At 28.7% G+C, this 72,089-nt stretch overlaps 1 protein-coding gene across 1 annotated transcript; it reads left to right on the forward strand.

Moving 5' to 3' along the window:
• Positions 1 to 4,419: 4,419 nt before the first annotated feature.
• Positions 4,420 to 54,494, forward strand: LOC107438881 (cytochrome P450 4C1). Its single transcript, XM_043039186.2, has 11 exons — positions 4,420 to 4,786; positions 20,497 to 20,615; positions 22,055 to 22,140; positions 29,185 to 29,378; positions 32,946 to 33,015; positions 35,493 to 35,619; positions 37,619 to 37,807; positions 44,894 to 45,067; positions 47,395 to 47,461; positions 48,467 to 48,646; positions 52,332 to 54,494. Exons 1-11 carry the CDS (start codon positions 4,543 to 4,545, stop codon positions 52,490 to 52,492), a joined length of 1,611 nt encoding a protein of 536 aa, XP_042895120.1. The 5' UTR covers positions 4,420 to 4,542; the 3' UTR covers positions 52,493 to 54,494.
• The last annotated feature ends 17,595 nt before the right edge of the window (positions 54,495 to 72,089 follow it).

Genomic DNA, 72,089 nt, shown 5'->3' on the forward strand with positions numbered 1-72,089 from the left:
ATTACTTGGCATACATTTTTAAAAAACACGTCAAATTACGGTAAAAAAATACTGGCATCCAGAGTACTGTTACTTTTTACTGTAGAATCCATTTTTACTGGAACATATTAGGGAACAAAAAATCTGATATATCCTAATTTTTATAATAATAATTAACGTAAAATCAATGGGTCATTCTATAATTTTAATTAAAAATTACGGTATAATAGTTAACGGTAAAATTGGATTTTATGGATGATGCACCCGAAGTACTGCTACTTAATACCGTAATTTGATTCGAAATTCTTGAAAGTGTACTAAATAATACCTCTAATCAGGAAATAAGAAAAACTGTTTTGACTGTGCCGTAATAAATTCATTTTCCTTCAAAAATTATTTCGTTTTATTAAATACTGCTTTTTTTCATCATTGAACTTAAAATCAGGGGATTAAGCTAATCTTTAATATTGATTATCTCCCATATTCCGACTTGCCCATTAACCGTAGTAATTCAACTGATATTTATATAATAAATCCGAAATTTATATTCATTAATCACACGATAGCGTATTTAAATTTTTCGCAGGTGTGTTCGCATTATAATTTGTATAAGAGGACTCATACTTATATAATAGGTGCCGATCTGTTGAAGAAAATGAACTATTTTCTTTATAATAAAAAGTTTAATCTTTGTATAAAAATTAAGCTATCCAAATACCTTTGGAAGCAAAATTTTTAAATTTTAAAATTAGAAATTTCGGCTAAATTCACTTTTTAGTTCTGAAACAATACCATATTCTGGCATATGCTTCAGACATCAAAAAGCTCGATATTTTTTACCGAATTTCTTTGGTAATGATTTCGTTAAAATTTACAATAAAATATGGTTTTAAAATATGTTATAAAATGTGCTTAAATTTGGTAATTTTATCATGATTCCTTAAAGCACGGCATAAGAACCCTTTATTCAGTTAATTTTACTTCTCAGTTTCGTATTTTTTTAATGGATGAGTGGAACTGAATGTAAAACCAATGGTTTTTCGCGGGAAAACCATTACCATTATGAATGGAACAAAGAAGTCGATCGAATGGTTTAAATATTGCAAATTTTTGTTTATTTACTAGAATTATGTTTGTTTGTTTTTTCACAAGAAATGGAATATAGCTGGAAAATTTGCTAATTTTAGTTGTAATATTGTATCATTATAACTGCTATTAGTTTTTTTTTATAGTTTTCAGCAAAAAATGAGTAAATATTGTCGCTTGCAATAATTTGTGGCATTTAAAAGAAAAACATACAAGCAACGAGACCGATGAACGCAAGAGACAACGGACACGCACAGAAAAAATTCAAATGAATTTTCGCACCTTACATTTTCAAATGAATGTGAATTCAAAAATAATATTTATTACTGAAAGTTTTTGTTCGTAATATCAAAATAATTCTAAAATCAAAGCCTAAATCAAAGCATTTCGAAACCTAATTATACAATACTCTCACTGATATAATTTAAATTCTCCAAATAATATTATTACTGTAATACTATTTAATTATTAACTACTAAGACATTTTCATAAACGGGTTGCAGTTAATTATAATAGCAAAAGCTCCAAATTCAATGTAAATAAAAATAATTAAAATGACAGTCTTGGTTAAAGGTTAGTTCATTTTAACCCATTATAAGAAAAATCATTAAACAGTAGTCTCCGAAAAATGCTAATTAAATTTTTGCATTTCAGATGAACTTATATATCATATATTTTCCTCGTTATTTAATACTAAAGTAGGCCAATGGATGGGTCATAATATTTATTAGCTAGGTTATGGTTAAAGATGAATCATAAATTCATTTTTACCCAGACTAACTACCAGTTTAGGAACGGTTATGCCATTAAAACAACCTTGTATCACGACCACGATTTTTGCTTAATAACTCTTGCGTCGAACACTTCCTATATCCGGATCAACCGAAGTTGTAATCAATAACTGATTTTTCCTGCTAGACAGATAATAAACATTACTAATCCTATCCCTTAAGCTATATTTTATCATTTGTATAAAAAAAAGTTTACAAATTTAATTAACACTTTTGATAGTTTCTTGATTTATATATTTTTACATTTTATATCTGACATACATATTGTGGACTCGTATAAACTTAATTCTTCGGTGTAGAATTTTTTTAATTTAACATATTTTTAATGATTATTTCATTACCTTAGATTAATTTAGATTAATAAAACTAAATTGAAAAATATTATATTTAACATTTTAGTAATTTTTGGTTATGAAATACAGCATGAAACACATGTGACTTTTCCTGAATTTAAAGGTAAAATCTTCCCAATACTGATCACTTCCAATCTATAATTTTTCAAATTTGCACTTATTTGCAGTTATTTAGAGCTAGGAGAAACTGTTATTCATCATTGAAACTTCTTATTGTACAAAATAATTTATTGATAAATTTTTGAATATGAACGTAAAAACAATTAATCAAACTACTTTTTTGGATTTGATATTTTAGTACAAATATAATTGCTATACTCTAACAGATTGTTTAAGAACTATTAAACTATTTTTTTTTAAATTGAAAAATACCAAAATACATTAGACCGTCAGAATAAAAATATATAAATGGACATCGGTGCCAAAAGGTAAAATCCATTTTATTTCTGATTATTAAGCATTTTACTGGAAAGCTTAGACAATTTTTGAATTACATATAAGATATATTTCAAAACAGTAATGCGTTTTATTTCTACTCTGATAGAAATTTTGAGGTTCTATAATATCATTTAAAATTGCGGCAACCGTGCTACCGAGTAAAGTTGTACCAGATTCAATCAATCCTCATTAAATTTGATTGCACTATACCTTGGTTCAACCTGAACAAAACATGGTTCACTTTATCTAAATCTAGATTTAAAAATAGTCTTTTAATTAAATCAATTTTAATTTAATGTTATTAAGCTATATTCATGTTCAACCTGAATGGAAATATGAAACATTTAAAAAATATTAAGGTTGCAGGAATATTGGGATTGTATTTCAAGTTTAAATGTGAAAAAAAGTAAGGATGCGCCAAAATTTGCTAGGTACAAAAAATTAAATTAGGGCAATAGTAGTTAAGCTGTTAATCGCAATATGGGCATTGAAAATATTCGAAGCTTTGGATTCCTTGTTTGCTGACACACTCTCAGAAATAAAATTCTTCTTCTTAAAGATCCAGCTGTACTTGAGCTGTATTTCGTAAATTTTGAGAACCCTTTTGTCACGAAATAACGAGATTTGTGATTGGGAATTAGGAAAAAAAATTCATCAAATAAATTATAAGATTCGTTTATCCAAAGATAATCCTATGCAAGAAAAAAAGTTTTAGTATGCATTTAGTACATTGTATTATTTTATTTAATAATAGTCGAAAAAATTTCGAAGTGTAAGGTATATAATTTCTTACAAAATTTTAAAGTATGTAATTTTACATGGCAAGTGAAATACAAAATTTGAGCGAAATCGGTTGAGTAAATTCTGAGAAATCGAATTTTTAAAAAATGATAAATATTTAATAATTTTTTTTTCCGTAGACATATCATTGGATAAAAGGAATTTTATTATTGTGGGCAAAACTTTTTAAATTCGCGTAAAAAGTTCTCGCGATATGGTGAAATACGCAAAAACTAAAATTAACATTAGGGGGTCCAAACTTTGGATCACACTCCTAACCAAACTATGAGGACCATATTGCCCAGATTGCGGTTACCCCCTATAATTTGGATTACAAAAGCTAACAATAACAAGAAAATAATTGTCTTAAGATAGGCAATTTCCACCGTTAATTTAAAAATAACTATCGGATTTATAGTAACATCTATTATTTTTCGTCAAAAAAAGCAATCGACGATTTTTTTTAAAAATTTTTATAATCACAGAAAAAGTTAAAAGCAAATTCATTAACAGCTTTTTAACACACCATTACTAAGAAACATTATCGATGTGAATTGAATGCATAAAAGATAAATTACCTCTACCAACAGGCAATGAGTAGTTCATATTTTCATTATATTTCAATAAATTTACGAAAATCATTTATATGGTTTTTGTTTTGGTCAAATCTTAAAGTCTTTTAAAAACACTTAAGCTTTAAACTAGTTAAACACTTTATAAAAATTAGTTTGCATCATTGATTTTCCTGAGCTAAGATTTCGATCGGTTTAAAATGCGGAACTAAAGAAAGTGAATTCTGTCATTCATTAAAAATGAGATCTGAAACTACTGGAAAATCCTACCGCATTTCTGCCCCAACAGAAAGAGTGCTAAGAAATCAAAACCGAAACAGCTTTTTCACAACCACCCATTCAATAAACACTTATGAGAACAGGAAATGACGTTTACCATTCGCATTCTGACGTCATGGTGACAATATGCCGAACGTACCAGAAGCGGGGGAAACAAAACATCTAGTTTTGCTTTCAAATCCTTCAAAGTCAATTTTTTCTTCGTTATCTTTTCAACGATAATCATTCAATTCATGTCGATTTGGTTGCTTGCAATAAACAGGCATGAGTTCCGTGGTTGAGTTGGAATCTCCTAATGTGCCAATAATCACAAGGATTTTTCATCTTTGGCCTGTTCTTGCACCTTTGCTAATTGGTTTGTTAATTACTACGATTCATTGGATTTGGTGGAAGTATAATGTGTGGAATTTAGATACAATTCCAACATCTAAATGCAAATTTCATGTTTTGATGACATCAGCAATTTTGTTATCTGTTTTTAAAAATACTGCAACTGATTCCAACGTATGTAAGTAAAATGCATTAAGATTATTTATTTTACATATTTTTAACTTCAGAAATTGTAATAGTTATTATCTTAGTTGGTTTTCATTATTCATGTTATGCTGTAAAATTTGTTTAACAGTTTTATTCCGAAGAAAATAAATAATTTAAGAGGTTGTTAGTTTCTTTTTCTGCATTAAAACTGAATACAACATTTTGTTTTCTTTGCATGGAGTAAAACTATACTTAAACAATTTAAAAATGAATAATAAAAATCAAACTGCATATTTTTTATCAATTTTTTTAAAAATTTATGCCTGATCTTTATACGTTATTATTATTCTTCAAAAAACTATTTTTTATCCTACGAGATTAACATTAATTCTCTCTTCTGTGCATGTTTTGAAAAGAAAGGTTAATTCATATTAAATCTAATTATAATCATGGTTTTCATATCTTTTATTATATTTGCAAAGTTCTAAGTCGAGGTGATGTTTGAAAGTTAAAGGAATTTTAAAATTTTCCTGGCATGAGAAAGAAATGTTAATACTGTCTAGCAAAAAATTGTTTTCAATTGTATGATTATTTTGTTTGTTATACGATTCATAGAAAGATTATATAAAGTATATTGCATTTTATAATTATTGTAAAATATGAAATTATAAAAAAGATATAAAGATAAAATAATATTTCGTGAGGACTATGACGGTATTTAAAATATAATTATTTTCTTATGTTTCCTTTATAAAATTGTGTAAAACTAGTTTTACAATGTAAATTTTTTTCTCTAAATTTTCCATGTTTTCTGTTATTAACTTTATAATTTCAAAAACTCTTAGGATTTATAACGGAGGTCAGCAAAATCAATTTATTTAAAACCTTTAATTTTGGTATTTTAAACTTTCAATTTTAAAAAAAACCTTTGCATTCAAAGCAGCGTAATTGAAACGTTTTTTTTTTATTTCATATCACAAATATAATAATAAAAATATTAGAAAAATATTTCTAAATATAACTTAATCTAACTTGTTTTTACTCTAACGTCTTGAATTTACAATTTAAAATAATGTGATTCATTGCCAAGCTCATAACTTTCCTGCCTTTTCACTTTTAACACATGTAATGACTAAATTAGAGTTAAGTTTTTGTAAGTTGTTGCTATTAGGAGAATGATAATTTATTTTCAACAAATTAGGACATTTCTCTGGTAAAATTTAAGTAAGTAATGATATAAAAGAGTTTAATAAGAAATTTGAAAGGAGATATAACTTAGAAATGTACATTTTTTAAAAAAAATCTTTTTTGAGCTGCTCCGATGAAAATAGCCAGGAATAGTTGTTTACGGTTTCGCTTACTACTCCTATTCGCCTTTTCATTTATTTAAAAAAAAGGAAGAAAAAAACATTTAACACTGTGTTGATTATTAAAGAGCTGAGAGATTAAAGGTTGTGAGTGAAAATTTTTGGTGAACTCGACTAAACTAGGTGTAAAATGTATAAGTTAATATAAAAATTAATTAATTATATTAATTAATTATAGTAATTAATTGCATTAATTATGTGTAATAATTACTTAATTAATTATATAAATTAATTAATTGAACAAATAGATTATTTACATTAATTAATTAAATAAATAAATTAACTAATTATATGAATAAATATTATGTCTTGCCTTCATTGTGTTTCCACTAAGTTCTGACTCACTAATTCAGCTTAACACTTATTTCAACTCTCCGGACACAATGTTTAATTTCTTGTAGTTTTAAATTTCTGCAAATCTTTTCACGGAAAGCTGCGAAAATAAAAAGCTAGTTAAACAAATTATTTTTTTATTGGCTAATAAGCATAAAATAAGAAACATATTAAAAAATCTAAATTTTTCTTTACCTATGTCATGACAAAACTTCTTCTACTAAGCTCTTTAGTTAAAAAGTTTTAAATTTAAGCACAACGAATATTGTGAGATAGTAAGATTTACACTTAATCATGGTTTTTAATCTACGCAGGTTTATTTAAATGTATTGAAGATTGAATGATTCTTTATCATTAACGTAGAAGAGACAAGCATTTTATTAACTAAAACCAACATGCTTGTTTTTTTTTAATTCTTTTTTTCTTGAATTTCTGACTTATGCGTTGTTTTTTATATATATTTTGAGCGCTTATCTTGGATTAAAATACTTTTAACTGTTCTGATTACAGAAATGGAATTTTATAATTAATTAAAATTTATAGTTATATGAAATTTATAATTATGTGTAATATATGAAATATATAATTATGCAAATCTTTCGTTTTGAATGTAATTTCCATGTAACGTTAAAACACCTACAAATCAAATTATAATGAATATAAATTAAATTATTTGACTATAAATCAAAAGTTTCATAATGTATATGTTGCTTTTTGTTAAGTCTTCATTTTTTAAGGAGTTCAAACTCTCACATAAACATAAATTAAAATAAATAAATATCCAATGGGAAGCTAAACGACCTCGAATTGCGAAACAAACAGAAAGGAACTAAGAGAGTAATGTAGCCTTCTTAGTTACATAAAATTTATTCAGGTCTCAACTCTCTTCAGCAAACCTTGATCATAAACAAAGTCAGTATTATTACTATTACAGTATGTTTTGATTCTAATCTCAAAAATAAATTAGGAGAGAGGTTTAAACCAGAGTACAGTAAAGATTAAAAGCTGCATTGTAAATTACATTGCAATAAGTAGTAAACAAAGTATAAAGATTATAAACACTGAAAAATATAAATAAAGGTTTAATAAAAAAAGCTATGCCTTCATTTTCTGTACACGTTTTGTTTTTTTTTGCCTTAATTAAACTGCAGCAAACTTATATCCCCTTTCTTCTTTGGCCAATTATTGTTTCAGATCATTTTTTATTGAAAATTTAATCTAGCCTCTGATATGTTTTAATTTCTATCTAAAAACATAAAAATATTTATTTTTTGTAGCGTTATTAAAACATTTCATCTACATTCATAAAACATTTTGAATACTTAGGGCGTAACTTCTATTCAAACTTATATTTCCTGGAAACTTTCTACCCATTAAAACAATATGATAAATATTTATTTTCAAAAATAAAATTCCCAAGAAAGCTGAAAATTTGTCAAAGGAAATTTCAATTACATGATTTGTATTTTAAATGCATAGTAATATTCACAAACTACTTTTGTAACGAATTTTAAAATCATATAAGACAAAAATAGTTTTAAACTTTATTTTGATAAAAAAAAAATCTTCACGTTTGATTATTATTCTTACGAATAAGAATAAATGCGTTATTTAAAGTAATAATAATGCTGATTTATGTTTTAACATTTTGAAAAAAATACTTAAAAAAAATAATCACTGAAATTCACTTTAAGTGCAACTTGAAATTATATATTCAATCAACAATATAGGTATGATTCTTAGATTGTAGTGCGAAGCCAGCATTTAAAACAATTTAAACGTGCATTAAGCAAGAATTTATAGAAGAATTCTCCTTCATTAATTCAACAGGACAGGATTAAAAAATATATAATTGCACATTTCTGGATCTCTGCACATTCTTTCGCTGGCCGGGTTAAAAACCAGTCTTTAAATATAGTTATTCAAAATTATAATAGCGTCATTTAAATTTTCTTTAAAAATTTCTTTATTATAAAACATATGACTATCAGTTTTAATTTCTTTAAAACATATTTATTGCATGCATCGAAATTTTCTCCTATAACGGGGCTTAATTTCACGTAAAATAAATAAAATAAAAAATATTTTTAATATTCTTAATATCGTTAAAAAATATCGAAATTAATTTGTCAGAAAAATTTATCCAAATTTTACCGCACTTTTCATTAATTTATATCCCAAGAAATCTGTAGGAACATTAAACAATACATTTGCCATAATGATCATATTCTGAATACTGAACAAGATACAAAATAATAGAAGAGGATTTGCTAAATAATTAAAGAATATTTTTTAAAAAAGTAATGCGTGTAAAGGAAGTTTGTGTTTAGTTTAATTATACAAATAATAAAATTATAAAAATTACGGAAGAATTCTGGTGCATAATAAGTTACAAATAGCTAAACGAAAATCATGTGTGGAGAACGATATTTTTTTAAGACTAACAGATTCTGTAACACGTTCCTAGGGATTCAAAAGGATTTTTATTAAACTTATTTTTCATACTTTTTTCATTATTTTACATTAATTTTGGTCAAAAATATTATATTTAGCTATAATAACTTATAGTTATGAAATACAGCGTGACACTTTTTCTGCTTTGCTGGTAAAATTTTCCCAATACTGATGTATCTTCAATACTAATAATGTAATTTATAATACTACCAATCTATAATTTTTCAAATTTGCACTTATTAGCAGTTATTTAGATCAAAGAGAAACTATAGTTATTCATCTCGGAAACTTCTTTAATTTACAAAATTATGTATTGATAAATTTTTGAATATGACAGAAGAGAAAAGTTTTGAAACTACTTTTTTTAATGTTATATTTTAGTACAAAAATTATTCTAGTCTATCAAATTTTTTAGGTAACTATTAATTGCTTTTATAGTTACAAGATACCTAAATACAGTTTTACTTGTAATTAGAGTTTCAGGAGAAAATATATAAAAAGGAGACATAGGTCCCATCTGCATCGAAGAATTAAGAGAATGCTGTAAAAACTACACTTTAACAATATTTTTTTAACTGCAGAAGAAAATGGTTTTTATTCAAAAGCACATTGCAAAAAAAAAGCTGCTTAACTTTCATATATTTTTATTTTCAGTAATTTTAATGCATCAGAAAATTTAGCATGAATTATTTGTGACAGTGGCCTTAATCTGAAACGCCGTCAATTTTGATTTTACACAGCAGGAGCTTTCATTAGATTTCTAAGAAAAATGAACGTCGTGTTTTCTGAAATGTGTTTAATATTTTGGTAAAGAGTATTAAAAAAAGCATTAGGTAAATTTAATTTATTACTTTGAACTTAGTTTGATGACATGCTATTTTATTTTTTACTTTTTGTTTTGAAATTAGATATTTAAAATGGAGAGTTCTACGATTTGCATAAAATACTTAATAAAATTTACATTTCTTTAAAATAGTAAATAGGATGGGATATTTTTATAACTAATCATTTTTATTATAGAATTGAATTGAGCTGCAAAAGTTTGTAGTTTTAAAATCATTGTTTTTCCTTCACTGGTAGAATTTTTATTCTAAGGCTGTCTTTCCAACTAACTAAACCGTAAAATTTACGGCGATGCACATTTTTTATCTTTACGATTTTGAGCCCATTTACAAGTAGTGTAGTTATAAAAACGTGAATACAGAACCGTACGGTTTTTCAACCATTTACAATTAGCATGGCTTCAAAACAGTAAAAGAACATTTTAACTGGACAATGGAGTTTTCGTTCAGTTATGGGCATTGAAGATTGCGGGTCACAAACAGAGGATGGCATGTCTATTCATGCTTTGACGGGAATAGAGGAAATATTTTTGTGTGAACGCTGGAACATGAACCCCCATTCTGTCAGTCAGGAGAACGACAGATTAGCCCTCCCGGCTAATCTGTCGTTCCCGGCTAAAAACGGTTTTACTCACAGTTTGTAGTTTGAATTCCATCTTATTTATGAGTATTTGACTGTTACATTTGAATATGGTAAAATGACAATTAAAGGAATTGTTATTTAGAAATTCTTTCTACGAAGTTTCTAACACTGTAAAAATGCTTTTGATAAAATATTCATAGGAGAGTGTCGGAAGTTGCTACTCTTTTTCACTGCTTCAATAATAATTTTAAAAAAATCTGAAAATCGAATTTGGAGTCAAGTATTTATACATCATGCGTCTATAAGGTCAAATTTAACATGCTGCTACATTTTTTTTTTGCATAATAGCAGTCTTTTTTTTTGTACAAATACCAATTCTAAATATCCAGATTATATTCTAAAAAATCATTCAGAAAATAATATCAAATAATAATTATGAAGAGAAAAAAATTGGGTTATGCATATTAAATTTCTACTATCTTAGCTTAGAGAAGTAACAATTACTTTTAATATATAATACTTGTAATTTTGATATTATTGCAATATCATTAAATTAGATACATTATTAGCCATTTTTGTAGTTATAGTTTGTACTGAGGAACGCAAAAAAATTAGTTAATTAATTAATTAATAAAAATCTTCTAATGATATTTTTAAAAATTAATATAAATAATAATTATTTATTTAATAGTAATGTTTTAAGTACAAAGCAAATATTGAAAAAACAATTATAAATTTTTTTTTTAATTTTAAATTATAGTTACACATGCCTAAACAGATTTAAAAATTTTGTGTCTCATGTTATCGTTAAGAAACTTTTACAATTCTAAAATATTTTACTGTATTAGTTTATCAGTTAAATATATAGTTAATAACAACGAAAAGTGATAGTAAAATGAGCTGAAATTGAAAATAAAAACAATCATTTTCGAAGGAGAGAATAAACAGTAAAATAAAAGGAAAAAAAATGGTTAGGAGCTATAAAAAAAATTAATATTTCAAGTTTAAAAATTTGCATAAGTTGTTAACAGTCACCGGAAGTTTTATAAATTTAGAAACTCACAGAAAGCAATAGATCTTTTTTTTCATGTTTTTTTTTCCATTTATAACATTGACTTTTATAACAAAAGCAACTTTGAAGAAGTTATTTCCCAAAATTTAAGCCATTTTCTCTAAAACTAAAGCTTGTTTAAAATTTATTAACATTATATATTTGATGTTTAAAACCTATATATTTAGAAACTTATATAAGCTTGTTTAAAACTTATATATTTAATATTTAAACTTGCTATTGAATTACTCTCTAAATTCATGTCAATAATCGTATTATGATACATTGATCACATTAATTTACTGATTTTAATAATATATAATTATTAATTTATTAAGAATATGTAATATTAATTGAGATATAACCTACATTTTAACTATATATTTAAACCTACTTTAACATGCAATTTATTTCTAACTAAACTGTCTAAGTATTTAAAATATAATGTCTGTTTTTTATTGTCTGAGAAATGGATTCTCCCAAGTCAAAGTACTAGATGGTTCCATCAAAACGTTTTGATGTTTTCTGTTGACGTCATTGCAATTCATGATGGCCCAACATTATTTGATGGTCACCATCATCCATCATTTTTCGTTATACGTTCATGTTTTGTGATATGCCAGCAAACTTCCATCCTTCTGTCATGGAAAATTGTAATTTAATGCTGTGATGGTTGACCATCAAGAGAAGTTGGATTCTCATAGACCAACAATATCTGATGATCTATGATGGTCCCCGATGGTTCCAAATATACATTTCCATGATGGTTTAATGGATATTTTTGTTGGTTCTCAGGAATTTACCATCAAAACAATTTGGCTTTTTTATATTGGACCACCATAAATCTGTCCAAATTCCTACATTTGGATGATGGTGGTTCATGAACGTTTCAACACTTGATTTTTAAGAAATAATGATGAAATTTCTGATGGTTAAACATGAACAAACCATCGAAACAAGTTGCTATTCCTATGTTGGATCTTCATAAATAAGTCCGAATTCCTACATTGGGGTGCTGGTTATTTTTATTGGTTACCATTGAAAATGTAATGGCTCATGATGAAATTATTGATGGTTACCATCAAGATTATGTTGGTTTATGAATGAAAAGCCATTAAACATGTTGACTTGGGCTATAAAGAAGTAATTAAATAGAAGTATTCAAACGCAATATCAGAGAACATAAACACATCATTTTGACTCAGTTTATTTATTTTCTAGAATTTGTTTTTATACATTTTACAATTCTTAAATTTCTTACACATCTACAGATCAAAAATTATATAATAGAAATAGTATTCACGTCATCGCACGCCGTTGGGTACACTTAAGAAAAATAAAATTATTTTAATTATAAAAACCTGTTTTAAACATGTTATTAAATTTTAACTTTATTAACTGTCTGAGTGCGAAATTAAAAAAAGAAATAATTAATTCCAGAGTTATTCCAGAGGTCATAATTTTGACTTAATTTCTTTTTTTCTTTTCTTAAAAAGGAGGCTTCTTATTCATTTCTCTCTAGACTTCCTTTTCAATCTTCACCGTAATATCTGTCATATTTTGAAAAGATAACGAAGCAGGTGGTCACTTTTGTACCTGGCATGTATTTTCTTAATTGGTTACAGTACCACCCCTTTCTCCTTACTCTTTAACATCCCTGTACAGTAGAATCTGCAAGAAAAAGAAGGCAAGATTATTGCTTTTCAGAGGAAAGGGGTGTCTTTATCTGATTGATGTAGAAGGTAATTGACGGCTTTCTTTCTGCTACTGCTACTAGGAAAAAAAGTTTTCATTCATTTTTAGAATTTCTGCATATTGTTTCATTTATAGTTTTGATCTGAGGTTTGCATAATATTTGTTATACGTATCATTATTCTGATCTCCGGATGACTTTATTTTTGAGCATGTATGCTTTCATTTAAATATTTTTTGATCTCCATTGAATACCTTTTATTTAACATTCAACAGGAATAGTTCCTGTATTTGATATAAAGAAATTATTTTTTGTTTGAGGGGCATGGAGCAGGGGTATAGAGTCCTTAAGGAAAATGACCTATCTCCGAATCTGACTCCTGGAAATTTTAAACTCAAAGACACTGACTCCTTCATACATATGTAAAATTGTTTGAGTGTTGGAGCTTATATTTTTTAAATATAAGAGAATCTGACTCCTAAAATTTTAAACCTAAAGACTCTGACTCCTTCATAGATATGTAAACTTGTTTGTGTGTTAGAGCTTATATTTTTCAAATATAAGAGAAGTAAAAGATTCTACAGAAAAAAACAAGAATTTATGACATAGCAGATTATTTTTATTAATTAGCATTTATTGTGAAATGGAAAAACTGACTTTATTAAATCATAATAAACCGTACAGATTTGGCAAGATCTTCTCTGATAGAGGACCGTAGATTCGATTTAAAAAATGTCAGAGCAGAGTGTTGTCTAGACACACTAACTTGAGTAAGAGGAAGAGCTGTTACTGTTAGGACAACTTTTCAGAATGGATTCGCGTAAGCTCTAAAAGAGGTGTTTTGCAAGAACGATCACATTTCTCTATTTCTTTAAGGGCTGTGTAGAATTTTCTCATTTTTATATTTAAAGGCTCTTTTGTAATTTATTTTCACTCGTTTTGTCTTAGCTTTTTTTTTAAATACTGCTCACAAATTTTTCAGTTGAAATGTCTGCAGTCTGAGTGTCCTGATTTGAATATTTTGATTGTTCTGAGAATAAGTTTATTCTTAGAGAAAGTTCATAGATGATTTTCTTTACCTTTTAATTTTGTTAGTCATGCAACAAATTCGGTGTTGTATGATATGCATATATTGAACCCAGTAGAACTCATTCATAACTATTAATTTCCTTTCTCTTAATTTATTTATTAATATGTCGATAAACATAACTAAATATTCATGTATTTAGTAAAAAAATAGAAATAATAGCTCAATTTGTCATTATTTGTTTTTCAATTCACTTTACTCTCATTTAAAATTCAAATTATCCACCAAAACTGGAGTCGGAGTCAAACTCCAAGACTCCGACTCATTTTACACAAAAGTCTGATTCCGACTTCGACTCCATAGCCCTGCAATAGAGTACAGAATTTTTAATAAATCTATATTCAAAACATTATTTTCATACAAATATTCAACTTCTAAGCTCATATTGTTGGAACGCATAGACAGTGAACATTATGAAGTTACAATAAACAGTATACTTTTTTAATTCTTAACCTCCCAGAAAAATATGCTCATTGATAATTTTGGAATTTTACCATAATGATGATAACTTTGTTGTTGAATCATTATGCTGTCATTGATCTCCATTTGCGGCTGGAACCTCTACCAGCTCCAGATTGATGGGTTTGTTACTGGTTTGCGAAATAAAGGTGACCTGTGCGCATTGCTGACCACATTGCTACTGTCATGACGTTTGTCACAAAGTTGTGAAGCATTAACCCCTATGGCCCCCTGGCACGCAATGGTTTGTTGAGGGAATGCTTTGAACCAGATTATCGTGAAATGCTCATCCCGAATAAGATATTGAATTGAATTAAATGTCTTATGTTAACTTTTGATATCGTTTTTATCATGTAAAAAAATTACTATAAAAAAGGCACATCATAAGAATTGAGAATTTCATAGCAGCCCGTAACCATGCAGAACTGTTACAGAATGCAACTAGAGAGACAGCCTTATTATGAAGTGGCTGTTCGTGCGCATTTTGAATAATTAAGTTAGATCATCTTAGTTTTATAACCATTTTACGTTTCTTCGTTATTATTTTTGAAGTTTGCTTTTAAATATTCGCATATTTTGTTATTTTATGTATTTTAATGACTCAGAGTAACTTGTCAAACTCGCTTATATGGACACCATTAAGTTATAAAACAGCTATTTTTTGGGTTCATTTAAATGTAACTTTTTGAACAAATAACGATAAAATTAAGATAATTAGATAAATAAAATTATATTTTCTTTAATAAAATGTTCATACGAGAAGCCAGAAGAAGTTTTAAATTATAATGAAAGATTAGTGAATTATTCGATTGTATTAAAATTTAAATGATAAAAATATTTAATTATTATCAAAATTATCTGTCAAGTAACAATTTTGTTTACATTAAAAGGAGATTTAGCGACTAATTCTTTCATTTGATTTTTGACCTCAACTTCTATCTTAAAATAATTCAAGTAAGAGAGGGTTAAAGTTCATATTCAGTGTGCCTGACACTTAAGTTCGGAGGGGTTAAACTTATGAGAACCTGATAAAATAATTGAGAAAGCTATAGTAGCAGGTGGTCAACTGCAAGTAATTTCTATTCTACGTACTTGAAACTCTTTGATGTCTTAACAAAATAAAACTAAAAAGAAAAGTCAGTAAGATAATAACTTCTCAGAAAAGGGGTGTTTTTACTTGATTAATATGTACGGTATTTGACGTATTTCTTCCTACTGCAAGACATAATTCTTTTTTCTTTTCTTCCTTATTGTAATTTTATTGCTGTAATAATGATTAATTCACTTGATTTCAAAGAATTGTTACAGGATTACTTCTAAATTTTATTTCAATGTTCCATTCTTGCTATTTGAAACTATTTCCATTTTGAAACTGTGAACCACAAAAAAGTTGTATAAACGTAAAATGTTGTATAAAATTTGCCACTAAACAAAAATGTTGCACATAGCAAAATACATGTCAAAATTGCCTTTGTATAATGTATATCTTTAAAAAAAATAAGAGGGTGAGTAGGATTTGGATATGGGCAAAAACTCCTCCATGCTTTTAATATTATATATCGAAATTGCGTCTGTGTTGTAAAATATATACAACATATACCTCCCTTATACATGACAAAAACTAATATTTCTTTAAAAAAAAATATATGACTGATTATTTTAACAGACTGCATGCCTACTTTGTTACCTAACATTCTTGTTTATTAACAGATGTTTCTTCCTGTTGGTTATTTTTAGTATTATTTAACTGTTAGAGAAACATTATGGTCAAAACTATAAAAATACAATAAAGTTTACTATGTTCAAGGTTCTATGGAAGACTAAAAAAGCTCGGTAATTTCTATTGAACTGATTTGGTAATGATTTCGGTAAAATTAACAATAAAATATCGCTTTAAAATATGTGATAAGTTTGATAACTTTTTGTATGATCTCTTAGAGCATGGCATAAGAACCATTTAATTGGTTAAATTTATCAAATGTTCGAAAATAAAAACCATAATTTTTAACACCAGAATTACTGGTAAACTGCTATAATACACTGGTTATCATAAATTAAGGAAAAATCACAAAAATAGCGATAACTCTTTCAAAAGTAAGCCAAACCGTGCAAAATTTGCATATGTTGTCCACTAAGAGTAGCTGAGTAAAATTGCAATATGCAAATTAGTGGCGCTGCACTCGGCTTACGTCATCTGCCTGGAGCATAAAAGTCCAAGTTTGAGAGAAAGCACACAAATTTTACTGTGATTGCGACATTGAAAATCTGAGATAGCCAATTCGTAATAATGACCTCTAGGCATCATTTGCCTGAAGAACTACGATGGAGAGCCATCGGGAGACTAGAGGCAGGGCAGAGTCAATCAGAAGTGGCCAGATGGCTAAATGTGAGTCCATCTGTGGTTCATAGACTTTGGAGGCAATTTCAAACCACAGATTCGGCATCTAGGAGGTTCAGTCAAGGACGGCCAACTGTTACGACCAGTGCCGATGACCGATATTTGACATTAAGTGCACGCAGGAATAGAACCGCTACTCCGACACATCTTAGATCCTCTCTTGCTGCAGCCACCGGAAGGTTGGTGTCAACGTCAACTGTGCGCAGAAGGCTCCACGAAGGTGGTCTGTATGCGAGACGACCAGCCATTTGCGTGCCGCTCACATCACGCCATAGGAGAGACCGTTTGCAGTGGGCCCGACAACATGTCCACTGGACGTCAGATCAATGGAGGCCTGTTCTCTTTACGGATGAGTCCAGGTTTAGTCTAGAAAGTGACAGTAGACGTTATTTGATATGGAGAGAACCTGGGACCCGTTATCATCCATCAAACATCCGTGAAAGAGATGCATACGGAAGAGGCAGTGTCTGTGTTTGGGGAGGCATATCCTTAGGAGGGCGCACATACCTCCATGTCTTTCCAAGGGGAACCGTGAATGCTCAGGTTTATCGAGACAACATCCTTGATGCTTATGTGCGCCCATATGCCGGGGCAATTGGTGATTGCTTCCTGTTACAGGACGATAATGCAAGACCACACAGAGCTCGCATTGTTGATGATTATCTTCAACAGGAAACAATTACTCGCATGGAGTGGCCAGCTCGATCCCCGGACTTGAATCCTATCGAGCACGTTTGGGATGCTCTAGGGAGGCGTGTATCTGCCATCAATCCGCCCCCTCAGACCCTTGCCACGCTTGCAACTGCTTTACAAGAGCAATGGCTCTCACTTCCTATTGAACTGATAGACCGCATAATTGAAAGCATCACACATCGCTGTTTGTGCTGTATTGCTTCTAGAGGCAATCATATTCCATATTAAAGGTACTTTTTCTATTGCAAACCGATACTTCCAATTTGTTTATTTTATACATGTGCTAATTTCTATACTACTATTAATGTCTGATAATTTCTTTTTATGTTGTTTAATACCTTACTATGTGTTGTATATTGTGGGTAAGTTTCATAAAATTCCATGTGTAATTTCTTGAGTTATCGCGATTTTTGTGAATTTTCCTTAATTTATGATAACCAGTGTATGATCGGAAAAATTATCAATTTAATGGTCTTAATAACGTAACCACAATCATGCTTTTTTTGCCATAATTATTATTACAGTAAGGTAATTTTGTAGAATTTTCTGTCTCCGTAAATGTTTTAATTTTTCTAGATTTCATATTATAAGGTCAAGTTTTTTAATGAATGAGCATAACGAGTTTAGAGTTTAATTACATGCATGATACATTTCTGTTAGATTCCATTTTTAAGTGCCACTTGGACATTTGCAATACTCTGAAGAAGAAAAAAAATTTAAAAACTAGTAAGTGATATGAAAAATAAGATATATTTTTGTAAGAAAAATTTAAAAATTGTTTTAAAATTTAAAAAGGTTCTGTAGTTTAAATAAGTTGTTGCAGACATAAAAAGGATTTTAGATTATTCCGCTTAACAAACAACATCCCTAGTAAAAATTAAATTAAAAGTTTTTTCTGTAAAATATTATTGCTTAATATCAACATAAGTACAAATTATTAATGTATAAAGACCCAGGAGTTGCAGAAATGTTAGGCGAATTAGAACTTTAAGTAAGTTACTTTATTTCCTCTTATTTAAGATTCACCCAAATAATTTTTAAATTTTCCAGCAATTTGCATGATTAAAAAGTAAAACAAAAGACATTTTGTCTTTTAAAAGAAAAGTTACAGATTTTTTATAGGTAATCCCAATTAATTTAGTTAAATAATTAACATACAACGAAGCGCAAAATTTGCTTTAAAAATTAAAAAAAAAATTTATATTTTAATCATTTTCATTCAAACTCATCAAAAGATAATTACATCTACAAATGAACAATGACAAAGTAGGTTAAAAATGACTTAATTTTGTTGACAGCATGATTGAAAGATTGTGATTGTTGATGAAAATAAATAGGTTTGTGACAATAATAACATTTAAGAATAAAAATTTGATTTGTTTACTACGGAAAACATTTCATGTCTCTTTGTTTTTAAAAGGCATGTGTCTATCACGCCGGAAGTTCATCATAAAAAAATGTAAAATTTTCTTACACATTTTTATTTTATTTTTCCAAATAAACTCATTATTATTGAATTACTGAACAATGGCTTAAGAACTTTATTAAGATTATTAAGTATTAAGATTTTTCAAAACAATGGAATGTGTTTGTCTTAACTTTATTTCTAGTAAAGTAAGACATTTTAACTAGGTAATTATAAATTCGGATTAGGAATTAAATACAATTTCTCGAAAAAATTGTTAAATAACATTTTATTTAATTGTTATACAACCATATTCCAACAAAACAGTCGAATAAGCCTAAATAACATGGTATTCAAACTGTTAGCTAAAGAAAAACCGTTTATTAACTGCTTTCACTTAATACTGTTAAACAACCATGATTTTACAGCACCAATTCGTCTCATCTAATGAAGGCACTTGGTTCCTTGCAGGTGGGTACATATTATTATCTAAAAAGCTAATCTGTCTCATCATCGAGTCCTAGCGTTGACACCACAATACTTCCATCCTTTAGTACATAAAGTCACCAATGCCCTGAACTCCCCATTTTGTGACCCTGGACTATTAGAACATTTTACTCTAATTCAGGCATAGATGACAGCATCATAATGCTGTTTTGCAAGCAAAAGTCTAGTATTTCCCATCTCATATTAATAATAAACTTGAAATACAAGATATCTAAATTACATTCCATGTTACATTTGACAAAACTCAAGTCAACCACAGCAATGCCCATTACCTAACAAAAAGCCTATCTCTAATGTATAATTTAAAATATTATTTACGGATTCGAAACCATGCTAGTTGCAAATGGTTAAAAACAGTATAATTTTGTATTCATGTTTTTTTTAAAACCATAATAGTCGTCAAAGGTTTCGAGAATGTAGTTGGTAAAAAAACATTCTTTGCAGTAAACTTTACAGCTAATTGGATGGATAGATTGGCTGCTGTAATTTTACCGTAATTTTAGAATGAAAATTCCAGCAATGTAATAGTAATCTAAGGATTTGATTTCAAACAAAATTACATTTGAAAATACTTTAAATGTATTTTTGTTTGCGTCTTATTACTTTTTAAGGACGATTTAAAATCCAAATATTTGCTTTCGTCAGCTTAAATACAAAGAATAAAATATTTAACATCTATGTTTGGTACTCTGCAATAGAATATTCAAAATATTAGTAAATTTGTAACATGTTTTAGGTTTCTTAGGACAAAAAATTACAGAGAAAAATTCAAAAGCATCGTGTGCTTTTTGGACATCATGCAATTAACAATGTGCATTGTTTTGTTTGAATCATTAATAGTTAACTAATTTATTTCTAATATTTTTCAGTATTTTTCCAATGCCTAAGAGGAATGTGCAACATTCATCAGCAACTGAAGACCGGAGTTTTTTACTTTTGGTCTGGTTTGAGACCAATTGTATTTTGCTTCTCTCCAGAATTATTTGAGGTAATTAACAAAAAGCTTTTTTTTAAAATGTTTAAAGCTTGAATTTTTAAAATTTTCTTAATTTTATCTATGGTCAATTAGTTTCAGACTGAAGAAATACTTAGTAGAAAAATAGTTTGAAGATGTTGATTATTATTTGCAAAACTTGATTTGAAGATAAAGAAATATTAAAAAGATTGGAAAATAAACAAATTGGAAAGTTACATTTTATTTTAAGTCGCTAAAAATCCAGACATAATATTAAAATGACTCTTCATTCAAAAGTATAGTAATATTATCATTTTGATCAAATGTAATTTAAGATAATAAAAAATGGAATCATGAAATAGCGGGAATTCGAATATAAACTTTTGGTGCGTGGCTTCGGGCCTTCACCCCGGGCACCTTTAAACCAGTATAAAACCATAAAAGCAAGCATATAAAACCATCACTTTCTTGTTTCTACAAGTAAAAACATTCGTGAATCGGTAATAAATCATTACAAACTTATTTTCAAGGTCATGGTCAAACTGTGCGAAACTATACTGCCATGCAATTAAGAAAGAAAAAAAAAACTAAAGTGCTTTACGATAGATTTCGAAAAAGGCGACTTGACAACTATTTTCTTTCTATTACTAATGCGATTATTCCTAAAATAAAACGGTTGAAAACTAATTACCGAAATTTATTTTTGAAAAATGTATTTTTTTTTTTGTAATTTGTAACTTATTCTACGAAATTACCAAGTATGTAAAAATCCCATAGATGAATTTTTTGTCGCTAACGTTGACTTTTCAATAAGACAGCAGCATAGTAATAAATCGAACTTTTTCTTAAGGTGAAATTTTTACATTTCAGTTGTTCGTTAGCAATGTTTCTAAATAGTCTTTTTTTTCAAGTTCCTGTATTTTCCACTTGATAGTAGCGCATCAGACAAAAGAATATTATTGCTTACTTCGTGATGTGCCCTACCAAGCACGTACTAAGGACGTTACGTGGAACGTTAAGTATATATATATATATATATATAGAATAAGCACTACTTAATTAAGATGAATAAGGATTTTTTTACATCGAAGAATTAATTAAAATTGATTTTGAAAACTCTTTTATTATTCTAAAAAAATGAGATACATTTGATAATTTTCAACTTGTTGATGTTGCTCCGAATTCTTCGAGGTTAGGCGAAGTCAGACAAGACCCTTAAAACCGTTGAATTTAAAAACATTTTGTAGAAGAATTACTTTTATGAACCAAAGTTAATTTTTATCACTGTCTACTAGAGTTGTACAAATGTGTTATTTTTATGTATACCACATTTCTTCACCCTGTTACATTAGTAAAATTTTTTTTCGAAACATTTCGCATAATTTTTTTGTAAAAATGAATGACACTCTTTAAATATATTATGAAATTAATTTATGAAAGTCAAAATTCATTTCTTCTTTCAACTTTTCTAGGCTATTTTGAAAAGTCCAAATAACCTGCAGAAATCCTTTGATTATACATTTTTATCGTTGTGGCTAAAGGAAGGTCTGGTAACCAGGTATGTCATCCTACAAAATAATTTTAAATGCATTCAGCACAAATAATGCTGTTGATATGCAATGTAACTTGTCACCATTGAATGTTTAATTAAATTTCATTAACACCAAAAATATTTCAGGGTTTTATACATTTTGCTATGTACCTACTCCTCCATGGTGCGTAAAAATGTTTTAAAAGCTATACTCTTGATAATTCCTTACGTGATCTAAATAAAATCAATGCATATTTTAGTTAAGTAAAACATTTCGTGCACATTATATTTTTTGAAAATTAAAATGATTTTTTTTTAAAAAAAGCAGTATCTGTTAGTTTTTTTTTTTTAATATATACACTGAGAAAAAATGGTAAATGGCAATGGTAAAAAACTGCCAAAATATGAAAATTTCGTTTCTGGCTTTATGAGAACACCAAAAAGCACAGAAATTGCGCTTTGGCTAATATTTTTGTACAATTAACATTAATATATAGTTTTATAATATATGAAACCTTAGAAGCATAAAAACCATTTATTTTGTTCTCAGTTTTGTTTTCTTACTAAATGTGTGGTAATGAAAACTCAGTAAACTGTTACCATACGAATGATAAAATTTCCAAATGGATGGTTTTAATACCGTATCTTTTGGTTTTATTAACCGAATTACATTTTTTAGCAGAAATGTCATTACTATACAAGTATTTTAATTTTACCAAATTTTTTTCTCCGTGATTTAAATTATAAGCAATTGGTTTGACGCATGGTTAATTTCTTAAGAGTTGAATACTATAAGTTTGAGCATTTAAATCCAGTTTATTTTTCCCTCAGGGAATTTACCTTTTGAATAAATAGGAAACTCACAGCTTTAAGTTGTTATTGTGACCCCGCTTTCTTTTTTCTTAGTTTATTGTTAGATTAATTTGTCTTTTCAGCAAGAGACACAATTTCTGGCAGTATACTTTAAAAAATCCCAGATCACATTACGGTATAAAGTACCGATCCTTTGGGTGCATTGCTTCTGAACGTCGATGATTATTTCAATAAAATAACACTAATATATATAACTTGTAGAAACCCTCACTATAAAAAAATTGCGATCATTTCTTTTCCTATTAATTAACCCTTTGTCGAGGTGAACCTTTCAAACATTGATTTCTTTTCTGAAGATCTAATTACAAGTAAAAATATACTTTGGTAAGTTTTAATTGTAAAAACAGTCTAATAGTTATTAAAAAAATCTGTAAGATTATTGGAATTACACTTGCACTAAAATATAAAATTCCCAACAAAATAGTTTGAAAAAAAAAATTTTTTTATTCCTATTCAAAAATTCATCAATGATTGAGTTTATAAACATAAAAGAAATTTCAATGATGAGTAACTGTTTTTGTTAGATCTAAATTACTGTAAATTTGAAAAATTATCATTTGGAAGTGAGCCGCGTTTGGAGGATTTGACCTTTAATTCAGAAAAAAAACATCAGTGTTTCATGCTATTTTATAGCCATACATTTTTTTAAAATGCTAAATGCAGTATTTTATCCTTATTTTGGATTAAATTGATAGAAAATAATGATAAAAGTATGGAAAATATGCTTTATAAAAAATCTACGTCAACTGCTCAAACACCTCTGACAAACGTTTGTGTATCAGAAAGAGCGAAAATGAAGCATTTGGCAAAACAAACCTTATGGGAAAAACACATTTATTTAAATTATAATTTGAAATTTATAAAAATAAGAAATAAGATGTATTTTATTCTAACGAGCGTATAGGCGTAACAAGCATTCGTCGAAGTTAAAATAGCATCTTTTCAAAACGGTGTTTATTATAGCAAACCCGACAATTCTAAAAATTTTCCTTTAATTTTACTCAACATTCTAACTGCTTGCATGCATTTTTAAAGTATAGTTTCCGTTAGATTTAGGACTTGCGTATTTAGTCTTTATTTCATTATATATCAAATTTCAACATTTTTATTAAATTACATGGAAGAACAAATTTGTAGTTGCATATGCACAAACACTTGAATTTATGAAAATATCTAATTCGGGTTTAAGTATTTTAAATCTGAAATTAGCTTTACTTCTAAAGCTGCAGTTTTTTAAAAGACATTTTTAGTGTATTTTTTGTCGAAATGTACAAGATTAAAAACTTTATGCATAACAGGATGTAAAGTAAATGTTGCTGCAAGCTTCCAGAGGAGTTAGGGCACATTGTCAGAATTAAAATTGCTTTCGAACCATTATCTTGGAATGTCTTCATACGTGGGTGGGGGCGTTTTCCTGTTATGAGCACGTAACAGGATAAGCACTAATAAGCACATAAGAAATAGTTGGAGAGATAAAAACCGATTGCAGATTTAAAATCCGTGATACGAAAGTATCTAAGATCAGACAAAAAATTTAATGCAACACAACAAAATGTTCTCCAGTGTAATTCGCTCTGTTTAAAAAAGTTTTAAAAGAAAACTATTACGTTTTGTGGCAACTTAATATTAGAGTCTATGAATATATGTTTTAGTCATAATTAACTATTCCTCTTTAAGTTAAAACAATTTTTTATTCTACACTTTTTTTAATATTACCCTTCATCCTTTTAACTAAGAAATATATTTATCTATCTTATATCCCTAATAAAATCAATACAACTCAATTTCCTTGTAATTGATTTAACTCCGTTCATTTTTCATTAAACTTCGCACTTTTCAAACAATGTAGAACTCTAAATAGCAGCATACTACTTTCTTAATTTTTTCAATATTACTCTTCATCATTTAACTAGGAAATATATTTATCTATCTTATACTCTTAATAAAATCAATACTACTCAATTTCCTTCTAATTGATCGTTCGTTTACATTACATTAAACTTCGCACTTTTCAAACAATGTAAAAGTCTAAATAGCAGGGTACTACTTTCTTAATTTTTTTAATATTACTCTTCATCATTTAACTGGGAAATGTATTTATCTATCTTATACCCTCAATAAAATCAGTACAACTCAATTTCTTTCTAATTGATTTGACTTCGCTCATTTCACATTCAATTTCGCACTTTTCAAACAAAGTAGAAGCCTAAATAGCAAGGTACTACTTTTCATTGGACTTTTCTACTTTACATTTCGAATAAGGAACTGAGATTCAAATTACACTTGGTTTTTCACTTAACCTTTCGCTTTCTAAGGTGATCATATATTTCATCCTCTGTTTCATAAGTACCGTTTCTAAGGCTGCAAATTACTCGAATCTTACTGTGGAAATTACCAACCAAAATTACATACCACCGGGTCAGGAAGAGTTTAAAATACCCGGAAACACCATTCAAACAAGTTTAAGCGAGGATGTAGTTTTTAACGGGTAAGGGACAATCATCTTAAAATGGAATTTTTGAAAAAAATTCGCCGAAGCAAGCAGAAACCGATCCCACATTGCTGCCAGCATAATTATGAGAATTTATTCTAAAACTTGTAAATAATGATGCCGTCAATAATTAACTGCAAAACTACAGCGAAATTAAGGTCAAAGCTTCATCCTTTTTTACTAATTTATATTTTGAACATTTTTGAACTATTGACAAAAAAAGCATGACTTTATATCAATATTTACATACATAATCACTCATAAAATCATATTTTTCGCGATGCAACTTCACTTATTACTGAGGCAGGGAAAATCTAAAAAAAGTTGGATGCCGAACAGGAAGATATTAATTAATTAGCATGCATAGTCATTTATGTCTTTGTCAGAAATGTTTAATTTTTTTTTTTAAATTTTATGCCGTTAAAATTAATAAGAAGATTTATTTGGAAACATTAATTTCATAATAAGTTCTTTTTTTTAACTAAATACTTTTACTTATCAAAATGATAATCATTTTCCTGCAAAATACCTTTTAAGCATTTAGATAGGTATTCCTTTCTAAAAATTATATTGGTTAATTTTAAACTGACCCATCTTAACAAAGGTTATTTTTCAATACAATTTTAACAAATATATTTTTGTGTTCAAATTCAAATAAAATAGTTTTATTACATTTTCTAGGAGTAAAATATTATTCATTTAATTAATAATGCTACAGATGAATTCTACAAGACAAATACTGTTAGCAATTAATATTTTACTATTTTTTAGTACACAAATACATTGTTTATAAACTCTTTTATAAATACAAGACTACAGATTGGTTACCCTTGGTGCTTTTATGATCATAATAGGGAATTACATTTGAAAACACTGATATTAAATCTGGATTCAGTTTCTCTCTCCAAATTACAGTTTTTTATGACATTTTTAGTTTATTTTTGTCAAATTTTGTTTAAAAGTGCTCTATCAAGCAATGTTTTGACTACTTTCAACGGTAGTCAGGGCATATCATCAGGATTAAAATTACATAGGAGCTTATGTCCAAAAATGTTATCATATGCCTCTAGGGGCTCTTATTGTGAACTTCTTCGTGTGGTTCTGAACAGGTTATAATAGAGAAACTCCTCTGGCCGCTGCAACCGCATTTCCGGGCATGGGTTTATATGCAGTTTTAATTCTGATGATGTGTCCTAACTCCCTGAGACATTTGTTGCAACATTCACCTGACCCTCTGAACGTGTTTGAATATGTACATTTCGACAAAAAATAGACTAAAAGTGCCATTTAAGAAACATCGGTAGCTGTAGGAGCAAAATTAATTTCAGATTTGAAATTCCCATCCCCGAATTAGGTGAGATCAAGTATTTGTATAAATGCAACAAAAATGTTTTTGCATTCATGCTGTGTTATACAAATTGTTCAGGTATGTTTTTATCATTATTTATATTTTATTCCATTTACGCTTTTGACTGAGTTTTTAAAGCCGTTACTGAAATTCATTTTTGAAAAAAAAAATTATAAAACATGAAAGTTTTTAATTCAATAAGTAAACAGGATTAATTATAAAAACGCTTAAAATTCTCTTTTCTGTTTCAGTCGTACTGATATTTTAATAATAAAAGCATGAACGTGAATTTAATTACATATATCAAGAAACGATTTTAAATTAAACGCACAGAGCACAATTGAAAGGAGTTATAAATTCTGACAGAAGAAATTAACGACAAACCCCAGCTCGGAGAAAATTCTTCTTGAATTTAATTATAACAATTAGACTTTAATTTATATCCAAATATAAATCTAATATTTTGGGAATTTACGTGTTGTTAATTCCAGTATTTATTTACTTTATTTTGCTTAAATTAGATTACTTTCTTCTTTGGCTATTTCTTACAGGTCATCAAAAAATATGCCATCCAATACTTTGATCAGTTACTATGAGAATGGACAGATTAACTATTAATTAATTATTAAGTGCTTATTAGTTAATTACTACTTAACTATTAATTCATTATTTTTTATTATTTATTTAGTATTTATTTATTATTTATTTAATGCTCATTTATTATTTATTTATTATTTATTAATTATAAATTAAGTAATTAATTAATTTTAGATACATTCATTCTTAGATATTTCTTATAACACATATCCTTTAGGGGTAAGCTTAGTGCAACGCAAACACCTGCAATGTCTTTCAGAACTGAGTCTATATTAATATAAATTACTTTTTTTAATTTCCCATTTTAAAAACAGTTTCAAAAGCTGCTTCAAAATTGTCCAAAATAAGGTTAAAGTTTTGCAATAATAATTACCGTAAAATCACTCCGAATCACTCTAATTAAATAAATATTACTGTAGAAATTAAGGTATAATATTTTACGGTAAAAATAAATTTTACGGTTAAATGAATTTTAAGGATGATACACCCAAATTCCGGTACTCAATATAGTAATGTGATCCTGAATTTTTTTACCGTATAGAGCTCTAGACAAGCAAATGCGAATAGCAACCGCTGACTACTTGAGTCTGAAACAAAGACAGCAACTTTTGCACTTTTGGTAAATGTTTTAATAAAAGTGTTTGCACAGCACCTGGTTGTTTATTTAATACAATCTTTTGGAAGAAAATATTTATTACATATAAATGAGTTTTTTCTTATTTGAGCCACCAATTTTTTATTTTAAGATTTCTTAATTTGAAGAGTATATGTTAGAAAAATGAGATTATGTTTTGCGCCATACTGGTAATTAATTTATATATTTTTTTTCATCGCAAAACAAGAGCATTAAAAATATTGGAATTTTTAAAAAATTTAAATTAAATTCGACGTAACAATTTCTGAAAAATGACTGAAATCGAACATAAATTTAGCGCCAAATTGGGCTCAGCGTGTATTTTATTCTTTTATATTGCACTTGTGACATGGTCGCCATCTTTGGCGACAGGGATTGATATTTTAATAGCAATTTTATATGTAATGATTGCTCTTTTGTAACTGGCAAAAGCTAATCAATAGCTCTACAGCCAGGGGACATATATATATATATATATAAAAACTAGATTAAAAAATGCATATCTATAGTTCAGAGATTCCAACGAAAAATGAACTTCTTATTAGCATTGAGATAAAATATTTTTTGTAATTTCTTTTCAGTAAAATTTAGCCCTTATCCAATCACAGACTTTAAACCGTAAATCATAACTCTCTAATCTTAATTTTTAGACATTATTCAGAAAAGTTAAAGAAATGCATGATAGTTCGAAGTTATTATACATACTGTATAAATAATAAAATTTGTTGAATAATATTTTTTAATAATGATTTTTATTAATAATTTAAATAAATGATAGCTTTTAATAATAATTTAAATGAATAATAATTTTTGAAGAAAAAGTTAGCAATTAATAATTATTAAAAATAATTTTAAAAAATATTAATTTTTTGTTACAATTTAAATAAATAATTTTTAATAAAAATTGAAGTTAATAATGTTTTAATTAAATAATAATTTTTTACTTTTTTAAAAATATATATATTCTTTATACATATTAAGTCTCTCTTCAGTTTGAATCGATGGACAAAATGCTTGAAGAGTTAATATCAATTAGATATAAAATTAATTTTAACTGGAATCTATAAAATATTTTAGCACATTGACAGAACTTATTATAAAAATTTTCTTCAAATTAATTTTTTCTAGCCAAGGATCAAAATGGAAGCAAAGAAGAAGAGTTCTTACATCGGCATTTCATTTTCGCATTTTAGAAGACTTTGTTGGAGTATTCGACGATCAGTCTAAGTACATGGTAGAAAAAATTAAAAATGCAACAAAGGTGCAAAAATGCATAGATATTGTACCTTATATTACAATGTGCACTTTAGACATTATTTGTGGTAAGTATTTTTATTATTAAAAGAATCACTAACTTAAAATCCAATTTAAGTATCTGATCCGTAACAAAAATATAATTTTTTATGCAGATATCGCAGAATATTATTTATGTCAAAATTCTCAAACAATATCAATGTGTTAAAACGACAAAATTTTTTAAGGCAGATGTTAAGAATTATTTTGTAGAAATAATGAATACTCTGATGTAGTAACTGGAAAATCGTTTGTCAAATAAGAAAAATGTTGAAACCTCGTTATTTGCTAATATTTAAGATTAATTCCTTTAATTCACATACATGGAACAGAATTTAAAACTTCTTTTGAAAGAAAAATTATACATCTAACCATCTTTTTATTGATAAAAAATAAAACATAATAATAAGAACAACGTGCTATTTATATTCGTTACTTATATTAAGGAAAGTCAGCAGCTTTTGAAAAATATCGTATTACAACAAACTAAACTAAACCCATGTAACTATTAAAAAAATAAAAAATATCAATAAAAAATATCGATGAAAAAATGTCTGTGAAAATAAATCTTAGATATTACACACAAGCATAAACGTTTGCTTTTTGTGTGTTTAGGAAGAAAAAAAACAATTTTAACAATTTAAATTACTTAAAAAAATTAGCATTTTTCAAATTCAAATATTTCATATTCTGAGAGTTTTAAGAATGGACAAAATCCTACATTGTGAAAATTTTCAAATCAGTTTACGGTAAAAAGCACCGGCACTTTGGGTGCATCCTCCATGAAATTAATTTTTCCGATATCGTAGTTTTAACAGTATTACATATTTAATTACAATCATTCAGTGGTTTTATAGTAAATACTACAATAAAAATTACAGTATATCAGATTTCAGTAAAATATCTCAGTAAAAATCGATTTCACGACTTATTACAGTGAATTAGATATTGAGAAACTATTTCTAAAAAAATATCTGAGAAAAATAATCATTAAAGTTGCTATGTAACAAAATAAATTAATGCCAACTGCATAACAATTTATTCTTTCTCTATTGTATCCATAACAGGCGTTCTAGTTCAAAGGTGAATGCAAGCACTAGAACTTAATTAATATAACACTGTCTTCCTGACAAGATATCTTTTCGTATCTTTATTTTATTTTAATCTCATAATCTGTCAAAATGCCCACAATGAAAGATGCCATCATAGCAAGAAATTTGCTTTTGAAAATAAACACAAAAAAGCTGCAAGGTAACTTTTGCAATACGTTTCTGATGAAAGCGCATGCAGACTTAGTGAAATAAAGTATCTTTATTAAATTTAACTCATGACTCTGTTAAAAATCATTATAATGGATAAAGATATTCACTTATTATTATTATATTCTAGTGATTCATGGATCATGTTTTTATTTTTATATTTTCTGGTTCGCTTGAAAATTTTCTTTTTGTATGATGTATTAATTTAGACACTCGAGATTTTTCATATGCTTTAGGGCAATTCCATATGTGACGGAATGACATTTTGACTTGCAAAATAACAACTAATTGAAGTTTCTATGTATCTAATTTCAAATAAACATTTTTTTCTCATGCATATCATTATTATTGGCATAATGCACTTCATAAACTAAAAAAAAGGGTTTTCTATCTTTTTACTTTTAATTTTACGAACTTTTTATTTGCGTGACGGAATGACATTTTGGCAACCAAGCTTTTGGCATGCCGCTTAGAACTGGAAGTTTCTGCGAATTTTGCAGCTATTATTTTTCTGAACTATTTTATACTTTTAGTATAATGTGTAAGCAATGTAAAATGCTAATTTGGAAAATTAACCTCAGGTTGGCTAGCAGTTATTAACATCTATTTGCTGTGACAGAATGACCGTGACGGAATGACAAAAAGTTTAGTAGAAGAAGTCTTCATTTAAAAAATGTTTTATTAATATGTAAATGATAAACAGAATGTAACAGATAAACAGGATTAATATTTACGCAAGAATTAGTAACAATTTCAACAGTTTGAAAATTAGGTTGTCTCTGAAGAGGTTTTGTATCTAACTTGCCAATGTCACGTCTTATCTTCGTTCTCAGGAAATTTATGCATAATTAAGACATGTGACGGAATGATGTAAAAGAAGTTACTTTTATTTTATATATTAAACTTAAAATGATAATGTTTTAAATGTTTAAATTTTGTACTACATGCACATTTTTATTAAAATATTGCAAAAGAAAGATACATTTCTTTTATTTTATAAGTATTTTTCAAGAAAACAATTTGAGCACAAATGTGAACAATTCACTTGTCAGCCATGTGATTACTTTAGAATGCTGTCAGATTCAAAAAATTTAAGATTATCAAAAATGAAACGGCAATATGTAGACTTTGGCNACAAATGTGAAGAATTCACTTGTCAGCCATGTGATTACTTTAGAATGCTGCCAGATTCAAAAAATTTAAAATTATCAAAAATGAAACCGCAATACGTAGACTTTGGCTATTTTTGAACATATTTTTAAAATTAAAATATGCAATTCAAAAAAAAATTTACTTAAAAGTTGACACTTTCGTGGAATTGCCCTTTAGTAATAATTTGAGTCGTTTTAACTCGTGTTACAAATGATGATTATTTGACAATTTCCTTTTAAAATCACAAACCAACAAAAATAAATATTTTTTTATTAAAATTAATTTTTTTTCATCACTCTTCATAAATTATTTCAATTTCTATACCATGTGATATTTTTGATAAGCAAAGTTAATATGATTAATTTATATTCCTTGATAAATTTATGAAAACAATTTTAGCAGCAATCTTCAATTCAAATCTTCAATTAAAAACAAATTGAATATATGTTTTTATTTTACACAGCCTTAGGGGAAAATGAAGAAAATTTCGTGATTTCAGTATGCATCAAAAACTTTAACTACCATTCGTTTTGATTTAGCATTTCTTAAGCAGCATTCAAAGAAAAAAATATAAGGAACAAATCACGATACAAAGTACCGGCACTCGTTGTGCTGATATTTTTTACCGTGAAATTTATTTTTAAGGCAACATGTTACGGAATAAAAAAAAATCTGGTATACCATAATTTTATAGAACTAACTACAGTAAAATCACTGAATCATTCAGATTAAATGTATATTACTGCGAAAATTACGGAATAATATTTTACAATAACAATGGATTTTTTGGCAAAATGTATTTTGCGGATGATGCATCCAAAGGGCAAGTACTTTATACCGTGATGTGATCCGGAAATGTTTACATTGTTTTCCGGGGTTACTTTTATTTTATGTCATATTTTCCAATCATTTGTGTAAATTTTTATCAATACCTATTTGTACCAAAAAGTCAAAGTTTTTTTGTTGAAATTCGTATCTTCAAATAATTGAAAATAGCAATTCACTAAATTTGATGATTTGATAAATTCCCCAGGAAACGGTTTCGCGAAAAACTAATAAAATCGGTGTGTCAACAAACAAACTAATCTAAACATTCTTGCCTTATTTTATCTTAAATATTTTTAACAATTTTTAACTGGAGCCATACAAAACAGGTCTTGGAGATTATATTTGAATATTTTTTAGAGACAGCTATGGGATTACGAATCAACGCTCAAGATAATCACGACTCTTTTTACGTCAAGACTATGCATAGGTAAGTTTTCAGAATGCTTTACAAAATGTAATTAGTAAACGATAAAACTTGTAATATGGTCCATGTTTTTAAGAGTATACAACTGAATATCATTTTATATTCATTGAATAATAATTTTTGCTTTTTTTTATTCCATATGTTATATTACCTAATAAGTTATGAATACACAAGTTTTACGTATTCACTTTGTTAGTATATTTTAAAAAAATAAAAAAAATAGTGCGTGGAGTCCCTCCGCGAGGAAGAAGTTAAACTTCGCAACCTGCGACGTTAATTGTAGAAGAATCAGCAGTAGTAGAAGGATCACTAGTTCTATTCAACGACTCTTTTTCCTGCTCCACTCGCTTCCGTGCTCTGTAATCACGGTAATATTGCGCATTTTTCCTTCGTTGACCTCCTGAACCTGTGGAAGTGCTTGTGGTTGCCTCATCGTCTCGTCATGGAAAATGTATTTCTATTAATAATGTATGTGAGTGCGTCATAATGTAATTTCAAAAGAGAAACAATCAATTGATATTCACAAGAGACATACCTTGAGATAACTTTAAATCCGTCGCATTGTCCGTGGGATTGTTTTCACTCATTTTTTACAATTGTTATCAACTAAGTTTGAAAATAAAAAATACTACCCTATNTTACAATTGTTATCCACTAAGTTTGAAAATAAAAAATACTGCCCAATTAAATTATATATGTATCAAATCAAACTAAAAAAGTATTTATAGAAAAACAATACTTTTATGACTTTTATTATTTTTATGCTGGTGAGAACCAAAACAATGTGGAAATGAATGAGGCAAAACTGGATCCTACCACGTGATTTACCGGCCAATAAAAATGTAGCGTTAAACGTTTAACGCAACCTTATTGGAAGTCGCATAAGAAGTATAACTTCAATAATTGATCGAAGTACTAAATTAAAGTGCAATTGTTAGTTCGAGAGATTCTGACGTAACTTATTGTTAGCTGGAGAAATTTTGACGCTACTAGGAAATACCGCATCTTCATTCTTCTGGCAGTAAATGCAGTCGGATATTCAATAGGATGTCCGAAGTGCTCATGTTTACTTCACGCATTGCAGTTATGTATTGACTGTTTTAATCGATTAGATATAGATTCATTATTTAATACATCTACAATATATATTTTCTTAATTTAGTGCCTTTAAAATAAGTTGCTATTTTATTGACATTATATCAGTTGAGATAAAACTGGACACAAAATACAACAGTTTGTTTTCCCAAGGTTCATTAGGACAGTTTGCAACTTTTTCTTTTAGTGACTGACAAACTTTTATTTAATATTTGCTTGCGCTTGAAAAAAATGTTACAGAAAAAAAACGTGTGTATATTTAAAGGTTGCTTTTAGATTGTAAATTGGACTGAAGTTCCCGAAGCTAAAAATGAAGATGAGAACGGAGAAGAAAAATTTCTGGTAATATTACCCGTAAGAATAAAGTATGGTAAAATTACCGTATGAGTATCTGGTAATATTACGGTATGAGTATTTTTTTAAAAAAACAAAAATATTTTTACCCTATGGGGTAATAACATTTTTGTTTTTTTAAGAAAAGTTCTAGGTAATAAAATAAAATCATGCGGAAATTAAATCATTCATTTGGTAATTTATCCAGTTAATCAAAACATTCTGGTTTTCAAAATTCTAGTTATTCCGCGCATTAAGTAAAAAATAACTGGAAAGCAATTTTAACCAAATAAATGGTTTTTCTACCTTGCTCTTAGGTATCATGACAAAAACTACCAGATTTTACCATATTAACTAAATTTTATCACATATTACAAAACCATATTTTATCGTTAACTTTACAAAAATCATTACAAAAGGGCTACGGTAAAAAATCTCTGGGCTTTTTGATGTTCCCATATAGTCAGAAACACAGCTAATTTTCTCATATTTTGGTACTTTTAACCATACTTTCTTCGCAGGGTGAAACGTGCTCTAAAGTATAATACTGTGTAATATCATAGCCGAAATTGATTTTTTTTTTCGAAAAAACTCATTCTTTCTTATAAAATAATATAAAACGTATTTTTAAGTTGATTCTAGGGTTAAAAATGATAAATACCGAGGTTTTTTGCTTCACTCATAACTCAAATCAAAGGCACGTTTTAGTCATTTCTCAAAAAAAAAAAATGAATTGTGAGGATTTTATTATTATCAAGACAAATATTTTAAAGTTACTGTACATCTACTTATTTCGAGCTTTTTAAGTATATTGTCCTATAAATGCCATAAATTTGTGTCCATTATTACATTTTTTAATTCATTTTGATCTATAAATTACTAACGAAAATTTGTTTTTGTTACACTTTTTATGACTTCTTTGAAATCATTAAATACGTCGAATAATTTGTTCTGACTTAAAACCTAAATCGACATCATTTTTAACTAAAAGTTTTTTTGCAAAGGTCTTTTATTACCTCTTACTGATATACTTATAATGTTTCCATCTGAAGGGTTGCAGAAGCTTTTGTAGGTCGTGTGCTAAGGCCATGGCTATGGCCAGATTGGATCTATTTCAGCACAGGCAGAGGAAAGAGATTTAAGGAAGATTCAGCTATCATGGATAAATTTACGAAACAGGTAAGAAATATTTTTTGTGGTTAGGCTTAGTAACGGTGTTATAGTTTAATAATTGCAATAACAAGAGAAAAGTTGAATAATATCAATGATAATTTAACTAAATAACGTTATGAATTTAATGAAAAATAATAGTAATCACAACACTTGCAATGCATAAAATTCCATATAATAACAATAAAGTTAAATTGCAAAAATAGTGTTTAATTCAAAAATAAGGATTTAAGACAATCCAATCTTCAATTCACTCATCAAATTTGTAATAGTTTATAATTCCATTGATAATTCCTCTGCTTGTTTGAATAAGTGTATGTGCTGCAGTGAGCTATACTGCTTAAAAATAATACCACAAATTTGACTTCATAAGATTTACAAATAGAACCTCCTCACTTAAAGTGAGGATTTTTACCTGCTAAATGAATTAATCGGGTTCTTTTGCTAAATGAATTGCAAAAGCTGAATTAGTTATTATTTTTTTAAAAAGTTTTTGAAAATTTGGTGGTATTCATTTTCAATATATTTTTCAAATAAATTACCCACTGGTTATTGCTTGAACGTATCTTTCTCGTTGTAAATAACTTTTACGTGGAAGTTGTAGCTGTTGTGAAAAATTAGCTCAAGCTTTAATAAAATCTTGCTTAAACAGTTAAAAATTCTGGATCAATTTGCGGTAAAAAGTACAGCAAAAAAGTCAAATATATTTTAAATTTACTTCTGTTTCTCTATCTTAATGTAATATTTTTCTCAACAGTAGTAGTATTAAATAATATTAATTTGTGTACTCAAGGCAAAGCTAAACGGTATAAAATTTTCCATCAAATTACAGTAAAAGTACCTGCACTCAGGGTGTTGGAACATTTTACCATAAAATCTATCTTACAGAAACATGTTACAGAACAAAAAATATGATATGCCGTAATTTAATTGGGTTTTAATATTTAAATTAAAAATTGAATAGTTAAAATTGCGTTTTAATATTTTACGGTAAGAGTGAGTTTTACCGATGTGACGGGATTTATAATCACAGGTAATATGATCCAAAATTAGTTAAAGTGCACCATTTTTTAAAATTTTTTATCTATAACAGACGAATTACATATTTTTTGAAAATGTTATTACAGTTAATCATTGAAGTTGATTAAAAAAGTCACGAAACCAATAGCAAAATGATACTGACCTTCTGATATAATAGCTAATGAAATTTAAAATAAATCAAATTAGTCACGTAACTTCAAGGATTTGCATAATTGTTGCAAATATGTTATTTCTTTCTACTATAACATGCCACCAGTTCCACCAAAATGTAACACTAAAACTGAGGAAATAAATCCCCAATTTTACCTCATATTGTAGAAAAACAGACGTTTAAGATATGTCCTTAAGAGTTACATTCAATCCTTTATTTTAAATACTCAAATGTAAGCAAAAAATCTTTACGTACACAAAAACTACATTAGTAATATTCATTCTGTTGATTTACTGAATTCGTTATTGTACATATACAAGGAAATAAAAACAATTGTTTTAAGAAACTTTTTTACTCCGTTTTCCAATTTCATTAATTCAAACACACTTTTTTCCAATTTCATTGATTCAAACACACTTTTTTCCTATTTCATGAATTTCAGGTAGCTTTTCTAAGAATATTTTTAGAATAAATTAGCTATCGAGTTATGTAAAATTTTGATAAAGAAATTTTGGGAATAATGAGATCAAATTTGAAGTATCATAATGACAACTGTCGTACGTTTCTAAAAAAATTAAAAATGATTTGATTTTTGATTTTAGTGAAAGATCTACTCATGGCTCTTTGTTATAACTGTAACTATTTACAATACAAATTAAAGATATTAATGTCTGAATTAAAAACATAAACATTCATGAAATATTTGCAAAGATTTATTACTAAATATACTTTCGTATTTAAGAAAAGTTAATCGTTTATATTATTTAATTTTTATTAACTTGAGCACTTTTTAAAATCAAATTTGCTTAACAACAGGTCATATTGGATAGAAAAGCTCAACTCCTCTCAAAATGCTCTGAAAAGACAGAAGATGACAAACAAAAGAGTGGTTATTCAGAAAAAAGAAAAGCATTTATGGATTTACTTCTTGACATGCACATGTCGGATCCTTTGAGTTTTACAGAAGATGACATACAAGAGGAAGTGGATTCATTCATGTTTGCTGTGAGTAATTAAACTGAGTAATAAATTATGTAGTTTATATAAAATATAAAATAGTTTACATAAAATGATGATGTTTTATTTTAGAAATTGTTTTATACATTTTGCTTTATGTTGAAGTATAGGTAGACTCACAGTCTTAATTCCTGCCAGTAAAATGGTAAAATAATTTTTTAAGTATTAAAGATATGCTAGCAATTTCCTTTAAAATAAAATGTGTAAATGTATAGTTTGCTGCCTTCAGCGTAAAAAAACTAAATAATTTTTCATAACAAATTTTAAAGATTAGTTACGACATTCATCAAAAGACGCTGCTAGAGCCGTGGTGGCTCAGGGGATAAGGCGTTCACTTTCCAATGAGGTGTCCCGGGTTCGTATCCTAGCGATGGCTGGTTGATACGAATTCTGCACCCGACAGAAGAATAGTAGAATATCATTAGAATATAATTTAGTAGAATATCATTAGTATATAATTTAGTAGAATATCATTAGTAGAATATCATTTAGCAGCTACAACAGCTTTTAATTGCCTATGATTAAATGTTATTAGTTTCGTTTCTTTTACAATTTCTGCATCAAACTCATACTTTTTTCACCATAATAATTTTAGTTAATCTTTCGTTTAATGTCATGTAATCACACACTGATTTCTAGTTCTCTTCAAATATGTTTTATATGGTTTAAATATGGGCGATTGAGGTAGTGTGTTAAAAGTTTGTTGACATTTATCAAGACATCAGATAGATCGTTGATATCGTTGATGGGCGTGTGGTTATGATAGTTATCCAAATATAAAACGAAGTTGTTTCCAATATCCACATTTTGGGCTGATAATTGTAAACTGTATCTTAAAATATTTGAATAAACATGATGATTCATTGTGCCATCAATAAATATGAAATTAATTTATCCTAATGTTGACATGCACCAACGCACAAGGACACCACCGCCATGCTTAACTCTGCCCCAACTGAGTTGTTGGGATAAATTTTCTTATTTTTTTTGTTCCATATCGAGCCCCGATGTGCTAAATTTGCTTTCATCTGCCAATAAGACATTACAGATTCATTTGGGATCTATATATCATTGATTTTATGAAGTAAAGCCTAATCTTTCCGTTTTTCGTTAAAACAAAACACTTTATGCCCAATTTAATCTATCTGCTTTGAAAATTCGTCGAAGAGTTTTAGGTAAAATTGTCGCAGAATATTTATTATTGAATTCCGCAGAAACTTTCGCAACATTCTAATGAATTTCTTCATAAATTTTTTTTTCGGAATTTATGATTTTAATCTTTGACTCAAAATCCTTTACTTAAGTTTTTTATCACATACTGCATAGTGGAATGGGACAAAACAAACTTTTTTAAAAAAAATATTTGTTACTGATTTATCACTAATGATGACAAATAATCAACTTTTAAATGTTGTCTATTGTTCTAATATGACTATGAGTCATTTTTAAATGATATAAAAATATTATGAAGTTAAAAAGCAAAAAGCAAATTCCAATTTTGCAACCATAATTTTGATTTCAAATTGCAAAAAAAAAAGAAATAATAAAAGAAAAATGAGTTAATAAAAAATAATACTAACGACAATAACTTTAATTAAAAATTCATACGAAAACATCAAAGTATACGATAACTTTTGTGAGATAAAATTTTTGTTAATTTTTTAAATTGATTTCTTATTAATAAACTTTTACATTGTTTTTAAAATAATACAAGCAGTTTTGTTAAGAATAGATACTTATTATTATATACCCATTCTGATATAGTAATATTAATTAATGAATAAATCATTGAAAGTCGTAAGTTTGCGAACACTTTTGGGAGGCAATGTACAATCTGTAATTTTGCCAAGCTATAACAATATAATTTTAGCAACGGTTGCAAAATCTTGTAAAATTTTAAAATTCCAAAAATATATTTTTTATTTTAAGATTTCATTGTTAGTTTACTTTAAATATTCTAAATTAGAATGACTTTTTAACGATATGATATTACACATAATTTAATTGATATAATTCCTTAATTTTCGAACAAATCAAAAATTAATTATTAAAGAAAATCAATTCAAAAAATGAAATCATAGTTTCAATCAGAAATATAAAACACGTACAGGCAATATTTTTAAAGATAGCGCTTCATAACCAAACTATTGAAAAAATAGCAAGCTATAATTTAGGAAATGATTGTAAATCATGACAGATTTTTAAACAACTATTCATTATTTTCGAAAACTGTTAACTCTTTGATATATGTCGAGCATTTCTCTCATCCTATATGTAATTACTTTAAGAACACTAGATAATTTTCTAAAGTAGCCACTTTACAATTAAATACCTGAATTTCTTGAGAATAAAAAGAACTATAATCTACTTTTTTTGTGAATAGAGAGGAAGTGAATTTTCGTGAGAAGTGTCAATCATCGGACAAAGATATAAACTTGCATAACATTCAATTCGTCACTCTTATTAAATATACGGATATGTTTGTAATTAATTTAATGACCATATATCTAAAATCTGAAGTTATTTTCGAGACGTCAATTTTGTTTTTAATTTTCTTTCAATAATTCAGTTCCCACCATATCCTTAAATAAACGAATGTGGATGTCATGTTTTATCTGAAATTATATGAAATAAATATTAAGTCCATCATAAAATACCCTGATGTTCTGAAATAATATTTATAATTGTTCAAGAAGATCATTAGCAATTATGAAATTGAAACGTAGTAGTTTTAATCAATTAGAACATGGTTCTCTAATCAATTAAGCACATGATGAAGATTTGAAAAATAGTAGAGCTTTTGTGTTAGTTGATATTAAATCCCCTCTTGCTCCCCCGTTAAGAAAAATCTAAATCCCTTTCATAAAACTGCTTCAGGCATTTGATTACTTTCAATTGATTTTGAACAATTAAACATACTTTTAGACTGGATAACGAACTTAAGTTTTTATGTTGAAATAAGTCTTCACTGTTGGAATCAATACTGTAACTAGTTCAAACTTTTTATTTTATTTTTTTTGTAACCGGTATTGAGCAGCTGATACAATTCTCAGTTCGCAACTATCACTATGTAATCTCATAATTTTGAGCGCAGCCCAAAAAACAAATAAAATCCTGTATCAAGCATTAGGTTTAGCGTGTAGGAATTTCTGAAGGAAAAACCCACATTTGCGTTACATGAAAACCACGAAGACCTCCTACAGCTAGCCTAACGGGAAGTGGACTCAAATCATGATACGTCAACCTCTGAGGATATTTTGCGTTAGCCATGTGGTCGGTGCAAGCTGGGAACAGAATTCGTATCAACTAGCCAACACTAGGGTTCGAATGGACTCTGATGTATTCAACACTATATGACCTAATGATACGTTACCGCTGTATCCCTTGAGCCACAGTGGCTCTGTTTCTAACGTTTGAAAATAACATAAATCTTCTATTATTTTGCGTTACTGTGCAACGGATTTCCCTCTTTTTATTTTTTTGAATTAGCTCAAAATGCTCAGCTGAAATATGCACAAAGTTAACCCAATAATCCTTGTTTAGGTATATAACTTGGTGAGTTTAATTTTCTAATTTTGCAAGATAACAAGACAAGATAATTAAACCAGAAAACACTGCATATATACTGTAAAGATAAACTTTATATTAGTAATTTTTGAGTTCGAAGAATTTCCCACTCACCTGCGTCATAAAAAATATCAAATCAAATTACGATAAAAAGTACCGGTACTCAGAGTGCCGGAACTTTTGACCCTGTAATCTATTTTTATTAGAATATGTTACGAACAAAAAAATCTGACATGAAGTAATTTTTACAGTAATAATTACCTTAAAACTACTGAATCACCCTAATTAAATGTTATTGTTAAAATTACGGTACAATAATTTACTGTAAAATTGATTTTACGGATAATAAACCCAAAGTGTCGGTACTTTATCCCGTAATTTCTTACAGTGTGTGTTTATGTATGAGGTACTGTTCTTAGCAAACATATGTTCATCCCTTTATTTTCAGTCTGTGAAGGATGATTTAGTCCTACTCATTAGAGCCCCTGAATTAGACAGGCCGACTTATCATTCATTTTGGAGCAAAAGCTTTTCCACCAATAATGAAGAGCTACAAGATTTGACAACTTACCGCTAAAAACGTTAAACTCAGCTATAGGATAATCGGTAAAGAAAAGCGTGCAACGATTAACATTGTTTTTCGGAATCTTTTTTTTTATGCTTATACAAATTCACTGGAAATTTTATGAGCGATTTAAAGTTTTAAATAAAAAAAACGGCGCATGTGCTATATGCCAATTGCATAAATTTTTTTTTCAAAATGATTTCAAAGTGAATTTGGTACTAAATTTTATATTTCAGTTAGATCTGAGTTTTTTAAATTTCTTTTCAGATTTTTTTTAACATACAGTAGGGAACCGATTATCCGGAACGTTCGGGACCATCGCTATTCCGGATAACTGATTTTTTCCGGTTTTCTGAATCGCTACAAAAAGCCGTTTTCTTATTGTTAAACCCAACTAAAAAATAAAATTTTTTGGAAATAATCTTAAAAAGAAGAAAAAACGATGAAGTAATACGCTAATGATTGTTTCCAAAATGATGGTAAGGTGAACATCTTTCAAAAAAGAATGAAAAATCCTGAAATCTTATGAGGAAAAAAAAAACTTTTTTTTTAAATGGCGGGAGAATTTATCGAATTTCGTTCCGGTTTTTTGGTTTTCCGGTTTTCTGATTTCCGGATAACGGGTTCTGTACTGTAATTAAAATGGTAAAAAAACATGTTTTGACTTGAAATATTTTTAAGTACGTTTTTAGATAATTAAATTTCTTATGCAATATTCTAAATGTAAATGTCTACAATCGTGAGAAGCAAGGAAATTTTGCTTCAAAATGAAGAATTGATTCAAAATTAGTGTTTTTCATTGAGACATTGAATTTTCTTTAAAACATTTAAGGACAAGACGAATTAAGATTTTTAGCCATTATTATTATATAAATAGAATTAGTGGAATAAATAGAAACTAGAGTTTTATGGGAAGGAAAAGAAACGACGCATGATAAATTTTAAATAATTTACTTAAATAAGCATCTTATTTCAAAACGCATTTTCAAAACATTTATTTATTTGGAACATTGAGAATTGTTGGAATAGCATCAGGTCTTAATTTATTGTTTCCATCTTTTTATTTATTTCTCGTTGAGATTATTCAAAATGAACCTGCAAAAATATTTGGAATACATTTTTTTTATTTTCATACTTAAATTAAATCACATTAAAAAAAATTACTATTTACAATTTACAAACATACACCAATGAAATTTTCTATCACAGAAACTAATTATTTCAGCAATTTAAAACAAGAATTTAAAACAAGAAAAAAAAAGCATTGATAGACTCAAAAACATATGAAAGAGCGCATATTAAATAGATTTCTTATGATAAATAAAAACTGTTTGAATTTTATGCGATATATTACCATAAATAATTAAAATTCTGACTTAAATTAGCCAAGATTAAGAAAGTAACTACTTGATCTTAGTGAAATAAAATGTAATACAATAAAAAACAGGTAAATATTTGTTTTTTTTTACAAAAAGAAATACTTAAAAGTGATGACAAAACTTGACGATCATGAAATAAGTTTGGTGAATACTTATTTAGCCAATCTCTTGCCTTTATTTATTAGTTTTATTGCACATAAACACTTAAAATTGTTAAATAAATCAAGAAATGTTATTTAAAAGTCATATTTTGAATAAATATATACTTAATAAATGTAATTTTCAATGAAAATTCCTATATTTGGTACATAGTTGAAACTGAACAGTTCAAGTAACCCTGCAAGTTATTCGCTTATTTTTTTTTTTTTTGAAATAGACGAAAACAAACATTTAAAAACAAATTCTAACAACTTAATATCGTTTATATACTACATATGTACGAAAATAAATCTAGTAAATTATAAATAAATGAGTATTTTCCTCACATAAGCGAGCTCCACTTCCAGGCTGCCAGTTGTATCTTCGACAATTTATTATCCATTTCTTCTTTCTTTTCACATTTGAAGGAAATCAGAACACGCGAAAGCCCTTTTTTTTTTTAACTGTTTGTGCAATTTAATGCCGCTCAACCACCCATATCAATAATTTTTGGTATCCAAATAGTCTTCAAACTTTCACGCTAATACTAACATAACGTTAACTTGCGAACTAGTTTGCTCCAATTTAGTTGATAGTTCAGCTCTCCTAGTATAGTAGCCTTATCATTATGAAATTGCATTGTCAAGAATCAATTAAAATTATATAAATTATTTTTTTATCTAGTAAGATAATCTNTATGACGTTTGCCAGATCCACAATCAAGCCAATGATTTACAGAGGTTTTGCGCAGAAATCTGAAAGAGGTTTTCCATTTAGGTAGATGTTCATAAATGCGTTTAACACTTCTTGTTTAAGACCAGTAAGTAATGTGTATTTTTGTAAGTTCATTGCTGAAAAGCCCCTTTCAGCCGCTGCAGTACTCCCAGATAGAGAAAACATCAATTCCACCATGAGCAGTATGTTGCTGTTTTTCGAGGGTCATTTTAGAAGTGAGGCGCTAGACTCTTGTAAGATAACGAAAATTTAAAATGTATCACGAACTTTAACGGGAAAATGGCAGTCCGCATGGACGCTGTATTCGAGAAATTTGTTGTCTGCGGGGAATTTTTCACCGCCGAGGTCGGGCGGACGGGCGGTTTTTCGAGCCCTGATAGTAACCTTAGCATTATGAAATTGCATTGTGAAGGATCAATTAAAATTATATAAATTATTTTTTTATCTAGTAAGATAATCTCATTGAAGAGATGAGTGGATAAATGTTCTAATTGTCATTTCAATGATAAGTTTATTCGATAGCTGTATGAAATGAGGATTGTGCTATTCCTTTCTTTCTTGTGCTCAAACTTCCGTGCATATTTTTCAGACATAACTGAAATGAATTCTTACTTTTAGTGTATTAAAACTGAGTAGAAAAGTAATATTTATTATTTTACTTGAAAACTAATTAAATATTTTTTATCGAAGGGACATGACACAACAGCTGTTGGTTCGAGCTGGATTCTGTACCTTCTAGGACTGCATCCTGAAATACAGGAAAAAGTGTTCGAAGAAATTTGTCAAGAGTGCGGCGAAGATCCTGAGAAACAATTGACTGAAGAGTGCTTGAGGAAACTTAAATATTTGGAATGTGTTATCAAAGTAATCGTTTACTGTTTGTTTTTAACAGGAATTAAATATCCGTACTCACATTACATTTTTAATACTTTTACAATTACCAAAAGAAAAAAAACAGCACTGTAATTAATGGATACTCAAATTTCACGAAACGTTCTTCTTTTGTGACGAAACCGTTTACTAATATATGCTCAGAGTAAATATTTCATCAAAGTGACGAAATAATAATCACTTTTTCAGGAAAACATACTTCGTTTTTTTATTTTATTTCTAAGAAAGAAAAAAAAACTCATAATGAGTAACTTTTCTAATACTCATTTTATTGTTAACAACATGCAACTGAGCTGAGTCAATATCATCTTAATAACACAAGAAAGACAAATAGAACAGTGAGATAAATTTCCCCTATGCTCTGAAATGGTATTCGATACCAGGTTCTTCTTGGTACGAAAGCAAACTCCTTGGCCATCATACAACCCGGTCAGATTTTCGATCGCCTAGTCTTCTTCTAGTTTTATTCTAGTTTAAAATCTCCCACAATGCACTACCCTGAGGTTTCGAGTTGAGGATACATTTTCGTCATGTATTTAGAAGTTCCCGTTTTGTCACATACCACGTGATTTGGTGACGGATGTAATTCTCATAGTTAACGAAATATAGCTAAAAGATAGCTGAATCGTCAAAAGTGAGAGTTTTAATTTTGAGAGTGAGCACAAACTATTATATTGTTAGAGAAGCATGTTGAACCAAAATATCATTTAAATTTACCACAACATTTGCACGACACTTTTATATGGTACCTTATATGGTACTTTTATGCTATACAACTTTTATGTTATACTTCTTAAATTTGGTTACTCTTCAACTTGAGTCCCGCAGTGCACTGATCGTTAAGACACGGTTCCCAGCAGATCACCGAAGTCAAGCATCACGGGTTACGGTCAGTGTGCTGGTGGGTGACCACTTGGATCAGTCTGCGTAGGGACCGAGGGTTTGCGGTATTGGTCCTCGTTAAACTGTGCTACCGTAAAGTGCTCGACTTCGCGCGCAGGTCGTCAGACTACCGAAGCGGGGGTGCCATCCCCTCCGCAGAGGATCAAAATTGTGATGGCATGTCTTCGGATCATCCTCCGGAATGTTTCCCAGACCGTCGCCAATAGCCCATTGTGCAGCTCTAGTTTCGGCGTAAATTAACAACAACAACATATTCTTCAACTTGAACTCAAGCATAGCGCAATGCTGCCTTAAAATTACTTCCATATGGTTCAAGGTACTTATACTTTGGTACAAACGCTGAGCCAATTTTTCTGAGAGTGGATGCGGAAATTGTAATACTGAATTAAGTGAAATCATACTCGTATGTATGAAATAAATTCCTGAATAAATTCTTAGAGCATGTTAGTTAAAGCACTACATAGTTAATTAAAATTATAACTTCATATTTATTGCATTATATTATCATTAAAATTATTCTGTTAAAATGATTTTTTTTTGTTTTTATATGACATAAATACCTTATTTTTTTAATTTGTAGGAAGTAATGCCTCATTGGTTTCATAACAATTTATCTATACAATACTTTCCTTATTTTGAAATTTAAGACTAAGCACCATATAATTTATTTATTAGTTCAAAGATGAAAAAGAAATTTTTTGACGTTATTTGAATAATAAATCAAATTACTATTTTTTTCTTTTCGCATAAACGCCATAAATGTCGTGATTGCGATACTTAAATAAAGGTTGCTTATGGCAGCATAAATATGTTCCAGATTTAAAAAATAATAGAAGTTTCATTTAAGAACTCGAAAAAGAGGAAAACTCCTTTTTTTAACGAGTGATATTAGCCCACTTAATCAAATAATGTTTTCAATTCTGCTAAAATGCAATGTGCCGACCAGGTAGCCGAGTGGTTAGCGTGTCTGACTACGGAACCATTGGCAGCGGGTTCGAATCCTGCTCAGGGAATGGATGTTTCTTTTTCTCTGTGTGTTCTATGTCCTTTCCTCTTTGTGTGAATGTGACTCGCCCTATAAACGGATTTGTGGTTGTGTGACCTGGGCAACGCTGCTACACCGCCGTGGCTTCGCCACAGGTGCCCACTGGGTAACAAGAAGAGAGTAGCAGTTCTGGCATTTCTGTGGCCAATGGGACAAACCCCCAAGTGCCCGCCATTAAAAAAATAAAAATAAAATGCAATGTAAGCAAGTTTCTGCAAATGTACTACAATGCGTAGTAAATTGGTTTAATAATAATCACAACATTTAATTTTATTTAATCTATTTTTATACATATTACTTAAATTTATGAACTATATTTCGATGTTATAATGAATTAAATTCTGTTCTCCAGGAAACTCAAAGAATATATCCGCCTGCTCCTTACATTGCGAGGCATTTACAAGAGGACGTTGAAATCAGTAAGTCTTTCATTTTACTACATCACCTTCATATTGCAGCATTTTTAAAATTATTTTTTATTGTTTTGAAAACAAACGTGTTTTTAACGTATATTAAGGAAATTTGAAATTTTTAATTATCTTTATTGTTATCATTTTTATTTAAAATGAAATACGCTTGCTAAAATTTAACTACGGTTTCAAAATACCTCTATTAAAGGAATATTTTCTTAATTCTTTTTGATATTTCTGAATGTCGGAGATCACCATGTCCTCTTGTTTTTTAAATTAAGTAGATAGCATGTACATTTTGTAGATTGTTTCCTCTATCTTGTGGTAGAAGAAAAATATGTCAAATACCACAAGATAGATGTAAGTGACTTTATTTTTGTTTTATAACCGACGTTAAACAACCGACTCAATTCTAAGTTAAAGACTATCAACGCTCAACTACGTAGCCTTGTAACCCAACGCTGTAAACTAGTAAACCTATGGATCAAGCATTGGAACAAACTATTCTTCATGGATAATTTTCCAGGGGAACTAACCCGCATTTGCCAAGAAAACCAAGAAAACCACCCATGGTTAGGCCGAGGGCAAGGAGATTCTTACCCATGATCGATCTACTACTGAGTATACTTTAAGTCCGCGCTGTTGTTTGTGCGAGCCCAGAGCAGAATTCGTATAAACCAGCCAACGTTGCTATTCGAACATGGGACGCTCCATTGAGAGACATAATCCTTAGCCATCACTGCTCTATGTAACAATAAATAACGAAGTTATGGAGTTTGGTAAAACACCATGTCCGACTTCCTCCTTGAGAGGTAAAATGTTCTAAAATCTGCTCTCCTCTTACATGGTGTCCTTTACCTCAAATGATTTGATTTATTCTTTCATAGCTGCGCAATCACTTTCATTAGCATAAGGGTATTGCAAACTTTCGCGTATAACCCGAATTGGAGGAATATTCTTATGAACATTTTGCATGAATGAGTTAATGTTCATATGAATTCATTTTTATTTCAGATGGTTTAAAAATTCCTAAAGGAAGCACCTGCATGTTGGTCATTTACATGTTACACAGGAATGAAGAATGGTTTCCTGATCCAGAAAAGTTTGATCCGGATCGCTTTCTCCCGGAAAATTGTTTAAAAAGGCATCCCTTTGCGTACTGCCCATTTTCAGCAGGGCCAAGAAGCTGCATAGGTATTTGAGCACTAAATCTGTTTTATACGAATATCTAAAATATATCTTCTCAATATTTTTCAAACATTTTATCTTAAATATATTTTGATTCTTAAATATATTTAAAATATATTTCTGATGTTCTATGTTAGTGTAATGTTTTTCTCTCAATAGTAGCAGGATCAAATAGCACATTAATTTATAGACAGCAAAGCTAACCTTTAAACATTACCAAGGCTACGAAAGCCTGTTTACATCATTTTTCATGATGTTTTTACCAAATAACGATTTTTAGCGTCAAACATGGCCACTTTTTTACAATTGAAAATAATTCATACTGAATATTCTTAATTAAAATAACTGAAGCCTATACTAAATAATCGAATATAAATCAATATTTTATATCTTGATTTACTTCGATACACTGGAAGCTGCATTTCTTATCGATTTTTCAGGGAAATGAAGCATAATTTTATTTTTAGAGCCTATGATGCAATCACTATCCATAGGAAAACTATCCTTTAGTAGTAAAACATACTAAGAACGAAACATGTGAAAAATCAATTTTGTTAATGTTTTGAGCCACTAAAATGAAAAGTTTTACTTAAGATACACACTTAATACACACTTAAGTATCGCTCAAATATTTACAACACTGAAGTCAAAAATAAAGAAACTCATTATTTTCTTTAATCGTTCAAATTTAGATGCAATTTTGTGAGAACAAAAAATATTTTGTTATAAAATGAACAAAAATCATAATTATTATTACGCAATCTTTAAAGGAAAAATTTTATTACAGAAAATACTTTCAAAAGTCGTGTTCCTTTAAAAACCAGCATATCCTTTAAAACAATACAATATTGCTATTTCTTTCCGTTTCATCCAATACTTCGCGATGTTTTTTTTTCTCATAAAAAAAGACAAGTGTTAATAAATATTAAATCTCAATTAATAACGAGATAGTTGTAAAAATAATCACGTTTCTATCATTATAAAAATTGATATGAATTTCCATTTTCAGATCAGGAAATGATAATAGCATTGTTAAAGAAGTATTTTACTTATCATCATATTATATTTAAAATGTATTTTTCTTTAAATATGAATAATAAGATAGAGAAAACAGTGTTGCATAACAGACTTAGTGTCGCTTTTCAATCATTAAAATGTAAAATGCAGCTGTATTCAATTTGTTTTTATTATAAGTTTTTTATTGGTTATTTGTAAATATTTGTTTCTTGTTAATACTCGTTTATATAAGATTGCATCTAATAAAAAATAATCTAGTATACATAAATTTGCTACTTAAAATTAAAAATTGGCCTCTAAGCAATCAGAAAAAAAATATGGTCAGAACTATTACAATATGGTGAAATTTACAGTGTTTCTGACTGTATGGGAGCATCAAAAAGCTCGGTAACTTTTACCAAAGCGGTTTGGTAATGATTTCAGTAAAATTAATAAGAAAATATGGTTACATAATATGCTTTAAAATTTGATAATTTTAGCATGATACCCAAGAGCTTGGCATAAAAACCATTTATTCGATTAGATTTACTTTTCAGTTTTGTATTTTCCGCTAAATGTGTGGGAATAAGAACTTTTATTTTTAATGGTGGGCACTTGGGACGAGGACCCATTGACCTCAGAAAATGCCAGAACTGCTACTCTCTTCTCGTTACCCAGTGGGCACCTGTGGCGAAACCACGGTGGTGGAGCAGCGTCGTCCACGTCACACAGCCACAAACCCGTTTAAAGGGCGGGTTACATTCATACACAAAGGAGAAAGGACATAAGACACAGAGAAAAAGAAATATCCATGCCCTGAGCAGGATTCGAACCCGCGACCATCGGCTGCACAGTCAGTCATGCTAACCACTCAGCCACCTGGTCGGCGGAATAAGAAGTAGCATTTCGAAAATCAGAATTTCTGGAAATCTGTCACCATATGAATGAAAAAATTACTATATGAATGGTTTAAATGCCTTATGTTTTAGTTTTATTAACCAGTATTATGCTTTTTTTTCCTTTTTTAGTCAAAAATGCCATTAACATACGTACTGTTATTTTACCCCATGAAATTGAAATCATTCCATAAAAAAACACTAAAAGTTGTTTGTGAAAATTTTTTAATCGAGTATGGAAATCTATAAAGACAGATAAGGTTAACATCAAAGCGCAAATGGAATTCGTTTAATATATTCCGCAGTTATTTAATCAGTCCTTGAAATAATTACCTGCAATCGTGTAATCTGCGCTCGTACAAGAAGTTAAAATAACTCACTTCATTTAGCTTTAGCAAAATTCAGGATGACCCTCGTAAAGTTTTATAACTTGACAAATCAATTATATCTTTATGTACGAGGGTTGCTATTTATATTTCTGGCCTGATAATGAAAAAACAAATATGTAGGATCGAAATTGGTTTTATTGTGTTTCAAACTATTCTCCATGATGATCAATACACTTTTGCATGCATTTGAACCAATTTTCAAAGCACCTTTTCCAGTCCGATTGAGGTAATTCCAAAACATGCGTTTTGAATGCATCAACCGCTTCTTCGGGGGTCGAAAATCGTTGTCCACGTAATTTATTTTTGATGTGTGGGAATAAGAAGAAGTCATTGGGTGCCAAATCAGGGCTGTACGGCGGATGACCCATCAGTTCGATCTTTCGCTCCGTCAGAAATGCCTTTGTTTGAGTCGATGTGTGAGAGCTCGCATTGTCATGATGAAGAATGATTCGCCTGTTCTTCTGCTTTTTTCGAATTTCTCCGATGACTTCTGGCAAACAAATGGTCGTGTACCATTCAGAATTGACCGTCCTGCGTTGCTCTAACGCCACTGTTGCCACATGACCGTTAATGCCGAAGAAACAGGCAATCATTTGTTTCGATGTGCTTCTTCCTCGAACAACTTTTGTTGGTTTTGCCTCGTCTTGGAAGACCCATACAGTTGATTGCTGTTTTGTTTCCGGCTCATATGCATAGATCCATGATTCGTCACCTGTGTAGATGTTATACACAGCCTTTGATGTACCTTGAACGTATTTTTCCAACATTTCCTTGCACCAATCGACACGAGCCTTTTTTTGAGCGTTTGTCAGATTATGCGGGATCCAACGCGAACAAATTTTTTTTACGCTCAAATGTTCATGCAATATTTTATTGATGCTAGTCATACTAATGTCCAAAGACGCCTCTATCTCACGGTATGTCACATGACGATCTTGCTTTATCAGTTCACGCACAGCATCGATCTTTTCTGGCACAACAACGGATTTTGGACGACCTGCAATTTAATTATTCTGGATCGATCATCAACCACGATTAAATTCGTTATACCAATTTTTTACAGTGCTGTATGATGGCGCTTTATTGCTGAATAAAGAATTAAGTTCTTCGAAGCACTCTTGTCTTGACAATCCACGTCGAAAGTTATGAAAAATAATGGCACGAAAATGTTCACGATTGAATTCCACTTTTTAAAAGAGAAGAACTTTTCAATTTACTGTCAACAACGCAAATGAAGCTATAATGGTCAATCGTCTGCTGAATTTATGTTTAAAAATATCAAACTTTTGATTAAAATCGTCTGCGGTCGCCTAGCAACACTTACTGTTGCCAAGGCCAGAAATATAAATAGCAACCCTCGTATAACGCTTTTTTTTATTCTTAATTAAATTTTTCATTTTTCCTAAACAGGCCAAAAATTCGCAGTTCTGGAAGAGAAGACTATGATTGTGAACGTCTTGAGGAACTTCAAAGTTCGATCAGTCGATGCTCGTGATAAGCTGCATTTATCCGCTGAAATGGTGCTCAGAGCGAGAGGTGGTATTAGACTTGAGTTCGAGTCCAGGAGATGACCAACATAAACTTCTGTTTCAAAGAAAGAAAATCATCAAAATTCTTGATTGATCACTACTTACTGAAAAAAAATTATGTTTATCGTATATGAATGTTGAAAAAATTATTCAAATATAGTTTCTGACAACTAGTTTATAAAGTAAAAATACCAAGTATGGGTACCCATAAGGATTTCGAGCTCTTGAATTTCAATATATGTCAAATCGAATCGATATGTATATTTCGATTCTATATACATGAAATTCGAACGCTCGAATTTTTGTTTCAGGAGATAAAAATACAAAAATTAGTCGAATGTTTGTTGGGGTTAACAGGAAAAAAAGAGAAATGAATTTAAAAAAATCAATAGTAGACATAATCGAACGTGGTTTGAAAACAATACATTTACCTGGAACCATTGCATCTAATGCAAGCAATAAACATCCTTTAAAATTATTCAAGAAAAAACGTTAATATTAATAAATTTTCTCGTCACAAAATCGTGCAACGAAAGGAATTTGTTTATTATATTCTTTTTATGCCACAATATTTTTCTTTCATTAAAGCAAGGCGCATATCACATTGTGTCTTGTCTAACTGTTTGTCATGACCATACGTTATACAATACCAGTACTATTTTGAACCTAATAGCACACACCTACATCACGCTACCTTACAACAGTTGTTGTTACTTTTGTCATGAATATAGGCTTGGGTGCTGGTTTCCACAAAGTCGTTGTTTTCGACTTAGCAACAGGTTTCTTGCAGTGATCATAATAAGACCCCTTTCAGGGCCCATAATAGCCTCGGTGACCTATTTAACTTTACTCAGTTTAGTTGATCAAAGACAAAAATTCAAATTTCGTATAAAGGCTATTGGAAGGATGAAAAACTTCCAACAAAATAAATAAAAAAGACACGTTTATGCGCTAAATTTATTGCAATAATTTTTGATTCATACAAAATAGCTTCATTACTTTTTTTTGTCAACTTGAATAATAAGAATGGGAGGCTTATACCGCTCTTTCACCCCATTTATATTGCTTTCAGCATATATACTGTCATCTGTATTTAAAGTCATAAATATTTTGTTTTTTATTGCACTGTCCCCATATTCGGTGTAGTGACCATATTTGGTTTACTTACTTTGAAAATAAAAAAAATAAAAAAAACTTTTCTTTTTTATCAGGCAAAATGAGCGAACTATCTGTGTAAATATATTCACCAAGAGTATTAAGACATTTTAAGGAATTAAATCTATTTAAATACGGATGATTAAAAGGAAACCTACCAACATTAATAAGTTTATACAAATTTTAATCTTTTAAAGTGAACTATGATTATTTTGCTTTGGCTATATTGATACAATATTAGAAAGCACTCCTTTTTGCGGATATGATCGTGTGAGCTGATGAAGAGATAAATATTTTCCTTATTTTGCTTTCCGGATTTTTAATATTTTTTTTTTAGATTAATAAAAAATATTTTTTAAATACTTTAAAAAAATAACTTTAATAATTTTTCTTCTCTTGTCATTATTTTTTATTATTTTCCATATTTTCTCAATGTTTGAGCTTAGCTTTCAATGGCATTTTCATTTCAGTTTTTCGCGACAGTGAACAAGTTAATATGTTTTCTTTGGCAGTCTTTTTATTCTAATATCAGACTAATAGCTCGTAATACTTATTAGCTCTATCTTTCATTATAGTCTAACTAGATCTATCAATGTTTTTTTTATCTATTTCATAATGACTTCTAAAAATCTGAACTATCTTAACCATCCAAATTGCGTACTAAAAATATTATTACATTTTCTTAAAGAAATTCTACGATTTGTTGATACAATTTCTTAAAACAAAATAATAATAGTTGTTAATATGCCTTGTTGTTGTTAACATACATTTTGTACATATTTCTTATATCATTATTTTCATTTCTCATATTGAAAGTTTTGTAATGTGTATAATTTGTAACTTTGTAAATAAAATGCGATCGTTGCTTTAATAAAAAATTTTAAAATTTGTTGTTTTTTATTGAGTGATCTGAAAAAATCTACTTTATCATAATTGAATCTACTGAATTTTGCTTACTAGTAATATGATTTTTAAAACTATATTCAATCTGAATTTCAAAGAAACGAAAACATTTTAAAGGCTGCAATCAAAAATTCTTAATTTATTAACAATTTCATCACAATTATTTTTCAATAGCACCAATGTATCGTCTGAAAATATAGTATTGCATTACTTTTCATTACAGAAACTATTGAAAATAAAAGCGAACATTCAGATTTAAAAATAAATGAAATGTTGGGTAAGAAGTAGTTCGTAATGCTGCCATCTATTGTTTAAAACAAAAACTATACGTTAATTCAATGTGGTATAATCAATAATCTAATAATATTCCCTACAATAAATCGTGCTATTAAATATTGGTATTTGTCTTATTATTCAATAAAATTTTAAAATGAAATCATTTATGACGAAGGTCACTTTTAACCCCTTTATGCCAATACTAATGTAAAATATAATTTTTAGCTTTTTGTTTCTAAAATTCACAGTTTTTAAGCAAATTTTTCTGTTATTTAAAGTAGCCTATGTAAACCAATTAGTATGTAAACTCCTTTAAGTGTAATTCAGTGGCGGATTCAGCGGGGGGGATAGGGGTCATGACAACCCCCCCAAATTGAAAANCAATTGAAAAATAAAATAAAAATTATAATTTTTTTAATAGTTTATAAGAGAAATAAAATTATTTAAGGGAGCATAAAGGGGAATCTGAGTCTATGACCCCCCTCAGGAAAAATTTCTGGATCCGCCCCTGTTGAAATTGAATAACCTCTAAATAACTAATATTAAAATGTTTATAAAGTTAACAAGATTTTATTAAGAAAGTATAAATGTACTAAAAGCATTTAACGGCCTTTGGTAGCATTTTCAAATGGAAAGAGGAGTAATAAAAAATGATTTGAACAAATGGATTATTCACTTAAGTAAATAAAAACTATGTTCGACAAAACATTATCAAAAGTCTAGTTTTAATTATGCTATCAGAAAAACAGTTTTGTGAATGATCTCGTTTGTTAGCGCAAGTGCAAGACAAATATTCTGTAAGATTGATATATTCATAATATAATTTATAGATATGATATGGACCGCTACATTGTTTCATTTTATTTTCTTCAAAGAATAGTATTCATGCATCCGTTTTCATTATTTTTGCTTAAGAAGTCCTTCATTTGAAAATGCACAAAGTAATATTTTTGAAGTGATTACGCGAAATTTTCTGGATTTTTGCATCTATATTATTATTTGCATAAAAATTTAAACTGATATCGAATCTAATGAATGGCTCTCCCAATTCTTAGTTATTTCAAAAGATATCAAATTTTAACCAATCTTTAAAATGATAAAAATATGTATGAAAAGTCTAAAATGTCAACCCAATTATTATATAATTCAACTAGTTTAACTGAAACATTTTTAAAATAACTCTTATCCAAACTATCTTATCTTAATACAGTTGAAAGGAACAAATAGTAAGTCACACAGAAAAACGTAATCACATGTATGTTTGAATTTATTAATAACAAGATTATAAGTGTTATCATAGCTCTTAAGGAATACATTTTTAAACTCTAGTTATAATTAATTAATATATTTTGATGAATTGCATGCTGCTATTTTAACAATTAAAAAGAAAGAAGAAGAAAGTAAACTAATCAAATAAGTAGTCGTGAATCAACTAATTGATGAATAATTTTAAGATCCTGTAAGTGAATTAAGAAATCATTGAATTAGTAAATCACAGAGTAACTACTAATCGTTACATCTTAAAATCGTACAAAATGCAAATCAGTGAAACTGTGAATCATTAATTGTCATATTTGTGAAAGTGCAAACCTGTGAATGAATGAATGAAACTTTTGAACGGCGAATAATAAAAAATCCTAACTATTGAAATTGCGAATCAGTGAATTAGTATTTTTTTTTTTATATACATTTGAGAATTAGCTAATATTGCTTGGGCTATCTAAAAAAAAGATTAAAAATAGATTATAAGATAATAGATAACGCTGGTAAATAAATTATAGAAAACATTTTGAGTATCTTAGTATCCAATACCTTTTCTAAAACAAATATTCAAAATATGCAAACAATATGGCTATCACCCACCGTTTTTCGGATATATTCCTTCAACCATTTATATTTCACTATATCTGTTACACTGAGTACCCATGAACATATCATTAACTAAGAAAGCAAACAGTCTGATAAGTCCCATAACATACAATTGCATAGAAATATCTGGTTCAAAATACAGCACACATGAACTATACAACACACTGAAAATACATCCTTTACCTAAGGCAAACTTCAGAGTTGTAAAAATCTTGAACATTCACAAAATAGCAAATTATAAACGGAAAAAATCACATTTAAGTCACTGAGAGGATTCCGAATTTTTTTTTTTTGTTTGTTTGAATAAAAGCATCATTTTAACATTTATATAAATTTATGACAGATTTGTTTTCATGTCGTTTAGCAAATTATTCCCGAATTAAAAGTAATTAAGTTTTTATTCAAATGAAATTAGATATTTTTTTAAAAGATAGATATTTTCTTATAGATAGATATTAGATATTTTTTTTAAATTTTATCTATAACTAAAGTACAAGACAAATTTAAAGTTCATGGAAGGAACTTCACATACTTCATACGATTTTTCAAGATTTTTACTACTTTTAAGTAACTTCGTATTTTTTCGAAATTCCAATAATTTTGCCGATTGTGCTGTGGTAATGCTTTATCAACAGGCAATTTTTTTAAGAAATAATTATATTAAAATTCAACACTTCCAAATCTTTTTCAATACTTTGACCTTATCACAATATTAGCCTCCAGAGAAACTATTGTTAATTGATACACTTAAAAATTATATTATATGAATATATATAAGTATATAATATATATAAGTGATCATTGCATTATGTACAATTAAGAAGAATAGGAATATGTATTAAAACTTCGTTTCTGCAAGCTTCAAATTAAACTTTGCATGTTAATCAGTTTTTAAAAAGTATCTATTTGAATACGAATGAAAATTTAATTACGTTGAATTCATGTTTAACAGCCTGAATCAAATCGGTCATTAAATTCTTTTTCTAAAGTAATTTTAAAGCAAGTTTAAAATAGTAGAACGCCTTTTTTTCCACAGCACTTTTCCTTGTTTTTTTTCTTCTAGAGCTTCCCTCCAAAGCTTTTTTCTGCGATTCTAGAATAAAGTGCCACTAATTGCAAAAAAATTCCCAATCTCTTGGTAAAAAATTGTAGTTGTTGTAACAAATGCAAGCAAATTCTATTAAAATTTTAAAAAAGTGAACAATATTTTATTAAAATAAAAAATATTCAATAGAACATACATGTATATATATATATATTGCATTACTTTTCATTACAGAAACTATTGAAAATAAAAGCGAACATTCAGATTTAAAAATAAATGAAATGTTGGGTAAGAAGTAGTTCGTAATGCTGCCATCTATTGTTTAAAACAAAAACTATACGTTAATTCAATGTGGTATAATCAATAATCTAATAATATTCCCTACAATAAATCGTGCTATTAAATATTGGTATTTGTCTTATTATTCAATAAAATTTTAAAATGAAATCATTTATGACGAAGGTCACTTTTAACCCCTTTATGCCAATACTAATGTAAAATATAATTTTTAGCTTTTTGTTTCTAAAATTCACAGTTTTTAAGCAAATTTTTCTGTTATTTAAAGTAGCCTATGTAAACCAATTAGTATGTAAACTCCTTTAAGTGTAATTCAGTGGCGGATTCAACGGGGGGGATAGGGGTCATGACCCCCCCCCAATTGAAAAATAAAATAAAAATTATAATTTTTTTAATAGTTTNATATATATGACCGTTTGAACCGTTGAATATATGACCGTTGATGACCGTTTTGAATTGTCTCAAGGAGGTCATATTTGACTTTGATATGTTACTCCGTCTTTTTATATGTAAATAAAGGTCTCCGAGCACTTGATATTCACAAATATACTTTACTGGGACTAAAGTCACTTGGAAACTTCGTTGTAATTTTGATCCCTTGAAAATCACATGGAAAACATTTCATGACTAATCTTACTAAAGTTCTAGCTGTATTTTCTTACGACTTATCTCATTTTGTTCTCACGTTTACTTATTATCGAATTTGTTTCATTGAAGTCACGTGTATACTTTTATGCTACTTGTATCACTAAAGTTATGATTCCACTCTTTCAGTTATGTCATTTACTGTATTTACAAATCTTGTAAGCAACGTTTTACGACTAATCTCTTACAATTAAAAAGTAAATCCCAATAGAGTCGCAAATGGTCACAATGATTTCATTCAAAAGTGTGACCTGCTTGAAGTCCTTCATACATGACTCTGAAAAAGAATTTGTTTCTGTACACATGTTTGTTTGAAAAAGAAATTCTTTCCATACAATATTGATGCATTTCTTAAAGCTCAGAACTCTAAAAAAAAATGTAAATGTGGAACATAGCTTATTCAAATATCAAACAAAATTTGAGGAAATTTATTTTCTGTTATCTATTTGAAGAAGGAATTTTTATGTTTTTTCTATCTCTTTTTAAAATAGATGTATATGTTTACATTTTCTCTAAGATTCATGTTAAGAACTTCAAATTTTACACAAATTTTATAGCTACAAACAGATATGATACGATTTATTTTTTTCAGAAAATTTACATCAGAGAAAGAAAAGTAATACAATTTTTATGTGAACAATTCCATAAACTCCATTCCATTTTGCAAACGCTTTATATTCTTTCAATTTTAAGTAGAATGATTTATTTTGTTTTGCGTGCATTTATTCCGTTATGCGTGCAGTATTAATTACGTTATGTTATAAACATCTAATTGTTATTTCATATGAAAAAACAAACGATTTTTAAAAAAGATAAAAGGAATTTCTACTAGCGTCAGTTATTTTTTGAAATTTTTTTTTATCCTTTGGAGACGATTGGCAGTGTGTAAAAGTTAATGCTATCTCTTAGTCGAACATAGCCATTGGTAAAGGAAATTTTAAAAAGAAAAGAATCCTTTATTTTGTGTCACCTTTGATGGGTGTCTTGTTTCAATTTAAAACTGTTTGATTTTGCGAATGGGAGGTCATTTCGTGGTGGTAATTTCGATAGCCTAAAATGAGCTCAACATAGCGAGCTCTGTTTTATTCTGAATTAATAATTATTGTTCGATGATGCAGGAAAAAGTTATGACATGAAAAGGGTGAGTCCTTATTTTGTTTTCTTGAAACTATTGAGACTGATGATATGGTTGTTATTAAGTCGAAGGTTTATTCTAATTCACTTATGATTTTTAATAAATTAAGGTTATATCATTGTCAAAAGGTTCTTCCGTATTTAATACTTCTAAGAGCTTATTTCCGATTGCTATGTCAATGTTATTTTTATAGTGATCACAATTGTTTCAGATTTTCCTTCATTTGTATAATGAGACACCTTTATCAACAATTTTAGAAAGCAGTGTTATACATATGGTTGTAATTTATATTGTTTGAGTTTGTAGAATAATTAATTTTTCTTCGATATTTTTCTCACATGTTTTCGATATTTTAGGCTTCCTTTCTTTAATAAATTCATTAATTTTTTAAACAGTTAAGAAATTAAAATATGTAAAGGTTTATAATTCAAAATCTAGATTTTCAAATACCAGTTGTAATTTATGTCCTTACACAGTTATTATAATTGTTACATTTACAATATCAAAATTATTTATATTAATTTTGAAATATTTAATTTTTATTATAAATATTAGGTGTTATAAATTATTGTTTTTTCTCAGATTGACCTATCCAATACCCTACCCTTAGATTTGCTAAAACATGCAATGGATCATGCATGCAATTCAATCTTAGATACTTTCTTATCACTGATTTTAAATCTGCAGTCGAATTTTCTCTCCAAACCACAGTTTTCTTTTTTCAATGACAATTTAGTCTATTTTTTGACGAAATGTGCAAGTTTAAAAAATCTTTTTATAAAGTTGCATAAATGTTGCAACAAACTTCTAAGGAGGTTAGAGCACATAATCAGGTTAAAAATTGCTTAGGAACACGTGCCAGAAATCATCGTTATACGCCGCTAGAAGCGATTCCCTAATTTGAAGTGTTTCTTTGAGTTCTTTCAAGCAGGTCATAGATAAATAGAGATGAACCTTTAGCTGATTTTGATGGTATTTCCGGGCATGGATTCCTATACAAACCCCCATATGCCCCTATTAAACTTCATTTTAACAGAAAGAGACTAAAAATGTCATTTAAAAAGATTTGTAGTTTTGGAAAAAAAATTAATGTCGAATTTAAAATCCTCGAATTTTTGTATAATTGCAGCAAAAACATGTGTTTCTCAGTATAACTGGTTTTTATGCCACTGTTTGACAAATTTTATGACATAATTTTGTCAAACTCCCATTGTTTTATAGATAATTGGCGGTAATTATCTATAAAACTTTAAAAAAATATTATGTTTTTTTTTTAAACTTAGGGTCGTATTACTTCATTAAAAGAAATTTTCTATAAGCATAAACCGAACGGCGATGGCTCAGGGGAAAGAGCGTCTTCCAATGAGGTGAACCGGGTTCAAATCCCAACGATGGCTGGTCGATACGAATTCCGCATCCGGCTCTCACTGACCACAGAACTGACGTGAAATATCCTGAGTGGTAGACGGATCATGGATTAGGGACCTCTTGTCTTGCCAGGCTAACCGTGGGAGGTTTTCGTGGTTTTCCTCTCCGCGTAACGCAAAAGTGGTTTCTGCACAAAAATCACAAGGCTACGTAAAACATTAGTAGTCGTAAACCCATAAATTGGGTCGGCTTTTCACCCAACGACGGTTATAAAATATAATATAAAATATGAAATGTAAACATTAACGTTTTATTGAAATGAATTAAATCATAAACAATTATTTTTGACGCAGGGTATAGCATTACTATATAATAAATCGAAAACGCGATCATTAGGACGAATATGTTTTCGTATAAAAGTCTAACGGGAAAAAAAAGAGTTGGACAACTTTATTAATAATTTAAAAATATTTCTTCATGCGATTGCAAGAAAACAAGTTTATCTGAAAAATTCCAAACGTGTCATTAGAGTTTTATACTTTTTATTGCCTACCCAATTTTATTAAAAAGTTCCTAGGAGACAACTTTCTAAAAGAAATAATTTATTTTTCTGAAAAAAAAAATTTCTTCCTTTCAACAATATGAAAAAGAGAATATAAAAAAAACTAAATCACATAAATGCGTTTTCTTGCCTTAAAAATAATAAAATAAACAGGAGTTTATGATGCAGAAATAATAAACTAGAATATAAAATGTCCATTTTCAATATAAATCCTTCGGGACTTGAAGCGAAATTGATATAAGAACTTTGAAAAGTTTTTTCGATTGTTATGTAGCCTCAGGGTATGAATTTTAAAATTGTTGACGATACTTATATGAGCATTTTGAAACTGAACGCTCTTTTTGCAGATATGGTAGTTTTCAAGAATGTAAAATTTCCTTTCAAGAACAAATATTGTTGTTTTTGCCCCTTTTTTAGAAACTTTTAAACCAAACTACTTAAGTAATAGAATGTATTTATTTCAGAAAAGCTTAGTTTTACGTTGAACAATACATGCGTAATTTCGTAAAATGAGTACCGAAAGCATCACGAATATATACATATGTATTTATAAAAGATTGTTCTAAATTGAATGGAACAAAAAGTATAGCACAATCCAAAGCTTTTATTTGATCCTTCTGGCGAAAAAAAAGTTTTAAAACAATATTAAGTCATACAATACTGCAATTATACAGATTTAGGTAGGCAACATAAAAGTATTCCGATTACGAAATTGCTGTTAGACGCAATGTCAATCAAAATGACGTCATATATTCTGGAGAAAAAGTGCTGTGTTTCTGAAAACGGCAAAACACTATGGTTCAAAGAAATTTTTGCACAAAATGTAGTAAAAAACCACACTGAGAATAAAAGTATGATCAAAACCACCATAATATGGTAAAATTAACCGTGTTTTTGGCTCTATGGGAACTTTGAAACGCTTTGTAATTTTACTGAACAGCTATAGTAATGATTTTGGAAAAAAATAAATAACGCCTTATAAAAATGTGGTAAAATTTGGTAAATGGGATCATTTATTCGTTTCATCATTTATTTATGAAAAACATTTATTCGGTTGAACTTGTTAGTTTGGGCATTTTAACTAAATGTGTGGAAATAAAAACTATAATTTTGAATACTAGAATTTCGGATAAACCGTTAGCATACATGAACAGAAAAATCACCAAATAAATGGTTTAACTAACGCGTATTTTGGTTTTAATACAAGACTTTTTTTACCGTTACCATACCATACGATGATTTTATCTGTAATTTGTTTTTTTTTTCGTGTACATATATCGTCTCAATACTTAATGGTGGGTTCCAAACCAGCTCAGTACAAACAGCAACCAAAACTGAAGTTGTTAAAATAATCAGTGAAACGGGGTTTTAAGTAGTCCTACAAAATCAATGCGTCGTACAAATTCTGAACTAAAAGTATCACATACAACAATATGATGTGTGTTACGATTCCAATCATATACTTTTCCGATGGTGCACACTCTTTACAGAGACAAGCCATCCAAAAAATCATTCCTATCAGTTTTCTGCGAGAATTTTCAAGAAAATCTGGAGGTATATGTTTTCATGAACAGACTTTTGTTAACTAAGCCTCTTTTGATGTTCTTGGCAAAGGAAATTGCGATAATTTATAAATATGGGCAAAGAAAATCTATAGTAATGGTATATCTGCGTGATTCTCTATAGGTGAAAGTTTTTGCGCCATATCCAATAGTTATGTTTTTGATCCTTTCTTTCTGCATGGAAAAATTTATTTGCAAATGTATTCATCAAGATGTGCAATCAAAGTGGTTTTTCCTAGGAAGAGATTCAAGACTTCATTTTGAAGCAAGAAAATTTTCCATCACGCTTATATCAAAATTTAAATCAATACATTAACGTCATTGTTCTTAACGTTTGTTAAGAACAATGAGTTCGTATCATTAAAAAATTGCACGTGTAACAATATTTAAACGGTTGAGAATGATTTGAAATTAACTCGTCTTTTAAATTGCTCATTGCATATTAAATTTGTGATGCATCATTAACAAAGAAGCAAATCCTGTTTTAACTAACTCTCTGTTTTCAGTTAGCTTTAATTTACATTAGGCTTTCCATTTATTACAAATTAGTTATAGAAAATGCAAGACGCTACGGTCATCACTTTGTGCGTGTGTTTTAGATTTAAAATTAAAGTTTTAAATAAAACTTAATAAAGTCCTAAAGTCTCAAAGTCTTGAATAAAGTCTTGAAGTCTAAAATCAAATCTTTATTGCACGTCCTGCACAATAAAGGTTTTCATTAATAATTAAGATACAAAGAAATAAAAATAATAATACGAGAACATGTCGAATCATTATGATCTATTTATTTGCTGTTTGTAATGCTTGTCCAAATGAAATGTGGGCAACTATGATAGCGTCAGAAATACAGCAACGAAAATAACACCACCATTCAGGTCAGAGAGTGCAAGCAATCGATCAACCTGCGTTTACAAGGGAGCGATTAAAGTGAATGTAAAGTCTACTTAAGGATACTTACAGAACAGAAAAAAACCATAGAAGCGCCATTATTTGGATTATTAAGGAAGGTAAAAAAAACAAACGGCATTCACACGCAACCGATTAACTTCTTTGCATAAGAGTATCGGAAATTAATAGTATAAAGTTGCAGAAAGAAGTGTAATAAGTTGTAGGAAGTCTTTTTACCGAAGAGCTCTCGAAATTATTTTGGTGAAATCCATAAAAATAATTGGTAAAATTCATTGATACCAATTGAAAACTATAGAGCATGGCATAAGGACCATTTATTCGGTTAAATTTGCATTTTAAGTTTACATTTTTACCAAATGTCTTGTCATAAAAGCTATTATGTTGAAAATTAGAATTTACGATAAACCGTTACCATATAAACGGAAAAAATATCTAATGAATGGTTTAAATACCGTATATTTTAACTTTTAATATTAGAATTAGGTTCTTTTTGTTTTGTTTTTTCCATTACGTAATTTTGCTAAAATATTTCTTTTCCTGCACCAATATTTTCATCAACAGCATGGATTCATTGGAGATCATGCAGTTAACTTGCCATTATTTTTGACTGATCCTACATGTGAAACAAGCTAGGAATTTTAAATTAAACCTGGTAATTAAATGAAAGTATAAATGATTTCCTACGTAAATAATTTCCTAAGTAAAGTTTATTGTTACTACTTATTTATACAGATATTAAATCAAAGAATTAAGTACAGGCCAAACGTATTTGCGATAATCTAGAATGTTTTTTTTTCTTTTAATTAAATGGCGGGCACTTGGGGGTTGTCCCAATGGCCACAAGAATGCCAGAACTGCTACTCTCTTCTCGTTACCCAGTGGACATCTATGGCGAAGCCACGGCGGTGGAGCAGCATCGCCCACGTCACACAGCCACAAATCCGTTTATAGGGTGGGTCAGATTCACACAATCACACACAAAGGAAAAGGGACATAGAACAGAGAGAGAGATAGAGAGAAACATCCATGCCCTAAGCAGGACTCGAACCCGCGACCAGCGGCTCCGCAGTCAAGCACGTTAACCACTCGGCCACCAGGTCGGCGATCTAGAATGTAGGGGAGGTAAACATGAAATACAAGTGAATACATGAAATACTTTCAAATCATTAATGAGAAGACTGACACTGTTTACCACTGACAAGTTTCTTGATTATTAGGTTTTGTTATAAAACATACCTTAAGTTGATTTTATCGTTCAACCTTGATCGATATTTTGACTTTTTATATGTTAGTGCTGAAATTCATTTACACGTAACCACAAAATTAGGCAATTTGCTATTACATTTACTTTTTTAATTTTTTTGAAACTCAGGTCTCCCGTGAAATTTTTCCATGCTCTACAGGGGTGGGGGGAGGGGAATTGAAATATTTGAGTCGTGTTCTTAAAATGCACTGTAAAAAAATTGTGGATCAAATTATGGCAAAAATACTGGCACTCAGGGTTTAGGATTATTTTTTTACCGTAAAACTCATTTTTATTGAAATATATATTACGGAACAAAGAATCTAATATACCGTGATTTTTACTGTAATAAATATAATAAAATCTGCTATAAAAAGTATCGGCACTCAAGGGGTGGGTACTTTTTGCAGTAAAATCCATTTTTGCCGGAATATGCTGCAGAACAAAAAATCTGATATACCACAATTTTTACAGTAACAAATATAGTAATATAGCTGAATCACTCTAATTAAATAAATATTACTGTTAAAAACTGCGGTATATTATTTTATTGTAAAAATAGATTTTGGGTATGCACCCAAAATGCCGTAATTTGATCCGGAATTCTTTACATTGTGAGTTGAGAAGACTTCCGCAATGAATGTTTGAAGTTTATTTTTAAAAAAAAAATTTATTTTTTATTTTAAAATCGTAAGTAAGAATTATTACTTTATACAGTTCTTACAGAAGTTTTAGTATAAGAACAAAAACAAGAATCGCAAAGATCATTTTACAGATAGTACTTAATTTTGAAGTACTTAATCTAAAAATATTTAATAAGCTTTCATTTGAATAGTTTGTTTACTTGTATTTTGATATTTCGAAGATATTAGAATCGTAAATGTTAAGAAATTTTCAAAGCAATAACTGTATCTTATTTCTAAAAACTCCTAGTGCTTCTAACCCTAATCTTCAAACTAGAGAACACGATTATTCTCTGATTCGAATCATTCCCAAATCAAATTTCTTTTTTTCCCCAATTGAAAACGTTAACTCAGTGAAAAACTGATCTTATTATTTTTTACCAATTAATTTTTACTAAACCACATTTCGAATTAAAAATGATTTATATGTAAAGAGTAATCACAGAAATTCAAAGCTATTTTAATACGCTCTGTTCTGTTTACCTCAAACTAAAATATTTTTAAATATATTAATTTTTAAATGTTTATTATTTTTAAATACTTATTATTTTTAAATAATTTGCAATGACATAACGATTACATTTTTCATCAACGATTACATTTTTATTTTCCGATTACTTTTCAGTTATGTTGGACATAAATAAAGCTAAAATTTAAAATTTATCAAAAAATGATAAGAGCTAGAACTTTTATTGTAACTTCTCACATATCGGTTCCCATGTACTATAGCAAACATAAAAAAGATTCTAAAAATGTACTTTTTTGTAAAGAGCTTTAGAATAATAGTAACTTCAAATCGAGATCAAATATACTTGAAAACATAAAACTAGTTTTATTCTTTTTCGAAATGTAATTCGAGTTTTATTGCAAGCGAGTTTAATAAGCCGAAATTCTAGAAATCTATCTTTATTTCTCATAAAATGTACTGCTTTCGTCCCAGACAGATAGAAATAGTTTCAAATGTCCTATAATATAACAATTACATAACTCTAAGGACAGCTCAGTTATTTAAATATTAACAATGAATGCCCCAATAAAGAGTGAATAAAAAAATTAAGTTGAAATAATTGTAATGTTTCTTGTACTTGGCAGATAGAATTTTTAAGTTTTGAAAAGCGTCATTGATTATTAAGGCCCATGAGATATATATGCAATCGCATCATCCATTGCCATTTTTACGCTTCCCTCAGTGGACTGATCGTTAAGACACGGTTCTCATCAGATCACCGAAGTCAAGCATCACTGGCTGCGGTCAGTGAGCGGGTGGGTGACCCACTTGGATCAGTCTGCGTAGGGACCGAGGGTGTGCGGTATTGGTCCTCGTTAAACTGTGCTACCGTAAAGTGCTCGACTTCGCGTGCAGGTCGTTGGGCTACCAAAGCGGGGGTGCCATCCCCTCTGCAGAGGATCAAAATTGTGATGGCCTGTCTTCGGATCATCCTCAGGGATGTTTCCCAGACTGTCGCCAATAGTCCATTGTGCAGTTCTAGTGCAACGTAAATAAACTACTACTACCATTTTTATGCAATTTTGTATTATAAAATTGACTCCCGGTGACAGAGTGGTCGCGCTTCGTGCTCCCGTGCCACAGGTCCTGGGTTCGATCCTGGGGCCGTTCAAGATTGACTCAGCCTATCATTCCTTCAGTTGGTCAATAAATGAGTACCAAGCATGCTTGGGAACTAAACACTGGAGGTTCCGCGTTTGGCTGACCACCTGACCGGAACATCTGCTTCTGCACCCCAGAGCCCAAGGTCAAGAAAACTGAGATGGGCACAGTAGGCCTTGGCCCTCTATGGGGTATCGCGCCTCTGTTTTAGCTTAACATTAAATGTTTCTGATTTGCTTGGTGCAAAATATTTCAGTTTGGTCTTATGTGTACTTTTTTTACTTAGTCTATTCAGAAAAGATATCTTTGCAAATCTTCTATCTTTTTACCGCATACTGGCCGAGATTGTTTCAACAAATTCTAAAGCTCAATGTTTATATTTTTAAACACTTTAGATTTTTTTTAAAAATTTCATCCTGATATTAATTGAGCAGTAATTATTGCTAATGATAAATGCCGCATCATGGAATGCCAAAAAATATAAAAAAATTTTTGAACCCTGCTTTACTTTATTTTAAGAAATATTCAGTAGTTAATGTAAGTACTGTGGCGTGTTGATAATGTTTCAAAATTTAGCAAGTATCGAGACACTTAAAAGTAACTAAATATAGCACACAAAAAACATAAACAAAAACATATTTTTACCAAATGCGTTAAATATTTATGCTCTCATTTCTTACTACATTCACAGCACATTTAATGCCATCTCCGTTTTTTTTCTTCTTTTTATTGAATTATACAATTGATAAAATTACTTACGTTGACTCGTAGTAATCATTTTCATCCATTTCTCTAACTTCCTATTAAGGAAAAACTCCTTTACGTTAGTATGAAAGACTACGTTAAGTATGGAAAGCCGCACAAATCTCAATAGGTAAATTACCTTAAATTTAATCCAGTTTCTTTTTGCATTCTATGTTGTCTACCATTATTAGTTATTAACTTTTAAGGAATTTTTTTTATATTTACAGCACGCACAAACAAACAAAAATTTTCATTTAAGCAGTCATAAGTAATCAAAGTTTAAAACACTTTTTGTTTTTTTTCACTTTCAGTTTTTTCCCAAACATTTTTAACGGGCAGTGAATATTTATGAATTGAACCTGGAATAACGTTTGCAAATATCACTTTATAATGTATACTGGTTAAAAAACAAAATAAATGACATTTATTAATATTATTTTTCAATTACCGGGGTATTATGATGAAATATGTAATATGCAATGTCCATTCCGTTCCTTTTGAAAAATTTAACAAATAATTGCACAAATTAATATAAATGTTAAAACGTGTGAATATATATATATGGGTATACGACAATATATATTTCTCTAACAATACAAATATTTTGAAGCATTTTTAGATAAAATAAACTTCTTTAGGAAGTATTTATTTCAGCATTCAAAAAGGAGCATTTCACATTTAAATATAAGACATCTGTATTTCAAATTTCAAGTTTTTAGCGAAACGCTTTTTGAAAGAATTAATATTTTAGCATTCGAGTCGATGCCCCTGACCTATTTATTCAGAGGTCAATAGAGTACAACTAGAAAATTAGATTTTCTTTTATTCGCTTTTGTCGTTATATCACCGGAATCCTCCGAGAATATTCAGAAGAAAAAGAACAATTTTCTGGAACGAAAACCCTTAAATTTTGGCGCCATTCCCAAAAGTACACACTTTTAAGATAAAACGTATGTGAAGAGGAAAAAAAAAGTCTTGGACTTTGAACCAATCTATGTCTCGTTATCTGTTGTAAATCAAAAAAAAAATTTTGAAAAACCGGGCCAAATCCTAAGAAATGTTGGTATGTATTTTTAAAATACTCTACGGATAGAAATCTTTCGAAAGAGAAGTTGTTTTAGCTTCGAAAATAATCTTTTGATTTATTCAGAAACAATAAAAGATAATTTAAAAAACTGCGTTTGTATAATTGCCAAATAGTACACGAGGTAAAAGATGTTAAATGCTTTGACGAAGATTAAATTTTATGAAAAATTTAAAATAATAGATAACATAAATATCTGAATGAAGAAAATGAATTTTAAAAAATTAATTTTATTATGTCATAGTACAATAGTTTATGACTTTCACTCAATTAAGACAAAAATAAAATAAAATTTTTAATAAATTGCATTTTTAAAGTACAGAATTAAATTTCCGGAAAAGGTTCCCTTTGAAAAGGCTTATGTAATTAAGATCATGTTTTATTGTTTCCTTATCTATTCATCTTACAAATTGATGAAAAAAACTGCAAGCCTTTGATAAATCAAGTTTTTTTTATTCACATATATTTAATTGCCAAAACAAATTAATAACACTAATGAAATTGAAAAACTTCATTTCATTGAAAATAAATCTCTCTAGTCCTAAAAATAAATTGACTTTTAGTTACATTGGCATAATTGAGTTAGAGGGTGAATTTCCTGGCGACAAAAATAATCATATGGCTTAGAAACTGTCATCTGATGTATGATGTTTCACGTAATTGCATTAAAAACTCTAAATTAATTCAATTTTATTTGGTTAATTAAGTAAAAGTTTTTCACCGAGAATTAATATTTGTGAAAGACGCATAATATAAATAATGAAAAATAAATATGAGAAAATAATTTAATACAATTATTAATCAATACAATTTTCTTTAGATTTTATTTGATTAAATGTAATCAATGTTTAAAATTTTTTTAAAAAATGACTTTTAAATTTTTTCTTTCGCATTTGAGTACTTCTTTAAAATGATTTTCTGAAGCTCAGCAAAATTTTTAAATTAATGAAATTATGAAGGGTTAGATTAGCGAAAGTTTTTAAAAAGAATTATTAATATTTTTGAAGATAACGAATGTAAGGGAAAAAATCAGTAGAAGCTAATTTAAAATTAATCTGACCAATCTAACATTTTGTACTTTATATATATATCCGACTGATATAATGTCTATCCACTATCTGCTATCCAATGATAACAAACTCGAACTTTCACCCTACCCCCACCCTTTGGAAAAGGATAGAAGCAAATTTGAAATCTTAAAGATGAACCCTTTCTTTATTGCAGATTCGGATTCTCTAGAAAAAGTGAACACATTTGACTCATGGGTTTATGCATCTTTCCTTACAGATTACACTGTAACCGAGGAATATGGCTTAAACTGTTTAAAATTGTGAATCTGGTAACCTATCAGTTTAAGAATGTACAAACAGAAACATTTAAAATTTTTAATAAATTTTTTTTATTAAGAAAAAAAAACTTTTCAAGCGTTTTTAGTTTTAACCTGATGGGTTTCAAAATATTTAAAAACGCGAAAACAAGCACTTCTCAAAATTTTTAAATTAACATTTTATCAAATATATTTTTTGAAAAAAAGAAACTATTCAACTCTGTTTATTTTTTGTAATCTAATGATTTTTCGTAATCAATTAAGAACGTAAAAATACATTCATTTAAAAGCTTTTTAATCAGTTTTTTCAACTTTATTTTTTTAAAAATAATTATTTAAGCTTTTTTATTTCCAATCTGATGTGTCTCGAGAACGTAAAAAAACGCAAATTTCAAAATTTTTTAATCGATTTTTTTCCCGATTTCTTTCTTTTTGGGAAAAAAAACTACCCAAATGTTTTTATTTTTATCTTATTTTTTAAATCTAATGGCTTTCGAGATATTTAAGAGTCTAAAAGTAGACAATTTCCACAAAAAAAATTTCGATTTTTTTTTTCTCTTTTTTTTTGGAAAAAAAATTGCTCATACATTTTTGTTTTTTTTTTCTTTCAGTCTGTTGGGTATCGAGATAATGTACACATTTAAAAATTTTTAATCGATATTTTTTTTCCAAAAAAAACAAGCGACTTAAACATTTCATTTTTAGTTTTTTTTTTATTCTGATGTCTCGCGAGATACCACCATTTTAAACAGTTTGTCTCATGGCCAAGAACATGAAAATCTATACATTGCATTTCAGGAATAAACATTTACTTTAAATTTTTCCCGTGTCAGTTGTCATAGTAGAGCTTGAGATACTGAATATTGTTCACAAATTCCTACGCGTAGGTATAAAGCAAATTGGTCTTATTTTGTCATAAAAAAAAGAAATATCTGATTATTCAGGACACAGAAAACTAATATTACTTATTTATAAAACTCAAATGGCTGTTCATTAATCTGAATATCTAAGTGATGATAAATATTTCACATTTATCCGGATCTCCGGTAGATAGTCATTCCCATTTTTCTAAATTTATGTTCCAATCAAAATAGTCATGCTTTAGAAGAGAATGATAAATTGACAATAGCTTTTTTTCTGTTCATCTTTTTATTTGAAAAGATATTTTATTTGAACATTTCCTCCAAAGTATATGCATTTAGTTTATTCATTAATTTTGATTT

This window comes from Parasteatoda tepidariorum, chromosome 5 (assembly GCF_043381705.1).
Source record: "Parasteatoda tepidariorum isolate YZ-2023 chromosome 5, CAS_Ptep_4.0, whole genome shotgun sequence".
Taxonomy (NCBI): Eukaryota; Metazoa; Arthropoda; class Arachnida; order Araneae; family Theridiidae; genus Parasteatoda; species Parasteatoda tepidariorum.

Bases quoted from the DNA above. Each gene is read 5' to 3' on its own strand.
- LOC107438881 (XM_043039186.2), top strand. From the start codon at position 4,543: ATGAGTTCCGTGGTTGAGTTGGAATCTCCTAATGTGCCAATAATCACA. The intron at 4,787-20,496 runs GTAAGTAAAATG...AATATTTTTCAG, and splicing joins TGCAACTGATTCCAACGTAT to TATTTTTCCAATGCCTAAGA. The intron at 33,016-35,492 runs GTAAGTTTTCAG...TTCCATCTGAAG, and splicing joins TACGTCAAGACTATGCATAG to GGTTGCAGAAGCTTTTGTAG.